The 67783-nt window shown below is 55.2% G+C and overlaps 3 protein-coding genes across 3 annotated transcripts; all 3 read left to right on the top strand.

Moving 5' to 3' along the window:
* The first annotated feature begins 706 nt into the window (after positions 1-706).
* On the top strand, positions 707-8698 carry GLCE (glucuronic acid epimerase). Its single transcript, XM_086471745.1, has 3 exons — positions 707-1259; positions 4804-5049; positions 7674-8698. The coding sequence occupies exons 1-3, from the start codon at positions 707-709 to the stop codon at positions 8696-8698; spliced, it is 1824 nt and encodes a 607-aa protein (XP_086327871.1).
* Positions 8699-21811: 13113 nt separating this feature from the next.
* Positions 21812-28853, top strand: PAQR5 (progestin and adipoQ receptor family member 5). The gene is made up of 7 exons (XM_086471666.1): positions 21812-21862; positions 22099-22226; positions 22350-22555; positions 23185-23311; positions 27273-27369; positions 27890-28031; positions 28606-28853. Exons 1-7 carry the CDS (start codon positions 21812-21814, stop codon positions 28851-28853), a joined length of 999 nt encoding a protein of 332 aa, XP_086327792.1.
* A 3946-nt stretch (positions 28854-32799) lies between these two features.
* On the top strand, positions 32800-49004 carry KIF23 (kinesin family member 23). Its single transcript, XM_086471430.1, has 24 exons — positions 32800-32810; positions 32933-33002; positions 33153-33281; positions 34665-34770; positions 35458-35594; positions 36254-36363; positions 36949-37119; positions 38009-38050; positions 38478-38590; positions 38738-38859; positions 39319-39421; positions 39751-39830; positions 39921-40040; positions 40574-40733; positions 41277-41444; positions 41613-41770; positions 42133-42306; positions 43001-43180; positions 43555-43860; positions 45738-45968; positions 46945-47027; positions 47291-47372; positions 47492-47562; positions 48963-49004. Exons 1-24 carry the CDS (start codon positions 32800-32802, stop codon positions 48976-48978), a joined length of 2943 nt encoding a protein of 980 aa, XP_086327556.1. The 3' UTR covers positions 48979-49004.
* Positions 49005-67783: the final 18779 nt, after the last annotated feature.

Here is a 67783-nt window from a genome sequence, read left to right as displayed (position 1 = left end):
CTGGCTCGGGGCCGCGGGCTGTGAGCTGCTTGTTCCTCCTCATGCGCGTTATTGGTTTTCAGAGTGCGTTTGAGGTGGGATAACACCAAGAATCGATCCAGCCTTGAGCGCTGAGTTTCTTCGCAGAAAATGTTTATAGCTTATGCTTTAAAAAAAAAAAAAGGAGGGATCAAAAATAGCCATCCCTTTTTCTGCAGGTATCTCGGCTTTCAGCTGTGTGAACTACAAACGTTTCTGTAGGATTTAGGTTTTGATGACGGGGCTGTCTGGTGGGAAATCCCTCTTGGGATGGTTATATTCTGCTGAGGGTTTCTCTTCCCCGGGCGCGCTGAGGCCGGTGAGAGTTTGTTCGCTGGTGGCTGCTGAGCATCTCGTTACCATCGAGCTTTTGGTCGCCCCGCGATCGCCGCCGTTTCTTGGCGTCCTTGGCGTTCGCTGAAACAATCTGTTGTCGCAGCCGGGAGGCGAATCGTGGCTTGGTACGTTTGATCTCGTGGCTTATAGAGGGGGAAAAAACCCCCAATTCTTTTCTAGGTGCCCCTGCCTGTCCCCTTCCCACCGAACAGCCCCGTGGTCTGCGCGTGGCGATGCTCCGGCTGGGCGGGCTGCGCCGAGGCTCTGAATGAGCCGAACCGCCAGCTCTGGCTGGAAGCCCCACGCCCTAAAAACCTCTCCCCTCTCTGTTCTCTGCAGGTATGGTGTGAATATGCGGTGCTTGGCAGCTCGGGTCAACTACAAGACTCTGATCATCATCTGCGCCCTCTTCACGCTGGTGATGGTGCTGCTCTGGAACCGATGCTCCTCCGACAGAGCCGGCCCGTTCCCCCGCAGCCTCGCCGGCCCTGAACGCCGAGGAGCTGCCGCCGCCGCCTCCGAGAGCGACCCGGCGCGGCAGCAGAGCGAGGAGGCGTCGCCCCAGGAGCAGCAGAAGGCTCCCCCGGTCGCGGGAGGCTTCAACGGCAACAGAGCCCCGGGGCTGAAGTACGAGGAGATTGACTGTCTGATCAATGACGAGCACACCATTAAAGGGAGGAGGGAAGGCAACGAGGTCTTCCTGCCCTTCAGCTGGGTAGAGAAATACTTTGAGGTTTATGGGAAAATTGCTCAGTACGATGGTTATGACAGGTTTGAATTCTCTCATAGCTACTCCAAAGTATACACACAGCGAGCACCTTACCACCCCGACGGGGTCTTCATGTCCTTTGAGGGCTACAACGTCGAGGTTCGAGACAGAGTGAAGTGCATAAGTGGCGTTGAAGGTTTGTATGGAGTATTTTGTGGGTTTTTTTAGTAGTTGAAGCGCTTCTTAAAACTTGCTGCCATCATTTGAGGTGCAAAATGATCTTAATTTTCGTGGTACTGTCGATAAAACCCCCTTACTCTGAGAAATCGCGCGCAGTCTCGGCTTCGTACCAGGTTTACCGGCTCCCGTCCTGCATCTCTGGTTTTACTGGTTGCAGCAAACTCCAGAGGTGCTGGGACACTTCTCTTACAGTGCTGCTGTCTGGTTTTGGTGGTGTCCTTGACACTCGTCAGCTATGTCAGGGAGCCAAAAATTAATTGAAAATATAAAATTAAATAAAAAAGCCTGGCCCTGCTGGGGCAGTGCTGGAGATCCGGCGGTCAGACCTTCCCCGCTGGGCTGTTCCTGAGCAAGCGGGGAGGGTTTTGCTCGGCAGCGTGGGCTTAGCTCCTGCCAAAGCTCGTCCCGTGCACGGGTGCGGGTGGATCGGCGTCACCTCGGCCCTCACAAGGCGCTGCTGCCCGCAGCGAGGTCAGGAGGTTTTGGGGAACTGCTCAGGGGTCAAAAAGCTCGCCAGCCGCTGAAGTGTCCCTGGATAAAATGAATATAGGGTAAAACCTTTCCTGTTTGCTTTTTTTTTTTTTGCTAAACCGTGCAGTCGGTGATTAGCACACGAGGTCTTTCCGCGTCTCGGCGAGGATTTGGTCGCAGAAAGTTCTCGTTGGGTTTCGTAGTAAAAAAATTAATGACTTTATAAAGCCGTTACGGAACGTGACACTGTGGCCTTTCAGAAATTGCAGACCAGCTTTCACTTAAGGAATAAAATACATTAATTTTCACGCATCTCGGTGCTGCTCAGCTGTGCCAACACGAGCTCTTCCCGTGATCTCCGCGGAACGCTGGCACGTCTTGCCGTGAATTTGTCTGTCAAGGGTTCGCACAAACATCGGCACAGGCTGTGGCGGTTGCTGCGGTTTTAAGGTCGCTCTCCCCTTCTTATTATTTTTTATCTTCCATCCTCGTTACATCCGCCAAGGAAGGGGAGCAGGGCTCTGAAACTCAGGGCTTTCCCCAGGGTGCGAACGCGTCCTGGTGGCCACACACCTACTCCGTGGGAGCTCTGCCCTGCGCGGGGTTTACACCGGCTGCGGGAGGCTGAGGCGGCGGCTCTGCTGTCGGAACGGCTGCAGTCGCTGCTGGTTAAATGCAGCTTGTGAACGTGAGGGCCGGCCGTGGGCGCTGCTTTTGTTGTTGGGGCTGGCGCTTGGAGCCCCACCAGCTTTTGTAGGAAGCGGGGAAGATAACGCGAGATGCCCTTTGCCGCGGGATGCCGCGGTTCCTGTGGTTTTCAGCAAAAAAAAACCAAAAGAAGCTGAAATTCAGTGAGAACTAATTGAGAACCAGCACGGATTCTGCAGCCTCTTGGCTTGCTGGCTGCGGGTGCTGGGGGCGTGAGGGGCTGGGCGTAGCTGCCCTCTGCTTAAGCCTTGAGGGACCAGTGAGTTTAGCGCTCGGCGACGAGGTTATTTATCTATAAACCTCGCTTTTTTGCAGGGTGTGATGGAAGAGCTGTCGTCGTGCAACGTGATGCCAGAGCCTGGGTTTAGCAAAGGCCGTGGAGTTATTGGCATCCACCGAACAAGTCAGCGAAGAGAAATAGTTGTAGCTTGTAGGGAAGGGGTTTTAATATTAAAACGCTTTCTCAGATGGTTTTAGGCTGTTGCTTTGCATCATTCCGGCCCCAGAGATTCTCATATTGCTGCATAATGGAAACAAACCTCGTGTTACATTTTCACCTCCTCTCTTTCTGCAAGGTTAATGTGTTGTTATGTCCTATGACCTGGAGGATTTAATCTTGTCATCTCGTATAAATTTCAAGTAAAGCTCTTATAGGAGATTTCTTCTTTTTTTTTTTTTTTTGCATCTCTCAGTCTCCGTGAATGCACCCTTAACTGAAAATGTTTAGCGTTAATGAGTGAGCTGGCTTCCAGGAGCTGAGCTAATACATGGTATTGAAATACTTCCTGCGGTGCTTTTCTCTTTGGGCAGCAGTAAACCGTCACACCTCCATCAGTAATATTTATGAGTAACACAAAGCACCAAACTATGTACGAAAAGGTAACTTTTTACATTTAGTTTAAGCTCTCTTTTCATTGTGCCAGATTTCAGAAGAAATTGGCTTCTGAGCTTGACATTGCCAAGGGGGGAAAAGGGTGCGAATGCCAACTGGGTGTTTTGGGGTTTTTTTTCCTCCTCCTCTCGCGTGCGTGCAGAGGCTTACAGCACTGCGTGTCCTCGGTTTCCTGCAAGAGGGTCACGGTGATATATAGTGGATTCCTCCTTAGAGGTTGGGAATCTGTTCCTCATAAAGCTCAGGACTTTAGGAGAATGCTGGTTTTATCCGTATCTTAAATATCATGTGTTTGCCCGCTTCTGGAAGCGTGTGTGTAAATAATTCTTCCCCACGCGGTGTGGTTTCATTTCCCACGCAGCCGGTGGCGCGATAGGCGGTTTATGGCACGAGGGTTCCCCCCAAAACCCCGAGGCTGCAGCTCCTGGGAGCTGATGAAGGGCGGGCAGAGGAGAGCCTGGCGCTGGGCAGGGTTTCTGCCGGAGCATCTCCGCTGACGACCGTAACGGAGGGTGGGCGTTGGGTGTCGAGCGTGGCCGCGTGACGTTGTCCGAGCTCGCTCCGAGTGAAACGCGACGTGTCGGGCTGCAGAAGATACCCTCCGTGACCTTCCTGCTTGGAATCCCCTGCAGAGGTGGTGCTCCAGGGGGTTCTTCTGGCCCGTGCCGACTGCTAACTCTAAAAATCACCCTAACCCTCGACTGAGAGCGAGAGGAGTGCTCTCCGGTGAGGCTACCAGCTTTTGGGCCAGCGAGTCGTGTGTGGAGGGTTAATCCCAGGGGTGGCCAGGCTGGAGCAGCAGCTCTGAAGACAAGGGGCAGCTTTGGGTGGAAGATCTGGGGGCACGTTCTGCTGGCGTTGCACGGAGAGCTCGGCTGGTTTCCGCAGGCTGCGCTGGTAATGCTCTTAGGGGAGCCGGGGTAATTGGAGCAGATTTGTGGAGGCTGGGGGAATTGCTCTGCTAGCATCAAATAACTCCTACCAAAATCTAGTAATAACATATCCGCTAAATTTGCGAAGATTTATGTGGCGTTAAAGGGATTGTGTTAGATGGAACGTTGTTGGGAGATTTAGCGGTCCCTGGGGTAGGGGAGGAAAATCTGTTAGGGCATTTGAAATGTATTTTGGACTAAGTGTGGTGCTTCAGTAAACAATTCAATGGGAACGTATGGAAGACCGTGATAAGGACTTCTCTGCCGCTCAGACCTGCTTAGTTTTGAGTAGTTGCAGATCTCGGTGTAAATGGGAGCGATTCGCTCCTTGAACGGGACTTTCCTCGAGTCTAACTCACCGTGAAGCCTAGAGATGTCCTTTGCTAGGGGTAAAGGAGCGAGGAGGAAGAGTGTGCAGGGCTGCAAGCGCTGGGGTTTGGTTTTTTTTTTTTTGGGAAAGGTGCTGATAAAATACTCCTTTTCTTCCTCTCTCGTAGGCGTGCCGTTGTCCACGCAGTGGGGCCCTCAAGGCTATTTCTACCCCATCCAGATTGCACAGTACGGGTTGAGTCACTACAGCAAAAACCTGACGGAGAAACCCCCTCACATCGAGGTGTACGAAACGGCCGAAGAGAAGGACAAAACGGGCCGGTCCGGGGACTGGACGGTGCCGAAAGGCTGCTCTCTGTCCACAGTACCGGACAAAGGCAGGTTCACCGGCGTCAAACAGTTTGTCGCGCCAGGTGGGTTCTCCTAAACGCGGGGCGGAGGAGCCACGTCTGTTAATTTGCGCAGAGGGTCCCAGGGAGCTGCTGGGATGAATGTGTTTTCGTTGATCCTGCGTGGCTTCCCATCCTTAAGGTCTCACCTGAGGATGTCGCCTCGTTTCTGCACCTCTGGAGTTTTTCTTTTCTTCTGTTTTCTCTCCATCGCTGCTTTTTCGACGTCCTTTTAGCGGAAAACAAAAAACCCCGAGTGGTGGTATGCGTGGAGGGCAGTGAGAAGCTGCAGTCACGTTTCCTGAGCCTTCCAGCTTCCATCTCAAAATAGAAGCAAAAAAAAAAAAAAAAAGAGATGGAAGCAGTTGTGGAGCCTGGGAAATAGCGGCGACGTGTGATAAGCAGATGTTGACAGATGATAGATAAGGTCTATTTTCAGCCTGGAGCCAGCGTAGCACGGGTGGCTCTGCAGTTGGACCCAGAATCTCTCTTCGTGGGGAGGCCGAGTCAGAGGTCTCGGTGCTGGTGACCCCACGTTGCCTTAACCGAGGCAGCAGGAGGGAGCAGCCGCCCACGGGCCGCGCAGGTGTCTGCCGGGGGCGGCGGAGGTGCGGGGCGGCCCGGGGGGGGGCTCTCCTTCGCCTGCGAGATGCATTTTGTTGCCGTCTCTCCGATTCCCCGTTTCGTGCTTAGCAGGGAAATTCATTATTTCACGCGACAGTTTCCTTTGTGCTCGGACAGGCTCGTTAATAAGGCCGTAACGTATTTTTCCTCAATCAATACCCATTAGAATTAATGAGTCCATTACTTAAAAAGACAATGAAGTAATTTTCAGTTGGCACCTCAGGCCTGGGTCTCCAGGGGGAAAATTGTCGAACACTCTTGTGTCTTTGTAGGAGATAAATACGGGGAGAGGAAAGGCCAAAAGATCTGTTATGCATTCCTTCCTCGTCCTTTATTGATGGCAGAGTAACCGGCGGGGCTCGAAGGCCGTGGGACGCATCCACTCGTCTTGGATGGCCCTAAGTAAGGGATTTATCGGCGCTCAAGGCAGTGCCAACGACGGGCAGCCTTTCCCTCCCCTTTGCTTCTTAAAAGTCTTTTTTTTTTAATGTTTTTTCCCCCCCCTCTATTATAATTCACTTGATTATCACGTGAGCATTTCTCTCCAAGGAGCCATAAAACTCCCTGACAGGAATCGCGAGTGGGGTTTTTTCGTAGGAGCAAAAACGTTGGGGAAGAAAGCGCTCGGTTTCTTCTCCCAAAGCAGATGCTGATCTCCAGAAACTCAAAGGAGTGGAGCTTTTAGCTCAAATGATCGGAAAACGTGACACTCGGTCAAAATAACAGGTACTGTACAGTAGCACCTTCCAACACCAGACGTTGTAAAATGCCACGGATCAGTCTGGGAGGTGGGGAGAAGCAGCCTCTGCAGTGCAGAAGCAGCTGGCCGTGACTCGGTGGTTGGGCGTAGAAACATCTATGGGGTATTTCACCCGTCGAGAAGTAGCAGAAAGGGAAAAAAATTTGCCTCGTGTGGGAGAGTTTTATTCTACAGAAAGCCATTAATTTAAGATGACTGTCTTTAAGTGTTTGTCATCCCTCTGTGCCTTCAAAGCTACAGGATTTGCGCACCGCCTTACAAACTAATTAGCCCTTTGATCTTCTAGTGTAGTTTTTGGGGGAAGAAGTTGATTTTCCCTTTTAAAATCTAGCCTGTGAGAGAACACTGGATTTTATGACATGGCATTGCCTCGGAGCTTTATTTAAATTTTTTGTTTTTTTTTTTTTTTAATTAAACTGAGTCTTGCCAATGGAGAGGTTAATAAATACTTTAACACGTTAGTCTTTCGATACTCTTTCTTTTTTTCCTCCCCCTATTACACTAATCGGCGCGCTGGTTTTTTGGAGCTGTCGGGTTGGGAAAGAAAAAGAAGTCGCAGACTTAAATATCAGTTCCCTGGGGGACCCCAAATACCGGCTTCTCGGCACTCCCGGCTTTTAGTGTATTTTTTTTGCTGAAAGCGGAGCTTCATGCAGAAGTGCGACCGCTGGAGCTGCGCCGCGGTTGGGGTGCCTCTTCTGCCAGGTGAGACGCCCAGTTTGGAACCCGTGGGTGGTGGTTGGTTTATGGTTTGAATTTTGAAGAGGAAAATCACGCAGCGTCTGCGTTCCTGCAGCGCGGCTGCCGTGCCCCATCCCGTAGGAAAAGTCCTGCCCCCTGCCAGCAGGCAACTGCCCGGCAGCAGCTGGTGGCCCTTCCCCTTCCCCGTTGTCCTCCTCCAGCGCTCGGGTCCCAGAAGCACCCGCTAAAGCCACCGACGGAGCCCCTGGCGCCTCTGCTCCGCAGCGCAGGGCTGCGGCGGGTTGATGTGAGATGCAAACGCGTTTTCCCGCCCCCCCCCCCCCCCCCGGTGCTGCGGGAGTCGTTTTCGCTCACGGATTTGCGTTTAGGCTTAATTAAATAATACATGGTAGCGCGCAGAAAGAGCGGTTGAATGATCGATGGGCTGCCCTAAAAGCTTTTGGATCCGTGAGAGGGGTTACCTCCGGAAGCTGCACGGCGTAGCTTAAACGTTTTGGAGAAAGGAGTGCTTGACCACTGAACCAGGCTTTTTTTTTTTTTTTTTTTTTGGTTTGTTTTGCAGAAAATACCGAGGGGGTATCTCTGCAGCTTGGCAACGCCCGAGACTTTATTATTTCTTTCGATCTCAAATTCGTAACGAACGGGAGCGTTTCCGTGGTTCTGGAGACGACGGAGAAGAACCAGCTCTTCACCGTGCACTACGTCTCCAACACCCAGCTCATCGCTTTTAAGGACCGGGACATCTACTACGGCATCGGTCCCAGGACTAGCTGGAGCACCCTCACCAGAGACCTGGTGACCGACCTGCGGAAGGGCGTCGGCCTCTCCAACACGAAAGCCGTGAAGCAGACCAAAATCATGCCCAAGCGAGTGGTGAGGCTGGTGGCGAAGGGAAGAGGCTTCCTCGACAACGTCACCATCTCGGCCACCGCTCACATGGCGGCTTTCTTTGCCGCCAGCAACTGGTTGGTGAGGAACCAGGACGAGAGGGGCGGTTGGCCCATCATGGTGACGAGGAAGCTGGGGGAAGGCTTTAAGTCCTTGGACCCGGGCTGGTACTCGGCCATGGCGCAAGGGCAGGCCATCTCGACGCTGGTGCGGGCCTACCTGCTGACGAAGGACCACGCGTTCCTCAGCGCGGCCCTGCGGGCGACGGCGCCCTACAAGCTGCCGGCGGAGCAGCGCGGGGTGAAGGCCGTCTTCATGAACCGGCACGACTGGTACGAGGAGTACCCGACCTCGCCCAGCTCCTTCGTGCTCAACGGTTTCATGTACTCCTTGATCGGGCTCTATGACCTCAAGGAGACGGCCGGGGAGAAGCTGGGCAAGGAGGCGCGGGTCCTCTACGAGCGGGGCATGGAGTCCCTGAAGGCCATGCTCCCCCTCTACGACACCGGCTCAGGGACCATCTACGACCTTCGGCACTTCATGCTCGGCACTGCTCCCAACCTGGCCCGGTGGGACTATCACACCACCCACATCAACCAGCTCCAGCTCCTCAGCACCATAGACGAGTCCCCCATTTTCAAAGAGTTCGTCAAGAGGTGGAAGAGCTACCTGCGAGGCGGCCGGGCAAAGCACAACTAGAGCTTCCAACCAAACCCCCGCGCCCCGCTGAGGTGCCCTGTCAAAGGTGGCATCCTACGCTTTTTACGGACCGTTTCAAAGAAGTGATCCTTAAAACTGAGCTCCTGAAATCGTTGCATTCCAGTGGGAAAGTAGCTGGGTCTGGTGGGTAGGATTCGGGAACGTCCCCTGTCCTTAGCGCTCCACAGCGAAACTCTCCGCACGAAGCAAAACCCCTTTTGTGCTCCTGAGTTTGGGGACGGTTTTTGTTTGGGGTTTGGTTTGGGGTTGGTTTGTGGGGGTTTTTTTCTTTATTATTTTTTTCCTTTTTGTAGGAAAACATTTGCAGAAGCCATACAGGTGTCTCAAGTCCAGCACTTGCCTGAAAAGTTAGTCTGTGGCCTCTTTTAAACTGGAGTTATGTGTGTGTGTGTTGGAACAGCGTAACGGATCATGTGGTGTAACACCGTAAATGTGTATTTACTTGTAGCCTGGGTGGTGGACAGTGTATCTTTTTAAAGGTGGGGGGTTTTTATACGATTTCTTTTTTGGGGGGTGAAAAATATGCCTTTTCTTTCCCCCCCCACCCCCCCATTCTCTGTACGGGGAGAGCCTTTAGCCGTGCGGTGTTTTCACAGGCGTGGGGATGGAAGAGGCGGACAGCGTGCAGCCTTCGCGGTCACGTCACGTAAGCACAACTCGGGGGGGGCTCCCGGGCTGCCCAAGGCCTGCGGCCGTGCCACCCCCCGACTCGCCATCGCCCGTTTGCTGGTGTCGCCTCCTCCCTGGTCGCCGGAGTCTCTTGTCGTGGAGCCTGGCGTTTGGTACCGCCGTTTTTCAGTCGCACCTGAGAGGTTTCGCTGAGCTTTGGCAGCTTCATTCTTTGGGAGCCTGGCCTGGGATCGCGGAGCGTGACGTGGCGAGTAGCACGCGGGAAATTCGGGTGGAATCCATCCAGGTTTTCCTGTGGCGATTTCCATTTTTAGCCTGCCCGGGTAGATCAAGCGTGTTCAAATTGGGAAGGACCCCAGAGGGCTTTCCAGCCCCCCTGTGCTTTAATACCGAGTTTCCCCTCGGCCTGCTGTCTTACTGCGAGCGTCAGGGCTTGTTGCACCTCCAGCACCGCCTTCTCGGGTGCGCTCTGTCGTCGGGGCTCTGCCAAGCGAGAGTCCCCGACCCCAGCCGCCCTCCCCGCAGTGCCGTGACGCAGGAGAAACCAGGCGGTTCCTTCCTCCTGCTTATCAGCCCCCTCCACCCACCGCCCGCCTGCGGCCTCCTGCGGGGTCCAGAAGAGTCAAACCGGCCCATTGCGCCGTCAGAGCGGGGCTGGGGGGTTGGTGGCGGAGCAAACGGCGGGTTATCGGCTCTGGGGGCTGCTGGTGTGTGAGTCCCAGACTGGAAAGGGGGTTATCAGCTCCGTGGGGGCTGCTGGTGTGTGAGTCCCAGACTGGAAAGGGGGTTATCGGCGCTGGGGGCTGCTGATGTGTGAGTCCCAGACTGGAAAGGGGGTTATCGGCTCTGGGGGCTGCTGGTGTGTTAGTCCCAGACTGGAAAGGGGGTTCTCAGCTCCGTGGGGGCTGCTGGTGTGTGTGTCCCAGACTGGAAAGGGGGTTCTTAGCTCCATGGGGGCTGCTGGTGTGTGAGTCCCAGACTGGAAAGGGGGTTCTCAGCTCCGTGGAGGCTGCTGGTGTGTGAGTCCCAGACTGGAAAGGGGGTTCTCAGCTCCGTGGGGGCTGCTGGTGTGTGAGTCCCAGACTGGAAAGGGGGTTCTCAGCTCCGTGGGGGCTGCTGGTGTGTGAGTCCCAGACTGGAAAGCTCCCGGCACGGGAAGGGCGCGCATCAGCTTGAGGTTTTTTTCCCACTGATCCTGTTACGTGTTGTACGTGGAGGTGGGGGTTGAGCTTCAGATGTTCATTCAAATCACAAAGAGGCTGGGCACAAGGACAATATGCTTTTGGGGTGGGTTTTTTTGCTTTTCTCTATTTTTTGATGGTTTTTTTTTTTCTATTTCTCGCAGATATTTGCAACAACTTTTTAATTACTTGATCTTTGCCAACGCATGCTACGGTCATATCAGTTGATGAGAAGTGGGTCTCAGAGGAGGAATCTCAATACCAAAGGTAGCAGAGGTGAATTTTTTTTTTACATCCCTGTGTATAGGCACGCACACGCACACACAGAACGCAGAGAAATGTGCTTCCTTGACAACTGGTCCTTACTGCAAACACAGAAACGTCCTTCTCCTGCACGTTTCCTCCATCTTTTGCCCACTGGGGATTTGGAGAATCTCGAGAGGCTCTTTGGGTGCTGCTCAAGAGATGGTATCGGTGCCTTACGGAGGCCACAATTCCCTTTTTCTTTTTTTTTTATTTGATGCCAGTTGAAAACCTGCAGTGTGGCTGATCTTTCAGTGCTCCGCGAGAGTCAGCCCGGCAGCCGTTGGATGGGGGAGCTCGGCAGCGCCGGGTGGCCGTGCCAGGCCTGGCTCCTGTCACACCGCCTCCCCCTTCACGCCCCCATTGTGTTTTTGTCGGCCGTAGCCCACGGGCAGCTTCAAGCAGCCACCGCCAGCGGGGGTGGGGCCGCCGAGGGTCACCGTGGGGTTTCTCCTGGTCATCTCCGTAGTTGAGCTGGGCAGTGGTGCCCGTGACGTCGTCGCATTCACTTACGTTGGGGGAGGGATTTTGGGGGGTGGTTTTTTTTTGGGGTCTTCAAACTGACGAAGGTCTTGGGGTCTAAGATCTGTTCGATCTTTCCCTGGGGCTGACTGTACATAGGCTTCCCCGGCACCCCGGTGCGCGTGGGTCCGCGCCGACCAGTGACACACAAGCACAACGTACAGGGGTGGCAGTGCTGTTTCTCTCGGCCATTGTGCAAGACGTTCACTGAAAGCTGCTATTTTCGTTCACCTTGTAATTGTACTTTATTTTTTTTCCTACCTTTTGTTTGTTTGTTTGTTTTCCTTTACATGTGGGATATACACCATGTGTTAAATATGCAATAAATTGTTTACAGGATGCTCTTGTAAAGGGTAGTCCTTTGTAAAGCTGTACAGACTTTGCAGTTCAAGCACAATGTGCACACGTTAGTTTTCTATACAGCCAGACGTGACTTTTTGCAGCGGGAAAGGTTCTACTATGTTTATATTCAAAGGAAACGGATCAACGTTTGTGCTTCACGTAAAGCTGCTTTCTAAGACTGTAAAATAAATTTTTTTTATCTTAAGACAAACGTGGGGGCGTCTTCGTTCTTTCAGCCGGCACCCCCTGCCCTGCGGGTGGGGGCAGATAAGCCCTGAGGAGCATTGTCTCGGCGGGTTTGAGGTGACTCCTTTTCAGGGTGTTCTGCAAGGGTTTTGTTCGAATTCAGGTGGAAAACGTCCTTTATTCAACAGTTAGGAGTTCGCCGAGGTGAGGTAAGGACCACGGACGTGTCTTCTCTGTCTGACGTTCGTGCTGGTGTGAGTTATTTCTGCTAAACGCATCTCATTTGGGGTCTCTTATTTTTGTTCAATAAGAATTTTAACTGGCTGGGCGCTAAAAAAATCCCCTGACCCAGATGGCAGGTGCCGGGCTGGGGTTGCCTGTAAGGTGCCAGCAGCGCACCGCTCTCTTCGTGCCTGTTTTCAGCTAAAAATGTGCGAGTCCTATCAAAATCCACCCCCCCCAAATCGGAATTGAGGTCACCTCTGTCTTAGCCGGTCCCGCCCTGGTGCCCAAGGGCCGTTCAGTCAGAGCTGGGCGATGGAAAGGCGGCTGTAAACGTGACCGGTGCCCGGGTTGGACTCGGTCGTGGAGGGTTTTGCGTGACTGGAACACGTTGAGCAAACCTTCCGCGGGCGGGCAGAGCTTCAGGAGCGTCTCCCAGCTGCTTGGGTGAAATCATGGGTGGTTGTTTTGGTTTTTTTTTTCGTTCCTTAGCGGTTTGTTACAAACCCGTGAGTTGAAAATAGAAGCGGATGGAAATGCGTTGTCTGGGTGCTGAATTCGGATGCTCGCTGCTCAGTTTGTGGTGAAAGGAGATACGTTCGCCATCTGCCTGGAGTGACTGATACCTCCCGTGTGCGCGTCGCGCCTCCTGAATGTTAAAGAGCTGAGCCTGAACTTCCCCAATCTCTGCCCAAAGCGGCTGTGGGAAGGCCAAGCGCCCGGCGGTTCGGCCCGGCCGGCGAGCTGGAGTTCTGCAGCGGTGGGGCGCAGAGGTTGAAAGCCCTCCTGGCACTCGCCGCCTTGACCCTTCAGGGCAGGAGGTATTTTAAGAGCCCGTCCTGGTGGATCTCTACCCGTAGCTCTCGGCGGGTTGAACTGGAGATCACCAGGACGGAGCACCTCGTGCCGCGGTAACAACCACCAAGGAGCGGAGGGTGGGAGCGGGGAGCAGAGGGGCTCCGCTGCGCTCCTGGCTGCGTTGCCCATCTCCGAGGAGACCTGGAAGGGGTCAAACCCCGCCGTGCCGCTGGCGCGGAGCGGAGGAGCCGTCCCCTGAGCAGCACACGGAGCCGCTGCCGGCGAGGGGAGTCCGTCTGCCGGCACCCGCCAGGACAGGGGGGTCCCGTGCACCCACGGGTGCACCCACGGGGCAGAGGAGCTCCTGCTCCTTTCGAGGTGTCGCCAAGCCTTTGCACCAGGGAGCTGGGGGACCCTCGGGCCGCGAGTACGCCAACGGCGTATTTATTTCTCCCTGCTCTTGGGTGGCCACAGGCAACCGGCTGCTGGGGGCTCGTTGCTGTCCCCGAGGAGGCAGCGTGAAATATTCAGTGGCTTCTGACAGCGAGGTCAGGCTTCTGGTGCTGAGCGGGGGAAGAACCAACAGTTACTGGCCTGGCCTCAAGCTCCTGAGGTTCTGCTCTCGCCCTCGGCGCGTGCAGATGCTGGGATCGGGTCGTGCTCTTGGTGGTGGTGAAGGTGAGGTGTCTCTGGTGGGTTTTTTGTTGTGTTTTTTCTACATTAGTCTCGATTAATGGTATTTGCTAGTGGGGGAGTGCTCCACGTACCGCTTCCCTTCTGCACCGCCCCGCTGTGGCTCCATCCCTCCCCCCTCTGCCTCCTGGCCCCCCTCCAGCAGCAGAAATGCTGCTCCAAAGTGGTTTTCCCTGTTTACGAGCCCGGGCTGAATGCCTTCCCGAGCTCGAGCCACGCCATCGCCTTGAGGCTCTCCCTTCTAAAGGGATTCACCGCGGTTCAGCGGCTTTTCTGTCACCCCGACGAGGAAACACAAGAGGCGGCGCTGGTGCATGGAGCGGCTTCCCGCGAAGGCGAAGGAGGCGGCAGCTTCTTCACCTGCGCTGGGCGACACAAATGGTGCCCGGACGCGTTGCCCGAGCCCAGGCGCCTGTTTGCTGAGCGAAACCTGGGCCGAACCTTTGCGGGTGCCAGCAGAGGCTTTGAGGAGGCTCGGGAAGAGGTTTGGGGTGCAGGCGCCGGCTTCGGCACGTGTGTGCCCAGGGCTGGCTGCGTGGGATGTGGCTCTGCTGCCCCCAGCACCCTCCTCTGCCCCCCAGCACCCTCCTCTGCTCCCCCCAGCCCCTCCGGAGGGACCCTCTGGGTGCTGGCCCTGGGCCGCTGCTTTCCCCCCCTCTTCCCTGCTGTTTTCCAAACCGCCCTTTGCACGGTGCCCTCCGAGGTGCCGGATCAGCCGGGGGCCCCCCCAGCGCCGAGCAGCACCTTCAGCCACTCGAGCCCAGGAAGCATCTAAAAAAACCTTATTTCTGCAAAGTCTGTTACTGGGAAGGGGGGGAGGAAAGAAAATCCAAATGGCATCGCTTGGGTGGGGAGTACAAACCCCTTAATTTGATCCTAAAGGAGCCTTTTTGTCGAGATCCCGTCCTTATCCCAAGCGCTTGCAGGGCTTGGCTGGATCTTGTTAAATGCTCCAATATTCCACTGCAGCTTTTTGTTTTTCCCTGGGCTTTGTTTGAACAACCGAACGTCAGCAGAAGCAGCTGGTGGTAAATGCCATTTCCCTCTGCCCGGGGACCGCGGGGCCGGCTGCTGGGTGCTTCTCCGCGAGACGAGCTGCTTCGAGAGGATTAAATATTGATGTGGGTCCGGCTCCCCGTAACGCACTGGGCAGGGCTGGTGCGGAGCTGTGCCCGGGGGCGGGCAGGGCAGCGCGTGGAGCTCCGGGGAAGCGATGATGAGGGTGTGAGGAAGCGCTTTCCCAACGTCTGTTTACATTTGAGGTTGGGTTCCTGGGCTGGGGATGGAGAAGAAGGGACGGGGGTGATTTTCCCCACGGAGCCCTGGTGCTCCAGAGAGGGTTTGGCTCCTCCTCAGCACCCGCTTCCCTCCCCGCAGCCGCTCGCCCTCCGCTCCCCCGCAGCATCCCCGCTCCCGGCGGGGGCTGCTGTACCCCCATGTCCTCCAAAACTCGAAGAGTAATGCCAGCGCTGGCACGTTCCTCCATCTCGCACGCCCTGGAAGCAGAACGTGGCACCGTAGTCATTTCGTAATTAAAAATATTAATCAAGGCAGGCTGGAGCCAGAACTGCGGTGCGTGAGCTGGGCTGTGCCAGCAGCCAGGGCCGAGGGGGGCAGGGGGTCCCGCTCGCCGCCCGGAGCGGTGGTTTTGGCCCGAGCCCCCTTTTCCCATCCAGGCTCGACCACCTCGGTGCTCCCCCCATCGCCTGCCAGACGTGGGGGTCTCCGACCGGATGCGGGAGGTGGGGAACGGGCCCTGGCAGAGCAGGAGGGGAGGAGGCGCCGGGGCGAAGCCGCAGCCGCTCCGCGGGCGCCTCCTGGGCTCGGTGGTGACCCACGGCGGGGGAGAGCCCACCCCACCCCACTGCTGCGAGCCCCCCAGCTCCTCGGGGCGGAGGAGAGTGGGAGGCGGTGGCTCCGGAGGCGAGGGCAGAGCGGGTTGGGGTGCCGCGGCGTCACGGGGCTGCAGCGGGGCTTCTCCTCTGCCCACGCGATGGGCACTAACAGCGACGGTGGAGCTGCTGCCGCTCTTTTCTCTTCTTTGGGATGGATTTCAAATTTTCTAAAGTTTTGGGGTGGTTTTATTTTTGAGTGCTGGTGCAGCACCGTTCCTGGAGCGACCCCCATCCCCTAAGCAAAGCCCCCGGCCACTCTGGCCCCAGCTTTCCCTGCCCGTTGCAGAGGCAGGGAAGGCAGGGAGCCTCGCGAGTGCCGCCCGCTCCTGCCCCTCCTGCCCTGTCCCGTGCGATGGTTTCTGTCAAGCCCTGACTGCAGCGGAGCTCTGCCGGGGCGCGGGGAGATGCTCACATGTGCGGGTCCCGCGGGCAGCACGTGGCGTTAACGCCTGCCGAAACGGGGGGCTGGGGGCCACGTGGCAGCCCCCGCGCCAGCCCCCTGTCACCAACGGGTGTTTTGCCATTCTGCAAGTCGGGCACATGATGAGCTCGGCTCCGCTGTGGGCTAAACTAGCCCAAGGTCCCCAGCAACGGCTTGTCTTCTTTCAGAACAGCTCCAGCTCCCGACGACCCGTTTTACAGACAACTGACTCGCTTTTATGGGGAAAAAACAACTCGGCTCAGCAGAATAAACCCTTGCATTCACCTGCCCCGGTCGTCACCTCGTGAGTTGCTCCGTGTCGGTGTTCGCCCCGCGGCCGTGCCCGGCGGCAACGCCTGCTGCGAAGATGCTGCCGCCGAGGCGCGGGCAGGGGTTGCGGCGGGAGCCCTCGTCCTCCACGGGCGCCCACCCGGGCTGAGCTGCTCCCAGCCCGGCCCTGGGGCACGGCAGGATCGGGCCCCGCAGGGCTATGGGAGCTGGGACGCCCCGGCTCGGCCGCCGGCAGGGTTTGCGGCAGACCGTGAGTAACACGGTGAAGAATTAAACGAGTGTAATTAAACACACGGGCTTAGGGCTCAATTAAGTATTCACCAGTCACCCCTTTGCACCTCCCGGTAGCGGCTCTGCCGTGACGCCGCGGGGTTCGGAGGGTGCCCGGGGGAGTCCCGCGGCCGGGCAAGCTGCCCAGGAGGGACGGGATGAGCCAGGCTGCCCTGATGAGGTCCCCTCTGCGAGGACCCAATTCCACTGGTTTGAAACTCGTGGGAGGCACCGCGGGGCTGGCACGGCCTTTTTTTGCAAGGGCTGAAAACGCCGGGTTTGGAAACAGGAGGTTTCCCAGGCTGCTTGTACCCGGGCACGGTGCTGGGAAGAAAGTCCTGCCTCAGGCTGGAGCTTGTGCCCGAAGCGGGGTTGAAGCGGGATATAAAACCTCTCCTCCGCTGCCAGGCAGAGCTGCGAATGCATGCAGCTGGGTTATTGGATGGGTTTGTGCCAATGATAGTGTAAAAACAATATCAGGAGTCATTTTGAAGGAGTTTTTCATGGTTTTATTACAGCGCAGCAGCAGATTTCATCCTTTCCAGCTCATTTGACCGGCTGCAGTTCATAAACCTGGGCAGGCGAGGGGGTGAGTAGAGTAAATCTCCTCTTGGTCTTGGTTTGGAGGAAAAAAAAAGAGCCCAGGAGATGGTTTAAAACCCACACCCGATGCCAAAAGCGTGGGGCGGGCAGAGAGGCAGCGTTTTCCTCCTGCTCACCGCTCTCCTGGCCCGGAGCCCTGCGGGGACGGGGGCTGCGGGGGGATGAAGTCAGTGACAATCTCCCCCGGGAGCCGAGCTGTCCCCCGGCCCCCAGCTGGATGCAGACGTGCGTCTGCCCAGCCCGGCCGCGGCCTTGCCCGCCCTGTGCCCACAAAGCAAATCCTTATTTTGTGCCAATTTGCCAGTAAGGGAGGGGGCAAAAACAGCGCTGCAGGAGCCGCGGGTGACGCAGAGGCACCCCTTATCCAGGAGGCAGCTCCTCCTCCGAGCAGCGCTGTGATGAAATTGTCTTCCTTGTGCTGCCCGGGGACGGCTTTACTGTCTTCATCCAAATAAAAGGGCTGTTTATAAACCCAGCCCTGCGTGGGCTCACGCCGGAGCACAAGCACGACTCCACAAGCACGGAATTCCCCACATCCCCGGCTCGTCCCCTGAGCTCCTGTTTGCTGCCGGGGATGAGGTTCGTGGTAGCAGAGGCCGCAGCCACGGGGTTTGGGTTTTGCTGGTGGGAACTGGCCCTCTGCACGGGGGCTGCATCGTTAAGGAACCCGTTACTGGACCCTTTGGTGCAAATCCCCGTGCTGGTCAGTCAGCGAGGATCCGACGTGGAGAAACGGGCACGGCCCCAGCTCTGGGGTGTCCCTCGTGGTGGGAACGGCACCCGAAAGGGGATCGCAGAGCCCTGGGAAGCCGTGGTGCGAGGGGAAGCCGTGCCGCAGCGCCGGCCGGGGAGGTTTACCACGCTTACACCCAGGAATTGATGTCAAGAGACCTTCCCTTGCCATTAAAACGCAGGCCAGCGCCGCGCGTTCACCAGCCCTGATTTCCAAGGACCCTTATTCCTTCTCCCCGTGACCTGTGCGCAGCGCAGCACGCCCAGCTCGAGTTCTCCCAACCCCTTAATAACACAGGAGCGCTGCCCGCGCATGCCTCTCCAGCGACTCACGGTCCTCGACCTACCGTGAACGTTGCGAAACACGTTACCAACGGCCGCGGTAAAAATAGAGGCTTTATCGGGGAGGAGAAGGGGAAACGCGCAGGGTTTTGCAGGCGTGGGGGAGAGCCGGTGGCTCCTGCTCCGCGGTGGCCGAGGGGACCCCCACCTGCGGCCCTCCATCCCGCCGGGAGCGATGGAAGAACCGGCTCCCGTTTAGGGAGCGCCTCCCTTTTCATCTGCGGGAGGGTTTCAACTTTACAGCCTCCTCGGAGAGAGTTCAGCGAGTTTCGGGTGTTTCCCGGCGCTAAAGCGGAGGGGCCCGGGCGCTGGAGATGCACAGGGAGGTCTGTGAGTTAATATTTTTTCCTGCCCTTATTCCACTTCCTTGCAGCCCGGCTGAAGTTAATCCAGAGCGCGATCGGAGCGCGTTTGGCCGCGGTTATTTCCGGTTGTATTTTCTTTGCCCTTTTTCCTGTTCCACTCCAAGACGAGCCAGAATTAATTTGCTCCTCATCTGGGAAAGCGGCCGACGGCGCTGACCTCCGCCGTGTCCTTCCCGCCACCCCCCCCCCCCCCCCGCCGAGCCCAGCCGGGGTTCGGGTGCCGGCAGCGAGCGGAGCTTTGGGGCAAAACCTCCCTGCCCTTCCCGCGGGGGCTGTCGCCTTCGGCAACCCTGCCCCAGCCCCCTCGCTCGGCTGTCTACGCCCCGGCCGGGGCTCCCAGCGCCGCTCGGCCATGTGGGCTGTGTTTGTACACAGATGAGTAACGCGCTCGGCCGGAGCCAGCGCCGGCGGTAACGCAGCATCCGACCCAGCCCCGCTGCCGGCAGCAGCGCCGTAAGTACCGGCCGCTCTGCTTTTCCCCCTCGAAATCCTTTCCTCTCGCTGCTTTTCACGCTCCCCTCTCCTCCCCGGGGATGCCGAGGGTTTGCGGGGCACGATGCTCCCCCGTGGGTGCGCCCCGAGAGGCTGGTGAAAAGGCGAAGGTGGGGAAGGGCTGGGGGTGACGGGGACGGCGCGGTGGGGCTGGCAGCGCCTTCTCCCCTGCTCAACCTACGGCACCGGCAGCTCGTGGCCTCGCCGGTTGGTCGCAGAATTTATGGAAGTTTCGCTCGGTGGCGGTTTAGGAGCGGGATGGGGGGTGCTGAGGCGCAGCCGTGCCCCCCGAGGAGGATGGGTGAAAGCGCTGGGGCTGGCAAAGAGCTCAAGCACGTGCCTGAGACGCACCGGCTTTGGAAAGCTGAGGCGTAGGCTGGGAGCTGCCTGCTCGTCTCAGAGCCCGAGCAGATACCAGCAGCCACCCGCGGCAATAAACCTCCTACAAAGCCGCTGTTGTTCGGCTGGAAAAGGTCTTGGCGTGTCCTGCGCTGCTGACGCCGGTGCCGAGCGCTCGAGGGAGCCCAGCCGCCGCTTTTACCGTCCGACCCGCTTTTCTCCTTGCGCCGCCGTTAAGAAAGTCGTAAAGGTTAATAATTAACAGCTAAAATATTTTCCCCTTCACTGAAAGACGCCGGCTGGTGCTGGCGGGGAGAGCTGTGCCGTGGGAGAGCTGCCGCCGCCACGCTCCGCGCTCGCCGGAGCCCAGACGCGGCGGAGGGACGGTGACAGGGGACGTGTCAGGGCTGCTCTCGCCGGAGACAAACCGCAGCCTTGAAGGGGGGAAAGCCGGGGCCAGGCAGGAACCTTCCCGGGGTGAACTTGGCACAAAGCAAAGGCTCCCGGGCTGGACCTGCAGCCTGCGGTGCCTGATGTCCCCCACGGGGCTTCGTGCATGGCCATGGGAGGAGGAGGACGAGGAGGAGGAAGAAGTGTGTTTGCAGCCAAGCAGGGTTTGTCACCCGCTGTTTGCAAAAGAGCCACTTGCAGAGGTCACGGCCGCGATGTGCCCCCGTCCCTCATCCCACGCCGCTGCCACGGGAGCTCTGCTCCCCGGCTGGAAAAATCCCCAGCCGAAGGAGGAGGCAAACACGGGACGGCAGGGTGTGCCCGGGCTGCCGCTGCACCCCGTGGCTCCGGTGACTCATTTTGCTCTTAAAAACACCATTTTTTTTCGTGAAGCCTGGGCCCGGCGCTTCCCACGTCCTTCCGAGGAGGCAGCCCGGCGCGGGGGGCGTGCGGGGGACCCGCTTGGGACGCGGTCGGCCTGGGTTGCACCCCAAGCGCGCCCGGCTCAGGGCTCCCGTCCAAGGGCTCTTCGCAAACCGAGGCTCCCGCGCCCCGTGGCGTGCCTTCGCGAAGAGCTCGGGCGGCTTCCCCGAGATAAGAGGCGTTATTTTTGTTCCGTCCCATCATCGCCCTCGTTTGTGGCTACACCAGGCGCGCGGCGGGGGACAGGCGACGGCAGAGCTCCGGGCCAGGCTGCCCTTTATTTCTGGAGCAGGCGAATAAGGTTCCCTTTCCACCACGGAGAAGCGCGGGAGCACCGAGGGGACCGCGGGGCAGGGTGGGGGGCTGCAGGCTCCGTGGGGGCTTTGAGGCAGCGCGCTTGTAGTTCAACAGCCAAGAAAAAGCTCCTGATTTAAGTCTAATCTTTAACTAAAGGCATTTCCAATTTTATTTTATGCCGGGTTTATTGCCCTCTCGCCTCGTTAATTTTTTCCCTCCTGTTAACCACCTCCCAGCCACCTCCCTCTCTCCGGGCACTCCCTGCTCACGGTGGCCCACGGCGTTTTGCCCCCGTCGGTTTGCACCGGAGCCGCTTGGCTTTGCGGAGAGGTAGAGTGTGGGTGGGGGAGGAAGAGCAGGGGAAGACGAAGGGTAACGCCAGGGGCCGGGAAAGGGCAGCAAAGGGGTTCGTTTGGGACCGGCAAGTCCCCGCGCAGCACCAGCAGCGCGTGGTGACGGCCGAAGCTCGGTGTGAAGTCACGGGATGGCTGGGGCGGCCGCAAGCTGAGCCTCGAGCTCTCTCCTCACCCGGCTTCCCCCGGGGCCAGGCGGTCCCGTGGAGGAGGAGGCAGGAGATAATTCTTTTTTTTCACCTTTATTTCACAGCCCGGAGGTGGAGGCGGAAGGAGGGGGAGAGGCGGCGCTGGCGAAGCCACCAGCGGGTAAGAGATGGAGACGCTGGGGCTGCACCGCGGTGCTGGGATGTTCGACGGGGAGCGGGCGCTGCGTGGGACCCCTGCGTCCTCCCTGCTTCCCCCGAGGGGACCTGTCTGCCCCCCGCAGCCCCCCAGCCTGTGCCCAGGGCTTTCTGTGCAACCTCGAGGTGCTCGGGGGGTGGGGGTGCTGTTCCCGCTTCACCTCTGGCTCTGTTGGGGTGATAATGGGGGGTTTCAGTCCCTCTGGGCGGTAAGACCGGGGACATGCTGGTCCTTCCCCCCCTGTCCTTTTCGGGTGCGGGTGGGAGGGAGGGATCCCAACATCCCCTGCAGGGATGGGTGCCATCTCCCTTCCCCGTGCCGCAGGAACCCCCCAGGAAGCACGTGCCACGTGTGGGTTTGGGACCCCGCGCAGGGACACCGTGCCACGTCCCCACGAACACTCGTCTTCCCCAGGCCGCCCGTCCTGAGCCCGAGGAGCGTCGTTTCGGCTGTCCCGGGGCAGCCCTGTCCCCATCCCGCCGCTTCCCCAGCGGGGTGTGAGATGCGGCCAGGAGGGCTGTGAGGCACCGCCGGGGCTCGTCCCCCAGGGAAGCTGAGCCAGAAACGTCCCTCGGAGCCAAAGCCCCGACCCAGGCGATGCTGAGCCTCAAGCTGCCGCGGCTGCTCAGCATCAACCAAGTGCCCAAGGTCAGAGAGGAGCTGTTCTTCCCTCCGCCCGAGGCTCGGTGGGATTTTTTGGGAGGTGACAGGCGGGAGCAGCCCGCTGGGGTCCCACGGGGGCGGGGGGACGACACAGCTCTGTCCTCGCAGCAGGGTCCTGGGGCCTGAACGATGGGCACCCTCCTTTTGGCAACCTTCCTTCCTCCTCCTCCTCCGACTTGTCCTTCCTTCTCCTCCGACCGGTGCCAGTCCTTGCCTTGCAGGGGTACCAGGAGCAGGGGATCCTCTTCGGGTATCGCCCCCCGAGAAGCTCGGCAGCAGACTGCCTCCTCAGCGTCTTCCAAATGACGAACGAGACGCTAAATATCTGGACGCACTTTGTGCCTGCCTGGTAGGTACCACGCTCTGGGTCTTCTGCGGGAGGAGGTGGTGGGTCTCCGTGGCGGGAGCAGGGCCTGGGAGGGGGGGACACGGACACCCAAGGGCGCGATGCTCACCTTCCGCCGTCCCGCAGGTACTTCGTGTGGACCCTGGTGGGGCGGCTGCGGGGAGCGGGGGGCCGGGAGGACCCCCCCGCCTGGCCCCTCCTCGCCTACCTGCTGACCTGCTGCATCTACCCCCTGGCCTCCAGCTGCGCCCACACCTTCAGCACCATGTCCACCCGCGCCCGGCACATCTGCTACTTCTTCGACTACGCGGCGCTCAGCATGTACAGCTTGGGTAAGGACGGGCCGGGGTGCAGGGGGTGCAGAGCCGCTCCCCAGCACCTCCCCGGGGCACCAGGAGCTGGCGCACAGGGAGGCATCGGCGACGGGGCTGAACCCCGGGTGCTCAGGTGGCTCATCCCCACGGGACGAGCACCAACGGTGGCTGCTTGCGTCCAGTTTCCTCCTCCTCCTCCTCCTCCCTGCGCTTGGGACGGACCGTGAAGCATCTCTGTCACCGCCACAAACAATGATTTGGGGGCGGGTTTCCTACCGGGCAGCCGGGGGATGGAGATCTGGCTGCGTGACACCCTTTGGTCTTTGCAGTCAATAGAATAAAGGAAAAAAAAAACCCCACGTTCAAGCCAAGTTGGTGGCGCCTCGCCACGGGGCAAGCCCAGGGGAGCAGCCGCCGGGGTCTTGGCGTGGCACAAGGCGCCTCGGGTTCCCCACGGAACGGTGTCTGCGGGAGCTGGCTCTCGGGGCGCCGGCTCTCCATAGCTGCTCCTCTGCCTTCACTCCCGCCTCCCTTTCCGGGGAGAGCCCAAGGCCGAGCGCCAGTTCGAAGGTTCCCAGCTGTGTGCAGGATGATGCTGAGGGTCCCGGTGGGACCTGGAACCAACCGGGCACCTCCTGTCTTGCCAGGGTCTGCGCTGGCTTACTCGGCGTACGTGTTCCCGGCAGAATGGGTCGACAGCACTTTCCACCGCTGCTACGTCCCCGTTGCCGTGTTTAACACTCTCGTTAGCACCAGTCTCTCCTGCTATTCCAGGTAAGCTCCTGCTTTATCTGCCCCGATTGCTACAGTGCAATCATTAATTAGTAATATTAACAATAGCACTAGTAACAAAGCTTTTCAATTACAGGCTGTATTGTAACAATCTGAGCCTTAAGCTCAGGAAGGGGAAGAAGAGGAATTTTGGTTTGGGAAACGCGTGGCATGTTGGCACTAGGGGAATTTGATGATCAAAAATGCAAACCAAAACCGAAGTAGCTCTAATTTTTGAAAGGTCAAAGGGTCATCTCGTGTGGGGCGTGCCGGGCAGGCAGACACCCACCTCCGGCGCCTTCTTTCGGCGGTTGTTTTTCCAACATAACCTGCAAAAACGGGTGGGCTCCCGGGCCGCCAGCTTTCCAGCGTGTGTTTGGGTTTAAATATGAGCAAGGTCCTGCCAAAGGCGCGTATCAGCCCGAGTGTTCTGTGGGGGTGTGTTTATACGTGTGTGCGTGTTTATATGTGCGTGTTTACATGTGTGTGTGTGTTTATATGTGCGTGTTTACATGTGCATATAACAGAGGTGCTGAGGAGGAACCTCACCGCTCTCGCAGCCGATCGCATCCGTTTTAAAGCGTGGGCAGCTTCGCGTGCGCGGTATTTTGCTCCTGAACGGCATCAGACGATTTGTTTGGAATAACCCAAGTCTCTAAACGACTCAGCTGATTTCCAGCCACCCCAGGCCTCCAGCGGCATTGGTTTCTGTTTGACCCGTGGTAGATCCCTCCCTGAAGGCCGTGGCGGCGAAGCACTCGGGGCTGTCGCTGCGACGACGCGCGGTTGGCTTTGCGAAACGTACCATTCCCGTTTCCGCCAGCGGCGTGAAGCGTTTGCCATCGTTCCTTCCTTCTGGTTTGGGGTGTCTTTGTCTTTCGGGGTGTCCTTGTATTTGAGGTTTCTTTGTATTTTGGGGTTTCTTTGTATTTTGGGGTGTCTTTGGCACGTGGTTGCTCTTTGGCACGTGGTCGCCTGTCGCAGCGTCGTGTAACCCCGGGGGGGCTTTTCCTCCCCGGCTGCCGTGGCCCCGGCAGCCCCCCAGGACCCCCCACCCCCGGCACAGGGCTGGGTTTCGCTGCTGCTGCCCCGGCAGGGAGAAGGACGCTCCCACACCCCGGCAAACCGAGCAGGGAGAAATCCCGCTGCCGGCTGGCTCTGCTGCCAGAGAGGGGCTGCGGCAGGGTGGGCTGCAGCCGAGCATCACCTCAGAGGGAGCGTGCTGAGCTCTCAATATTCCCTGCAGATCCTGCGAATTCGGCTCATTTCGGTGGCTGTTGAGCGCGGGAGGATTTACTCGCCCTTTGGTCTGGGGGGTTCTCACTGGAGTGACTCCCCGGGGGGGAAGATTGGGACCTCTCCTTGGTCTAGCTGAGCGGTACTGCGCACTCAAGGGTCTTTCTTGGATCACCCAGTGGGCGATGCCAGTTGGGGCTTGGTTCTTTTTTTCTTACGTTCCTCATTTCTTTCTTTTTCTCTTTGTCTCTTTCCCCCCCCTCTTATTTTTGTCTTGTGCGTCTCTCTATCGTCTCATTAGATGGGCTTAGCTAACGAAGCTCACTGACCATGCGTTAATCCTAGCGTTTACCGCTTGAAGATAACACTTAGGAAATGTCAGCAACTTGAGATCAGTTCCAGATTAATTTGGATCGTTTAAAAAAATGTCTTGATCTGCAAATTTCATGCCCAGCATCTCTCTACCTCAAAACTGCAAGTACAGGTATGTGCAAAACACGCAACTATCGCTATGGGATAGAACAGCAATTCCTGTCGTTTCAGGAATTCCCATTAGAGAAGCAGTAAATCCCCCAAATATCAGCTTAAAAATAATAATAATTAAAAAAATCAGCAAAAGATCCCTGGGTGACTTGCAGTGAGGAGTCTGAAGAAGGGCGTTTGCCAAGCTGCTGCAAGTTCTCAGGAAAATTTTCCTATCTTAGACGGCAGGTCGGTGAGCCAACAGTGAGCGGTTTTGTTCGGTTGGGTTTTGCATCCCGTGCCCTGGGAACGGGGAGTTATCAAAGCAGGAAACCTGCGCAGAGGGACTGAAAAAAGTGTGGTTACTCGTGACGATACCCCTGTCAGGCCGGAGCAGGGAGTGTCTGACCGCATCCCCGCCCCGGGCAGCAGGAGCGGCCGCAGAAAAGGTTTCTTTCACCCTCGAGGACTTGGCATCTCCCCGCGGACATCCTGGCGAAAGCAGAAAAACCTGTATGGGCTTTTCGGGCTGAGAACAGAGGGCACTTGAACTCTGCGACATCTCACGCCATCCTGGGTGAATGGGGCACCGTCCCCCGCCCCGGGGGTTACCGTGCGCCCGGGCTGCGCGACGGTGGCTCTGGTTTTGGCAGCGGAGGAGAGCAGGTGGGATGGGTACGCGGCCGGAGGAGCGGGAAGTTGTGTGGCCAGGGTGAGCGCAGCGGGAAAATACGGCAGGAATCGTACGGAAAGAGAGGAGAAAATAGAGCAGGAGGCACCTTCAGCATCATCGTGATGTCTTCCGAGCAAGCCACGAGCCGCGGAGGAAGGCCAGGTCGAGGAGGAGCAAGGTGAAAGCCCTCATGCGCTTAGTTGCTCTTGAGCCTAAGTTGAATTGTTGGGGTTTCCACCCATATTTCGGGTCGTATTTGGGCAGGTCTGTGGTAATTCTGCTGAAGTTAATCTCCCCGTTTCCACACTGGGCTAAAACCCTGTAAAAGTTGGTCCTTCCCAGCAGGGGGGCAGCAGAGGCTGAGGTTTTCTCCGGTCTGGAGCTCCCGTGGCTGTAGCAGGAGGGCAGGGTGATGGGCTCGCTGCTGGAGCCCTCCTCGTGGTAGGAGCATCCTTCTGCCCCCCAACCGCTGCAGGGGTCGGGGTGGGGTGCGTCGACCGTGCCGGTCTCGCCGCGGGCGGCTGGAGATGCTGCGCGGAGCAGGGTGGCTGGTGGTTGTGCCAGCGGGTGCCGCCGGGCTTCTTTGAGGCTCCCCTGGGCTTTCCGTCCCCAGGTTTCGTTTGAGCTGTGCTCCCCAGGCGGCGAGAGCGGGTTTGGGGCTTGGCACGGGGCTCGCGACGCAGCTCCAGGGCTTATAATGGCTTTTGGTGGGGGGGGGAGCTGGGAGGTCGGTTATTTTGTGATTTCAGCTATGAGGCACGTCCTGCATTTCAGCAGCGTGATTTCCTGGGGAACAAAATGCAGAATGCTCTTCCCTGTCCGCACATACGTTTTCCTCCTCATATACGGTGTGGTTATAGCCAACAGGCTGCTTCTTCCATTGTAACGGCGATGTCACTCAAAAGTGACTGATTTAATGGGTTTAGTGCGTGATTTCAGTGACTCCCCCCATGTGTTCTCCGAAATGACAACCACAAAGCCTTGGCAAGAGGTAAAAAAAGACACTTTGGGCATTTCAGACCAAAGCTGCCCCACAGCCGAATGAACAGGCAGTGCCGACCCCAGCCCGATTGCTGCGGCATCCCCTGCACAGCCTGCCAAACCACGGCAGAGGTGTTCTCCTCGACGGCTGTGCTCGGGAAGCTTGGGTTCAAAACCCAGGGTGAGAAGTCAGTTAAAAACAACGGCAGGGGCAGCAGCTGTTTAAGGACCAGCTCGGTTCCTACCCGACCCCAGGGGAACGGTTACGGGCAATGGTAAAAGAAGCAAAACCAGCCGCGCCAGGACGGTGTGAATGTTTCCAGAGCAGCAGAGCGGCACCTGCGAGAGCCAGAGCAGAGAACAGGGAGGGTGACCCCTAAATCCTTCCTCCCCCAGCTCAGGGTTCAGCCAGGGAAGGCTCAGCCACGTTGGTCGTGGCTTTAATACTCCCAGCAGACAAACCCCGCGCTGCTCCGGCTGGATTCACCCTCATCCGTGGGAGGGGTGTAGGTGCAGCCTGCCTACTGCAGTTCACAGCCCCCAGCAAACCGCCGACATTACCCTCATCTGCCGTGCGGTGCCACGTGAAACACCTCCTCTGTTTCCCTCTAGATTCCTGGAGGTGGAGCAGCCCAGGTTCAGCAAGGCTTCCCGCACCCTGGCCTTCGTGTACCCGTACCTCTTCGACAGCATCCCCCTCTTCTACAGGGTACGCCTCTCCCGGCCCGTATTCACTGCACCACGACCTCTGTTTGCTGCAGGGTTGGAAAGATGCGCTGCTTCATCTTAGCCTGAAAATATTTGGGAAAATATGCCAGCGTTTTTTTTTTTTTAAAAAAAGGAAAACAAACTCTGGCAGGAAAAGAGATTTGGTTATTTTTTCCTGCACCTATTGACAGGCAGATTCCTTCCACTTCAAAGCGCTGCGCTCAAACTGTGCCCGTGCTGGAAAGTTACTGCCTTTGAAAACTGCAAGTGTTCCAGCTCCTAAACTGGAGCGGGGTGGGAATTTCGCTGCGGCCAGGGCAAAAGGAGAGGAGGTGTGGGGTTGGGATTTGCCCGAAACGGAGGCGACAGCTCTTCCGTTGAGCGCCGGGCCCTGCTGTCGGGGGACGGGCAGGCCCCGACGACGGGGGTTCAGGGAATGGCGCTGCCTCCTTTCGAAATGTGTTGTTCCCCTCTTTCCTCTGGCCGGTACCCCTGCGGCGGGCGCCTCCCTGCTGCTGCAGTTCTACCTGTGCGCGGCGGAGAGCTGCACGGAGGCGGCGGTCCTGCTCCACTACAAGCACACCGTCTTTGCCTTCCTCACCTGCTTCATCTTCGCGAGCCACCTGCCCGAGAGACTCGCGCCGGGACACTTCGATTATATCGGTGAGTGCCAAACCGGCGTTGTTTTCTCACGGTTTTCAGGAAGAAAGCGCGTTAACGCCTGAGCGGCTCCCAGAGGTTCTAACGTGTTCCCTGCTGGAAATTCGAAATGTAATTTGACGTAGGAGGCAGAGCAGTCCTGCCTCGGGGAAGTGGGAACAGCTCCTGAAGCGTAACGGTGCCAAAACGTTTCACAGAGGGTTTCACGATGGCAAAGCGCTCGTTTCTCACGCCAAGATGACCAAGCGCTCATTTCTCACGCCAAAAAAAACCCACAAACCCCTCACCTGTGGCACGGCGGGGCTTCACAGGGCCGTGTCAGGGCGCCGCAGGAGGGACGAATGGCAGTCCTGGCCGCACCGGGGTTTTCCCCGTTCTCCCCCCGCCACTCCCTCCTCAGCCCAGCGGCGTTTCGGCAAGGCAGATCGCTGGTGGCGCGCCGATAAAAGCCACAGGAACGGGTAGAATAACTATTTAAAGGCGGGGGAGGCTAGGCCGGAGGTCTGCCGAGCCCTCACGGCGGTGTTTCCGTGAAGCCCGAGGAGTTTCTCGGTGAGCGCTTTCGCCTTGGTTGCAGGGCACAGCCACCAAGTTTTCCACGTCTGCGGGATCCTCGGCACGCACTTCCAGCTGGAGGCCATCACGCTGGACATGGCCGAGCGCCGCCGCCGGCTCCCGCCCACCTCGCTGCTTCCCTCCTCCCTGCAGACGCTGGCGGCAATGGGCACCGGCGCGGCCGCCAGCCTGGCTGTCATCGGGCTCTGCGCCGCGTCCCTGCGCTTCATGCCGGAGCCTCTGCAGAGAGAAAAACCACACGGGCATTAGGCTACAGGTCTACATGGGAGAGACCCTGAGCAACCCGGGTGAGGAGGGGTTGATTCGCCCACGCTCGCTGAGAAAATGTTGATTTCAAATTTTCTCGAGGGCGGAACGCATTGCACTGGGTTTTGTACGTATAGCTTGAAAGCTGGGAGCGGATTCTCAAATGCTTTTAATCAAGTCGCTGTTTTACCACCAGAAATATTTAAAATAATCGTAACTTTTTTTTTTTTTTTTTTTTTTTTCCTGTAAAAGGGAGATAAGGGCTAATACTTTCCAAAGGAATAGGCGTTCATCAGGTCTGCCTTACGGAGGAATCGGGGAGACAAGTGACGGTGGGTAACGCCGGTCATCTGGCGACACGGGTGTCCTTGTCACCAGTTCAGACCGATAGCCAAGATTCCTTGGCGAAGGCACGAGCAAGGGGCTCTCCTAGGGGCTCCCTAACTAAGGTTTTCACCTTGGAAGTGGCATTATTGTGGAGATTAAAACCTCAATTAACCACGTTACGCAGCCTTACGCTAAACCCAAGTGCCTGACAGCTGGGTGTCAAACCCGGGGTTGCCTACATTTGAAATTCAGCCATTTTTTATCACCACTCAGAAAGAGTTATTCTAGAAGAACCCTCCATGGGACGTTCCTCCAGAATAGCTTTGTTTTGGGTCCAATTCCGGTGCACAGGTAAGTCCTGGGAAGTTAATTCCCACGGGAGAGCCGGCTGACGCGGCCCCAGGCGGAGAGCACGGGAGGCTCCGTCCCTCCCTGCTCGCACCGGACACCCCTGCCCTGCGCTCCTGGCCGGGCTCCTTCTCCAGCCCCACCGGCGGCAGCAAAGGCGGGATGAAAGGCAGGAGTTAGAGCAGCTCAGCGGGTAACAGGGGGGGTCAAACCCCGCGATTTTAAAGCATTTCCAGAGTCCGACCCCTGCTCGCCCTGTGCTCCGGCTGCTGCTCCTTCGCTGCTGCATCTGGATTTTGGGGGGGGGGGCAGAAGCAGAGAGCCCTGGCGAGAGCCTGGAGGTGTCAGCTCGGTCCGGGCGAGGGGGAGGCAGCCCCCGGGGCAGGGCTCGGCGGGGGGGTCCAGTGGGGGAGGTTGTCGCTGTGGATTTACCCACCGCCGCGCGGGGGGTACAGGAACGTGGGACGCGCAGATTCCCGCTGGGGAGTGTGATCAAGCTTCCTGATAATCATACGGGTGGATAATCGCCTCTATCAAGGTGTAAGTGATGCACTTTTGAGTGACAATACAACAGCTCGTTAAATATCTTATGGGACAAATAAGTCTTTTGAAAAATAGCTTTCTTTTGAAAGCTGGCCAAGATTTATATTAATATTTATAAGCACTGGAACGTGATCGTTTATTCAATAGTTTTATTTCGTTAAAAGAGAAAACTAATATAACTATTGCACTGGTATATGCTAACCTGATTTGTATAAAACACTGTCTGTGAAAATGAATCACTGCAGAGATAATTGCCAATAATTGCAAAGCTTTTCTACCTTGTGTAGTCGCGTGATCCGGAAAGGAATCTGGCTCTGTGTGCAAGACATGATTTAAGAGTCTGTAAAATTTACATGAATCATTATACATTGTTTTTTTCTTGGTCATTTAACTTTCGAACTTGGGCGAAAATTATTTGTAGGAAAACGACATTAAAAATCCTAACGCCGTATTACACACTACCGCAATCCCTCTGGGTCCTGCAGCACTTTGCTTTAACACTGAGCAGGGAATGTCTGGTCTCGAAGCAGCGCAGGTCAGCCAGGTTTCTTCTCCAGCTGGAGACAGGCCTTCAAAAATCTCTTCAATGTATTAAATTTTATTCAGGTAAAGAAATAAAAGCTCCGCGCCAAATCGTTACGCGCAAACGATACAGGGTGTTTATTTGTGGGGACGTGTTGTTTCGCTGTGTGGCTGCTCCCAGTCCCGAGCAAATCCCAAACAAAACTATCAGCTTTATGACCAAATCCCAGAGAACACCACTCATCTGCTCTTCAGCCAAGCAGATTGTACTGAGCTACGCAGATCCAGCGGATTTTTAGGTCTGCCGAGCTCCTTTGGGTTAAGTAAAAGGTGAATTTGCACATTCCTCTCAATCCAAAAGACGCAGGTCTTTTCCTAGAAGAGCATAATGCCAACGTGGATCGAAAAGAGGCGGAATGAGGGGATGAAGGTGGCTGCGGCAGGAGTCAGGGCGCTCTCCTGCATCAGCGCCCCGGGCGAGGCAGGCGTTGTCGTCGGGCTTGCTGTACCTTCAGCCTTGGGGAAGGCGTGTGACTCGTTAGCTCGTTCGTTAAACCCCCTTTCCTCCCGTGATGACACTGAATTGTGCCCTCCTCCCTCCCGCGTGTGCCGTTTCCAGGCGGGTGTCACTAAGTTGGGCTTAATTCCTGAAGCCCTGAGCGGTCTGGGCTCCACCAGGGGCGAGAGGCTGCCGCGGCAGTCAGCAGAGGTTTTTGCTGCGAGAACCGCGGCTTCAGGTGGTGTCATCCGGTAGTGGCCAGGAATTTGGGAATTCAGCCTGGTTTTGAGGGTGGCAGCCCCGTCGCACCAGCTTTAGGGTGCAGGGCAAGGACGGCCGTGGCTCGCGAGGTGCTCCGTGGCGGTGGGGCTCAGGCACCAGGCTCTGCTCCTGGGGAGGTCAGCTCGGTTTGGGCCGTTTGCATCCTTGGGGTGTGTGTGGTGAGAACATCAAGGACTGTGTCTGTTTTGACGTGTTTTAAAACAATGTTTAAGAAGTGAAGGTTGGCTCAGGACATCAGCTTCTTCTGAGACGGGTCTCAAGAAAAAAAGGAAAGGCAGCTTGTGGGGATTGCTTCAGATTTTCCTTTTTTTTTTTTCCCTTAAGGGGTTAAACTTACTTGATTTAGTTAATTTGCGCTGACACTGAGACTTGACTGGAGTCTGTGGTTTAAGAGAGATTGAGTTCAACCACTGGAGGCCTTTAAAGCTGCTGCCCAGGATTCAGACCCGAGTCACTTCATCCTTTACCCCAGTTTCCCCATCTGAAGTGCATTTCCTTGTCGATGGACTTGTTTGGCCGGGTTTTTTTTATGCATGTCCTAACTTCACATGTTAGTCTTTGTTTTCCACCATCCAGCATTTCCTACAGGCTGGGAATGAACCAATTTCCCTCCAGGCAGGTAGCAGCTTAGCCGCAGGGAGGCCCCAGCAGAGTGAACTTGTTGGATCACGCCTCCCTTCCCGAGCCCCAACCTTTACTTACACCGAGTGGAAAGCAGGCGACTACAAGAGACAACGCAGCCCCAGCAGCCTCCCAGGGAGCTGCCCCATGGCCCAGCCTGAAGCCCGGGCCCTGACCTCCAGCAACATATTGTCTCCATCCCTGCTCAAGCACATGGCTGTTGGGAAGGTGGGCGGGAGAGCCGGAGGGCTTCCCGCTCCCCCCTGGGGCACCCACAGCCCTCGCTATGGCGGCTTCGGCCCTTTCCCCTGAGGCAGGGCCTGGCTCTGACCGCCAGGCCCAGCTCTGGGCCCACAGCATAGGCCGCAGCGAGGCCTGGGGGCTCCCGGCTCTGCCTCCGGGTCCCACGGGCCTTCGGGCCTCCCAGGCCCTGGGCCCGTGGTACCGGGGCTCGGCCCCCGCCGGTGCCCCCCCGACCCCGGGCGGCCGCGGGTAGACCTGGCCCACCAGGGGGCGCCCGCGCTCCAGGGCCGCGCCCGTTGGCGTCGCCATGGCAACGCGTGCACCTCCTCCCCCCCCCCCCCCCCCCCCTCCCGCCAACGCCCCGGGTGGGGGTGTGGACGGCGTCGCGTGACGCCACGAGGACGCTCTACGCGCTGACGCTCCCCGGGGCCGCGCACGCGGATTGGTGCGATTTGAATCGTAGCGGGCGCGCGGGGCGGCTGGTCGGAGGTAGCGCCGAGCCCGGGCGGTAACAGCCCGCCTCGATCGCGATATACGGCCCCGCCCGCCGCGGCACCCCGCGATATGAAGGCGGCGTAAGTCACCCCCTCACCCCCTGTCTGGGCCTGGGTCTGGGCCTGGGCCCTGCGTTGCCCTGCCCGGCTCGGCTCGGCTCGGCCCGGCCCGGCCCGGTCCTCACGCCCCCCTCCTCTCCCAGTAGGCCCAAGACGCCACGGAGGCCGGTGCTGAAGAAACCGTCCAACCCCAGCCTGAAGGACCCCGTGGGGGTGAGTGCGGACCCGCCGGGGCGGGGGGGGAGGCGCTGGGCGGGGTCCCCTGGGGGGCTCGACCTGCTGCCGCCCTTCGGGGCTGCTCCGGGGGACCCCGAGCCTTGGGTTACCTCCCCCCCCCCCCCCCCCCCCTCCCCCTTTCCCCAGGTGTACTGCAGGGTGCGGCCGCTGAGCCGCCCGGACCAGGAGTGCTGCATCGAGGTGATCAACGAGACCACGGTGCAGATCCACCCGCCCGAGGGATACAGGATATTCCGCAACGGGGAGTACCGGGAGGTAACGGCCCTGGCGGTGGGTCGGTCGGTCGGTGGGGAGATCCGTGCCTGTGACCTCCGCCTTGCCGCTGTGCTCGGCTGAAGGGGCTGCCTGGAATTAGGGACGGGAGGTTGTTTTTTCCCTGTTGTTTTCCGCTGCCTTGTGGTTGCCTTTTGCAGTTTGTGCTTTTAGGAAAGTGAATTTTCCAAACCAGAAAACCAACTAGAGCAAAAAAGGCACCCTCAGCCATTCAAATATATTCTCCTTACATGAAAAAGCTGCTTCTGCAGGGAGGAGGAAGGGTGTAAAAGGAGCAAAAGCAAAGCTGGCAGATACTTAGTCTGCTTGAAGGGCTTTTTCATGTAGGACTAAGGGAAAGAAACCAGCTCTAAGCTAAACCAGACAGAATTGAATTAACGGTTGGTTTAACCCAAGCTTAGGGCGGGTGAAAAGCACCGTGTTTCTGTTTATAGAATGCAGGGCGGGGGGAGGAGCTGGAGGTTTTGTACACAAAGTGGTGGAATGTCATGAAGTGAGGAAGAGTCACAGCAGCTCGTGTTGTTACTTGGTCAGTACAAAGGTTTCCTAGAACGAGGAGGAGTTTAGGTGATGGGTACAGAACGAGGAGCCAGAGCGCTGAAGCGTTGAACGTGATCTGGTAGTGAAACAGCTAACTGCAGGTTCCCGGTGCAGCGCTGTGTCTGAAGGAGGCTCCCTCCTGGTGTTTCTAAGGAGGAAAAAACCCAACAAAACCAAACTGCTGTTACTTAGTTTGTAGGATACTTTGTTTTCGGTTTCAGTGTAGGAAGTTCTCGGAGGAAGCACATAAAGTGATCTTCGAAAGCATAAATAAAATAGGCAAATGAATTAAAAGGTAAACAAAACTGCCCCAAAACTTAAAATTCAAATATTTACGTAAGCAGGTGTTTTGATTGAAAAGTGACCAGAGTCATCAAAAAAAAAAAAGTCTATTGAAAAGCTATGACTGGAAAAAAGACACGAGCTTAAACCAGAATGATTAAATGCTGGAACGACCCGGGTGTTGCTTTGCTCAGCGCTCCTGTAGGTTATGGTGGGGGCTCCAACAGAGATTGGAGCTTGAACCGGTAAGTTGAGCCTCTCCAGTCGCAGGGATGCCAGGCTTTGCTCGTGCTGGTTGTTCCTGGAGTTAAGCTCTGTGAGAACGAGACAGTTGCTGCTCGTTAGACACGTCTCGTTCTCAGGGCAGACGTGCTGGCGCAACTGCCCACGTTCAAACCCTGGTGTGAGCCTAAAGTAGGATTTTTTTTCCTTCTGGGAAGCCGCTGGAAAGCGGTCCCGGGGTGTGAAGCAGTGGGGTGTTTGAAGCAACAGACTTCTGGACAGGGCAAGTGAAGGTTTAGGCCGGTGTGGTGTTCTTTTCAGACGCAGTACTCGTTTAAAGAGGTGTTCGGCACCCTTGTGGTTCAGAAGGAGCTTTTTGACGTGGTGGCTAAGCCTCTAGTGGAAGATCTCATCCGTGGGAAGAATGGTAAGCAAGTGCCTCTTCTCTACGGGTTTTCTGTGTGAGTACCATGCAGATTCTTGCACTGCTTTGATTTCACGTGGCTCGAGGTTTCTCAGCTTGGCTGGGTGACGTCCCTTGCTTGCAGGGAGAACAGCTTCCCCGTACCACGCCCTTGGAAGCTGCTCTGGCCTTTCGCTGCTTCTAAACCCATTTGCCTTCGTGGTGGTGCGCGTGCTGCTTGGGTCAGGCTCTGATCTTGTTGTACACCCTTAACTGGAGAAGCTTTTGCTGCACAAAGGGACGACTTCTGCACCTGAAGACCACAGAAATGGATTTGTAGGGCTTGATCTCCTGGGCGTGGTTTGGTATCACCTGAAGTGCCAGGCTTGCGTCAGGCTCCTCGGTCACAGTCACAACAGATCAGCCCTCTACGCCTGGGACTTAGTGCCCTCCTTCTGTTTTGGCTTCCAAAGGCCCTCTCCCCAAGAGGGTGATGCCAGTTGAAGTGGCTGTGGGGTGACTGTCGATGAGAGATGCAAACCCTGGTGGTGACGGTGGCTTTTGATGGGCTGGAGTAGTCGCTGTTGGCTGTTTGAAAGGAGGGATTGCTTTTTCCAGGCACATTTCACCCGAGAAAGGCAGGATGTGTGATTGGAACAGCTCTTTTTTGAGATGGCAAGCACGATCACCTCACTTTCCTGTCCCTCCCAGGTCTCCTTTTTACGTACGGCGTGACAGGCAGCGGGAAGACACACACCATGACAGGATCCCCTGGTGACGGAGGGCTTCTCCCGCGCTGTTTGGATATGATCTTCAACAGCATAGGACCCTTCCAGGCCAAACGATTTGTGAGTAGTTTTGCACTGAATTCTCCACGTTTGCTTGTGACAGTCTTAAAAACTCAGATAAAAAGTTCTGTTCAAAGTTTTTTACCTCCTGCCAAGTCATGTGACTGGAGCACTTCAAAGAGAAAACCAACCAAAAAGAACCCACCCCCAGGAGATCTGAAGAGCAGGGCCAGGGAGGCAGGTGTGGTAGCTAGGACGGACATCTCACGAAGATGTGTGGTCTGGCTCTCCTTATAATCGTTGCTCATTCTTTAATTAACTCTTTTAAAACAATATAAAAGGAAAGAGGAAGCTTTCTGAGCTGTGGAATGAAATCCCACTGCAGAGTACAGAAGCCAGAGGAAACCGTATCTAAAATAGCATAGGACATGGTTCTTGTGGTCAAACATCTCTGGATTTTTGGCATCTAAATATATTTGAAATAACCCTGGAAGCCTCTTCCTTGGTGGCACGCTAGCTTGGGAGCTTGCGTGAAACACGGTTGTCTTGGCAGTAGCTGTTCCCTCTCAGATCAGCTTCGCATCCGCCAGCAGATCGAGTGTTGGCGCGGGGTTTGCTGAGGTCGCTACAGAGCTTGGTGAAGTGACTTGTTCTGCTGGCCAGGCCCTGACGTTCTCCAGTGTTTGTCCTTACATTGCCTGAACTTATTCACTGCTCAGGTTTTTAAGCTTGATGACAAGAATGGTGTGGATGTTCAGGGCGAAGTAGATGCTCTGTTAGAGCGCCAGAAGAGGGACGCCATGCCTGTTCCAAAAACTCCGTCTGGCAAGTAAGTAACTGTTGTAATACGCTGAATGAATTTATTTAACGTAAACGTTATTCTGAAATGGGAGTTTTAACTTACCTTGGTCTCTCCATCCTTCCCTTGAAGGAAAATATTAAGGGGAAGCTGGTGTGTTGCAGTGGTTTGGGCAGTTGCATAGTGAAGTAGTTCCATTAGCAGACTTGGAATCGGTATTGTGCTTCGTGTACCTGTTAACCCGTTAGTGAAACGCTGTGGCTTCGCTGAGTAGGAGTACTGGGAAGTTACACTTGGGGGTATCTTGCAAAATATCAGCAAAATGCTGAATGGAGGCTAGAAATGTTGACTCTCCAGGAATTTTGCAAGGCGTTTCCTGCTCCAGCCGAGTACAGCGGTGTCAGGTGGAAGTTTATCTACTTCAGCTTCTCCGAGTGCTTTTTTCTTTTAGTCTCGTGCGACTGGATGTGTTGTCGTTCGTTGCTGGTGTGAGCAGTTCCAAGCTGGGGTCGTGGTGGCTGTCAGCAGGCTTGCTTCTTCACGGTACAGCCCTGCCTGGCGCGGTCGCTGGCTGGGGGCGCTCCCCTCCGATCCCCTCCCCTGTGTGTTCGACAGGCGACAAATCGATCCGGAATTTGCCGATATGATCAACGTGCAAGATCACTGCAAAGTGGAAGAAGTCGATGAAGACAACGTCTACAGTGTCTTTGTCTCCTATATCGAGATCTACAACAACTACATCTACGACCTCTTGGAGGAAGCTCCCTTTGAGCCGATAAAACCCAAGTGAGTTTTACCGATACCATCGCTCCTGCCTCGGTTCTGCTTTTGCAGGAGTTACAGCGTGTCTTTGCAGCTGTGGGCTTGGCGAGTCTGGCTCAATTCGTGGGGATTGCTTAAAAACTGACACGAAAAAAGTGATGGCAAAGGAGTCCAGGCAATAGTGTTTCGCTGTGCCGAGTGCTGATGGTCGTTCTAAGACTTGGTGCTCCCTTCCCCGTTCTAACGAGGGGTTAATAAGGAAATATTTAATTGCTTAGGCAGTGTGGTGTGTCCTGCTGAGCTTATATTCATGCTATTCTGTGGGTACTGTTTCTGGCAGGTGGTGCAGCCTGAAGAGTAAGCCTTGCCATAGCTGACTTTTCTTTTCCTGGAAACAGTGTTTTAGGTGAAAGTAGCTATTTGGTGGTAGTAATTTCCATAAAAACAGAAATGAATTGTCTCACAAATGAAATTCTGGGGTTTTTTTTGGAAAGGTGTGTGCTTGGCTGTTGTCTAAAATCGATAAATCGAGACCAGCAGAAAAAGCAGTCTGCAAATTACCCTTCGAATTAATTTTTTTTTTAAATTCTAAATCCATTAAAGAAACCCCTGTGCCTGTCTGTCGGGACATGTGTTGATTCACAACGACTAACTAGAGCAAACCATGCTATGTCTGAAACAGCAGGAGCTGTTTTCAGGGTACAGATCTGAAAAGCGTTTGAACGCCTGTGACTGCTTTTCAGAGAAGAATAAAATGATTTGGTTTGGTAACATGCTTATGTCCAAAAATCAGCCTACGTAGCGTCTTGGATTATTTCTATTTGTGGAAGCTACAGTGTATTATATGTGAAAAGGTTTTGGACACAAGCTGAATGACTTAATACTTCTTTTTTTAACCCTGTTTTTTTGGTAGGTGGAACAATTGCAACACTCCTGTGCGAAATGGTGACTTGATGTATGTGCATAAGCATATTATTCCCAATACTGAAAACTGCAATTATCTCTTAGTGGAAGCAGAAAATCAACTCAGACTGACTCCCTATCTCTTCTTGCTTTACTAGTGAATATAGAACGCTGTTGAAGCCATCTTGCTTCTGTATGCATGTAGAAAAACAATAGCTGCCACCCAAACCCCGTGATTTCCAGTAAGAATCACAATTAAACGTGGCTCCTAAATTAAAGCAGTAGCTGAAGTGTAACTAATCTTGGCTGAATGTGTGTCCATGTACTTCCTCTTCCATCTGCTCTAGGGATAACTGACATAGTCTGAATTTTGTATTTAAAAGACAATTTGCCTGACACAGTGTATTGTTGTGTGTAAAACACTCGATTTTAGTGTGTTGGGGTTTTTTTGTTTGTTTTATTTCCTCCCTGTCCTTAAGACCTCCACAATCCAAACTACTCCGTGAGGACCAGAATCACAACATGTATGTCACAGGATGCACGGAAGTAGAGGTGAAATCTACAGAAGAAGCTTTTGAAGTGTTTTGGAGAGGTAAATCTGGAAATACAACTTCTTAAATGCAACACAGATGTGTAATCCCTTACGCTTGCATGCTGAAAACAGACTTGGCTTTGCCAGGTGGCGAGGATTTTGGATAAAACTGGTTTTTAGAGGGGTTGTTTTTGCTTTTCTGACCAGGGCAGAAGAAGAGGCGTATTGCCAACACTCAGCTGAATCGGGAATCCAGTCGCTCCCACAGTGTTTTTATAATCAAGCTGGCTCAGGCGCCGCTGGATGCTGATGGAGATAACGTGCTGCAGGTGAATTCTGGGGGAGATTAGAGGGATCTTACTGTGCCTACAGCCTTAGCCATTTCGTTTTGAAGGAAGTAGAAATTATTAAGTTTCAAGTCTTTGACAGAATTAGCCTTCTTTTTGTGACGAAAGTAGGGCATCAAAATGGAGCGTGAAGCTGCTTATTCCTTTGCTTTTACCTCTGCTGCTTTTCAGCAAAAGCTGTTCCGACTCCCAAACTTGGAGGATTGGAATGAGCGCAGTTGTTGGATCCATCTTGTGGCCCAAGGCAGAGGGGATCTGCTAAACTTAGTCACTTAGTCCCCTTAAGGGCTGTAAAACCACCTTTGAACTTCATTCAAAGGCCCAACATTCTCTTTTAAGTGTGCGTGAGGTTTAGGTTTGGGGGCATGGGGTGTTCCCCCCACCCCCTTAGAAGGAATAGAGAGCTAACCTTTAGCCTAACCTGCTTGTTTCCTGTGACAGGAGAAAGAACAGATCACTTTAAGCCAACTGTCTTTAGTTGATCTGGCTGGAAGTGAAAGAACCAACAGAACAAAAGCTGAGGGGAACCGGCTGCGGGAAGCAGGTACGTCCCCCCTTCAGACCGCTGGTCACTGTGTGCTCGTACAGGCTCTCGTCAGGCTTCTCTCCTAGTAAGGAGATCCCAGGAAGAATTGAAGGGCTCTGTTACGGTGTTCAGTTGACCTTAAATCCTCCACTTTGGAGACCACAAGTTTTTAGTAGTACTTATTCTGATAATTCAGTTAATTAGAGCAGTTATCTGTAACCGAAGTCTGGGCAATTCATTCTTAAGTGAACTGCTAAATCATTTGGGAACGTGATCCAAATGGCTGCTCACAGAGGTGGTTTTTCGTGTGTGTGTGTGTGCGCGCCTTGGCTTTTTTTTTTTTTAAGGTAACATTAATCAGTCGCTAATGACGTTAAGAACATGCATTGAAGTTCTGCGGGAAAACCAGATGTACGGAACAAATAAGGTAGGCAACCCATTATCTAATTACCTTTTGATTTGATGAAGTTCTGGTGTCGTGGAAGCTTACTGGGTCTTTCATGTGCTCTATTTTAAGATGGTTCCGTACAGAGATTCCAAACTAACTCATCTCTTCAAGAACTATTTTGATGGTGAAGGAAAAGTGCGTATGATTGTGTGCGTTAATCCTAAAGCTGAGGACTACGAGGAAAGCTTGGTAACCTCCTTGCAGATCTTGCCTCGTTCCCCTCCCCCCCCCTTCTTTCATGTTTGTCACTGAATTCCTGTATTTGTTGAGTAGATGAGAGGAACGATAACTCTCGTTGCTTGGGCACTTCAGGTAATCAAATATAATACTGTAGGGCAAACGTGCCCTCCAAGCCTTATTTTTCCTCTTAATAATTATAATGGCTACTTGCTTGTAAAAGAGGAAAAGTTTCTGTTATTTACAGAAGCCCAAATAGCCATATTTGAGTGCTCAATCCCTACTGTGATGGTACTTCTAAAAACTCCAGCCACCCCCATGGACAGTTTCACGGTTCCTTGTGGGGTGAAGTCGAGGGGGTGCTGCTGGAGGGTGTCTGGATGCTCCTCTTCAGGATCCCAAGCCATCCAGCTGGGAGCTACTTGAGGTTATAGCTTGATGATGCCTCCTCTAGTACTTTTATTCACCTAAAATACCACTTTCAAGCTTAGGTTGCGCCGCTTCGGGTCGGTTTTGGGCTTAAGCTCGCCTCTGCTCTTTTGCAGCAAGTCATGCGCTTCGCCGAAATGACCCAAGAAGTCGAAGTGGCCCGGCCTGTCGACAGACCGCTCTGCGGCCTGACGCCGGGGCGGCGCTTCAGGAACCAGGCCTTCCGCGAGGAGCTCGCCCGCAAGCTGGAGATGCGGGGCGGCCCCGTCAACGGAGGTAAAAGCCAGAAGGGCGGGTGGTGACGGCACAGGAGGAGCTTGACAGGCTCTTTTGGGGCTGGGAGGGGCTGAAGGCGATTTCCAAACGGATTATTTGAGCCTTGAGAGGGCCCGAGGCACCTCGCTGCGCTGCTCGTTGTGAGCCTTCGCTGCCGTCGGTGCTGCTCTGCCCATCCTGCAGCGCTGCTCGTGGTATAAACCCAATCTCCAAGTAATTCCTTGTCACGGATGAGCTAAATTCATGGTCCCATTGTGGCAGCTCCCAAAAGGAAATCGTGCTGGGAATGGTTTTGTATGCTTAGGGCCCGCTTTAGAAACCCGGCCTTGCCTGGAGGGGTTATAAAGCAGTGAATCGAGAACGTGATGTTGAGTCTTTTCTCAACACCCATCTCTTCTGAAAGCTTCTAGCTCTCCTTAATTATTCAAAGGTCTGTCTGCTTCGTGGTACCGTGGAACGAGCGACCTGTGGCTGTGCGTGGGCAAATGGGCTGGTTCCCTTCCGCAGCTCACTGACGGGCTTTCTTGGCTTTACATCTTGCAGAGGCAGAAGAGCAATTTGCTTCAGAAATGTTTTTGCAGAACTTCCCTCCGTTGCCTTCGTGTGAGCTGTTGGATGTTAATGATGATCAAACACTTCCAAAGCTTATCGAAGTCCTGGAAAACCGCCATAAACTGCGGCAAATGTTGTCAGAGGAGTTTGCCAAGAACGGTAAGGACCTGAGCGTCGGTGTGGGGCTAGGTTTTTGGCGCCCTGATTGCTACTCAAGGGAGCTCTTCTGTACCAACATAAGCATCTTGTCTAGACTGATTATTTAAAACAACTTTTTGATATTGGGGAGACACAGTGAGAAGGTAAAGTATATCAATTCTCTTGCAGTACTTGCCTTTAAAACAATGCTGCAAGAATTGGACTCCAGCGTTCTATCCAAGGAAAACTATATTCAAGGAAAACTGTCCGAAAAAGAGAAAACAATAGCAGGACAGAAAACGGAGCTGGAACGCCTGGAGAAGAAAATTAAAACTTTGGAATACAAGGTCAGTTCTTTCTCTGGCTGAAGCTAAACATGAGGTGCCTTTCCTAGGTACCACTTGGCAAGCTTCTCGGCAGCGGAAGCTGCTTGCAAGGTGGGCGGTAGGAACAAGATTACAAGTATTTTGTGGGGAACTTTTATTGAACACTTTTTGGCTTTCTTGGCTTTTCTTAATACGTCAGGATGGGCAGCTTGTGAGAAAGTTGTGGGATCTCTGAAACTTTGGAATGTGGACTGTTTATCTGGGTGTATTTGTACAACAGCTAACGTATTCCGATAGGTGTCAACGATGGGTGTAACTAGCAATTCGGGGCTTAGATGGTTGTGCTTCTAAAGCCTGGCCACGTCCTTCCTCTCTTCCTCCAGATTGAGATTTTGGAGAAAACTACGACCATCTATGAGGAAGACAAGCGTAATCTTCAGCAAGAGCTAGAAAGCAAGAGCCAGAAATTGCAACGTCAGGCTTCTGACAAGCGCAGGTTGGAGGCACGGTTGCAGGGCATGGTGGCAGAAACAACCATGAAATGGGAGAAGGAGTGTGTAAGTGCACTGCCGGGTCTCTTGGGGGTGTGTAATGGAGACACGCTGCGCGGAGCCGGGCGGCTCGGTTTTGGGAGGGTTTTTACATAGTGGTCGCGTTAAGGAGGGAGATGTTTGGCTTTAATTATGGGCTTGAGCAGATGTTTTGAACTTAACTTTTATAGATGCGACAAGGTAAATTCCTCAAGGGCTTTTAGGGCAGCTAGAGCAGCTCTCAAGCACTGTGCTGCTTCATTTCAAGGCCTGGAATTTGTTCTTTTGGGTTTGTGGCACAGCAGTTAGGGAGTGATTCTTTTGTTTTGTCAGCAGAAGCCTGACGTCAGGATTTCCCCTTTATCCTCCTGTAAACTCTTGCTCAGATGTGCACTTGACAAGCGATAAGGAAAGGAAATTGGAGGGATTAACTCTTGCTACTGCACCTCTGTGTGCCGCTTCAGGACCACTCATAGAGCTGTAGTTAGGCTCCCGTTCGCCATAATTGAAGAAGCAAAAACAATTATGGCGTTAAACGTGGGGCTCTTTTATGATCTGGAAACTTTCTTCAGCTTGATATGTCACTGTTTCCAGTAGCTTGTATCTCTGGGAGGGGGGAGAATTCCATCCCATGTGGCAGATGCAATTCCCTTCAAACTCCTAGCCCAACGGCTTGTGCTTTCGTGTGAGGGACTTCAGGCTTTTCCTCGCTTGTCTGTAGGAGCGTCGCGTCGCAGCGAAGCAGCTGGAGATGCAGAACAAGCTCTGGGTCAAAGATGAAAAACTGAAGCAACTGAAGGCCATTGTTACCGAACCAAAACCTGAAAAGCCAGAGAGGCCTTCGAGGGAGAGAGACCGAGAGAAGCCTGTTCAGAGATCAGTGTCCCCTTTACCAGGGCCTGTAAGTTGCCTTTAAAACACTTCTTGACAGAGGGAAAAGGGAGTTCATAAGAAGGAGCTAAAGTGCAGGGCACTTCTCTTTAGTGGCTAGAAAATAGTTCCCAGGCACAGAATTTGGATTGCGTAGGCTTGCTTCGAATTCTTTGTCTCCTGTTGTATTTATCAGTGCTCTTTATTTGTGCTCCTGCCTTCGAATGCCCCCAGTCTTGGAAGAATTTCTGATTCTTAACGCTGTCCCTGCAACGCAACGGCTCTCCAAACCCCTGAGCTTGCCGAGCTGAATTGGCATGCTGCACGTTGTCAGTATTCGTTGTTTTATTGCCTTGTAACTTGACAGTTCTGTATGTTCATTAACTTCTTTCCTGTTCTCTCTAGACTTCTAGTAACTTTACTACTCAGGTCCCTAGCAGCCAGCGGCTCGGGAGCCACCCGCAGGGGCACAGACGTTCTAACTCTTGTAGCAGCATTTCTGTGGCATCCTGTGTGATGGAGTGGGAGCAGAAAACCCCTTCGCACAAGCCTACCAGTGGCACTTCTAATGCAAGGAGTAGACAACAAGAACCAGAACAAAGTAGAGACTTTAACACCCCAGACAGAAGGCGAGGGATGTGCTGGACTGGAGTCACTGTGGTTCCCAGGCGTAGAGATGAGCTAGAAATACAAGAGGATCAATGCTGCAGGGTTAGTGCTGCTCCTGTCGAACGTAGCGTTGCTTAGTCTGGCTCAAAAGCTCGTTACAACCGCTCTGGCGTTGGGCACACCTAACAGAGAAGGGAGTTTTCCCCTAAATGTGTTTCTCCTAGGACAGTGCTGTTTCCAAATTGAGTCTCACTGCTTGTTCTCTTTGACTTCTTCATCTGATGTTTAGAAACTCCTTAGAGCAGCGTGTGTTTTTCTTGCTGGCACGTAGACAGCTCTGAACTAGCTAGGCCTCTTCTTTAGCTGTGAATGTCCTTGTGTTTTAACTTGGGTCTGTCTCCTCAAATCTGTCTTGCAGCCTGCAGGTTACCGTAGTCTCTGTGGGCAGCTTCAAAGGTGGGCTCGTGAGCCGTAGCTGCCAGTGTCTGCTGGAAGTCTGCTCGGGCCAACATCTCGCTTGTGTGACTGTTAACTCTAACTCTTAGAATAGTCTTCCCTAATTTTCACATCTGTCTTAAAACTGGGGGCTTTGCTTACAGGTGGGAGGCTTTTTTTTTTCTTTCTTTTTGACTAAACTGGTGCGTGTGAGTGTTTATACTGGTGAGGTCTCTGTCGCCTTTAGCACTGTGGCAGTGGCTCAGGTAAAATCAAAGAGAATTCTCCAACCCCAGCCTCCTGAGAGGAGGAGAGTTTATCGTGATATGATTCATTTTGGAGCGTGTTCTCGAAACTTGTGTCCCTTGCTGGCCCTTGGAAGTAGGGGACGTGTTTTTAAGCAAACGCTACTCCAGTAACACACAAACCACTGTCAGCAGAGCGAGGGCCGTGGTCTCTGCCTCGCTAGGACGTGACCGGTAGCGTGCCCTCTCCTCAGATCAGGACTGCCAAGGCACTTTGACAGAATTGTTTCAAAAAACCATCGATGGAAATAAGTGCTTGCCTGCTAAAAGGGGGCGGGGGGAAGTGTTGGATTCTTTTTCTTTCATTTTAATGGAAGATTTGTGCCAAAAACCACCTTTCCCTGTGTATGTTTGATTTTTTTGAGAGCTGCTTTAGCCTTGTAGGAAGGGTACAGCCAATCTCGGGTCTGTTGGTCAAAGAAATTCTAATGGATGCCCATCCCTTGAAAATAATACAGTGGATGGGATTTGCATTCATAGGTTGGGGGGGTGTAACCTCACCGTGATGCAGAGCTCTCTAAAATTAGCGAGTCGATGGAACAGAGAGACTCGACAAATCCCCTTTCAAAAGCCCATTCAAAGGGACCCAGGTTTTTAAGCAAGTTTCCAGAATGTTCTGATTTTCCTGAGCGACTGACAATAACGTTCATGTTCATCAAATCAAAATACGTGAATTTGAGTCACTTCTCATGGATTTCCAACAGCTGAGTTCAGCAGCGACGGCGCTAGCGCAGGGGATGCTTCCTCTGGTGACTCAGAGGTGTGATGAGGTCTCGCCTCCTTCAGAGATGTTGGAAATCCATACTCGGTCTGCTTACTTTGCTGCCTCAAAAATACGTTTTTGATTCATGGATGCATCCGTGGAAACACAAATTTCTCTTTTTCTGGTTGGTTAATATGTCCGTAGCAATCCGCTTTGGTTCAGAAACTCAGGAGGAGCATTACTGCCCATAAAGATAGCTTCCCTGAGGACACTTCACTAGGTTTGGAGTGCCACAGATTGGATAACGCTTTGCTAAAATTTACAGGACATGGGAATTGGCACAGAAATAATCCATTCATAATTCCATGCCAGGCTCTTGGTAACGGTGCCTTTCAGGACAGGCTCTGAAAGCACTTGAGGAGCGAAGCTCCGTGCCAACGCATCTTAACCAGACCCGCAAAGTTCGCTTCTGCTAATGACACCCTCGGAGATTTCCTGTGTGCTGATTGCTTCTGGTTCTCTCCCACTCCGATCAGACTGCGCCTCCCGTTCGCCTCAGACACAGACGGTCCCGCTCAGCTGGGGAGAGGTGGGTGGATCACAAACCACCTTCTCATCTGCCCACTGAGACAGTCCTGCAGCCCCATGTCCCTCACGCCATCACGGTGGCGGCTGCAAGCGAGAAGGCACTAGCTAAGTGTGACAAGTATATGCTGACGCACCAGGAGCTAGCCTCCGATGGGGAGATTGAGACAAAGCTCATCAAGGTAAAGCAAACGCCTTCCTCATGAACTCATAATTAACCCTGTCGAACCCTCTGTCTGTCTGTCCTGCGGGCTCGCTGCCTGGGCTCCGTCTGCGGAGGGATTTGGCGGGGAAGCTCTGTGCCAGGGGGCTGTTGGAGTCTGGAAGTCCCTTGTGTGAACTTTGTCGTTACTTCGTGTGAACCGTTACCAGCTTGTTTGTCTCGAGCACCCTTTGCCTTGAAAGTAGTTAGTTTTTCCTGTTTTCCTCTAGTAAAATGCAGTCATCCGTGTGCAGTGAGAGTTTCTTAGACTTGTGGCTGCTGCTCATCTTGTGCAGTCGGTCGTGTTGGAGCGACGGGGTGTGATTTCCACTACGAGTGAGCTGGCGGCAGCGCTGGCTGCTGGAATGTGCCAGGACATGGTTGCTAGCAGTCAGCTAGTGAGGCAGCCCGGCCTTTGTGTCCCCCAACCCTGGCTGTGCTCCCCTGAGGCACGCTCAGAGCTCTCTGTCACTCCCAGCGAGAAGCTTTTAGTTCGTTTCTTTTTCCTCCAGGCCTTCCGATATTATTATTTTTTTTTTTCTTTTTGAGTTTTTAAAAGGCTCTCACCCCTGTAAGGTAACGCTGTAGGTTCCAGCGATGTTTCCAAAAGCAGTCTCCTGCGTGCCTGGCCGCATCCCGGTGCGTGCTGTGTGACGCTGAAGCCAAGCCCGTGGTTTCTGTGGTATCGCTTGGCCGTCGGTATCGCACGGAAATCTCTCTTGTCGCGGCTGCTCCGTGGGTATCTGGTGTGATATCGGGGTGGATGGTGTTCCCTCCTCCTCGCTGTCCTGTGTGAGAGAGGAGGCGTGATGGGGCAGAGGGTACTTGTGCCCGCGTGCTCGCTGGCCGCTGACCTGCGAGGACGTGACAGCCGTGGCACTGAAGTTTTCACGTGGCGGCCAGTGCTGTGGCCGTTACGCCGCCCCAGTGGCGGTTGAACTGCTTTTGTTTTCCAGGGTGACGTCTTCAAAACCCGGGGCGGTGGCCAGGCTGTGCAGTTCACGGAGATAGAGACGCTGAAGCAGGAGTCTCCAACGGGGTGAGTCGTGCTCTCGGGGTTTGGGCTGTGACGCCGCTGGAGGTGGGGAGCTCCGGCAGCGCAGGGGTGGCTGCTTCTGGGCCGAGTGACTGAACGGGAAGGTGCTGCATCTGACTTGAAATCTTATAACCCAGGGAGGCTTTTAGCTACTGTAGCTGCTTTTAAGGCTGGTCTGCTGCCGAGAGCCAAGTATTTACTTAGAAAGTATAAAATGTGTTCTCCTGTGTCTGAGGATCTGACACTGGTAACTCTCTTCCACCCAGCCGAAAGCGGAGATCGTCGCCTTCCAATCCTGACCCACCCGAGGACGCTGCAGACTCCGAATGGACTGATGTAGAAACCAGAGTAAGCTAAAAAGGATGAAGGGGGACGTGTCAGGCTTGATCTGGATGAGAATTTGGGGTAGTGCTGATAGCTGGGGGGGCGCCCTAGCAACAGAGACTGATTTTTCTGTGTCTTCTCAGTGTTCTGTGGCGGTGGAGATGAGGGCAGGATCAGCTCTTGGACCTGGGTATCAGCATCACGCTCAGCCCAAGTAAGTGTCACTCTCCTTTGCAGCTGGGGAGCGACGTTCTTTTCCCTGCTAACAGCTAAAGCGCGACCCCGGGGCTGGGCTGCGGGCCTCTGGCGCTGGGAGAGGAGCTGGCTGAGTCAGCGCAGGCAACTGGGGACGGGCTCGATCCGTAGGAGATTCTGAGCAGGATGATTGACTCGTCTGCTGGGTGAAACTCTGGCATTTGGAGCGGAGAGCGGGATGCCAGGTTCGATCTGGTGCTGTCTTGGCTGTAAAAGCCGGGAGCGGTGGGGTGAGGGACGGCAGTGGCAAAGCACGCGCTCTCCTTCCGTCTCCCTGGCCTTTATCGGAGGCTGGTGTGGTAAAATGCATTTGTTTTTGTATCTTTAGGTAAATTCAGATCGAATAAGGTTACAAATACCTCGATATATTAATTTCAGTGTGGTTTAGGGAGGAGGCAACCGTGGGATGTACGTAACTGTGCACTGGAATGTAGCTCACGTCCCAGCTGCTGTGTAACTGTCACAGCAGGGGCTCTGGCCATGCTGGAAGAGACTTTCCCCTTTTTCAAACGCACAGACAACAGTCTGAATTCCTCAGGGCTGTCCTGCCGTTCTTTGCCGTGCTGGGATCAGTGGTGGCCGCGCACGGAAACGCCGGCTCAGCCGGTCAGAAGTCCCGGTTTCTGGCAAAACATCCAAACGATCCTGCGGTTCGTGAGGCTCGGGCCCAACACCCGAGCCCCCACGTCTTAACGAAACGCTCAGATCAGATAGTTTTGGTAAACGAGGTATTGCAGAACAGGATTCACTGTCCAGGTTTGGCCTCTTGCAGGCAGGCCCTGGCGGTGCTGTGGGAGGCGCCGCTGGCAGTTTTGCAGGACATATTTACGGGCAGGAGGGGGCTGGAGGGGTAAAGAGGCTTCTACGAAGCCAAAATCAACCAAACTTACTGCATTGGGAGTCCAAACAGCGTAGAAGGGTATTTTGGAGGGTATCTGCAGTCGGTAATCCCTCCTTCAGGTACGGTGACAAATAGGTGCCTCTCGTCACGTAGCACGTGCTGTGACATCTGTTGTTAGAAACTGGGACCCGCTCAAGGCGGCTGCTGCTGCTCGCAGCCCTGTAATGTCGTAGGGAACCCTTTAGTTTGCCTGTGCGTGGGGCTGGAGCTTGTATTTATTTAAGTCATTAAGTAATTTAAATAAAACTTTGGTTTTACGCTCGTGGCTGTCTAAAGAAAGCAAAATACAAGTGTCCCTTGATAAAGAAGCTCTTTAGTTTTTGTGTTAGTTGTGTTTCTTAGGACGCGAGTTGTGTGCGCAGCAGGGCAGGGAAACAGGCCCTCGACTGCTGTCAAGGGGAACTGCTGCTGTGTCAAATTTCAACGCTGTTTGGGGCTTTTTTTCTTTTTTTTTTTAGGCGAAGAAAGCCGTGAACTCGATGTACTGCTGCGCTGGAATCCCCGTGGTTTTTATCAGACTGGTGTTGTATCTGCTGCCAGTGAGAAACTTGACAAAACCCGCTTTTGTGATCGCTGCAGGCTTATATTTTTAGAGTGGCCTGTGTTGGGCGGTGGTGAAATGGGGGGCACTCCTGGCGATCCCAAAGAAGCACGGGGGGGGGGGGGGGGGGTGTGTATATTTTCGGTAGATGTGGGGAGTTCTGCCCGTGTCCTCTGGACTTCTGAAGAATCTCTCGTATGTATGAAGCCCTTGTTATTAAGCTGTATCTTTATAGACTAATGACACGAGGCTTTTGCCTTGCATATTTTTTTTTTTTCAGCTTTTTCTGTTTATGATGCAAAATACTTCTGTTCTGGTCACTATATCCCTTCCTTGTCAGGTCCTCTGTTTTGAAGAGGCATAAATGCTGCTATTTATTTAGATGCAGTAACGCACTTTAAGAGTGTTTCTATGCCATTGCATATTTTATTATAACTAGCAACAGCTTGGTGATATGTATTTCTTCTTGGAAGGATTGCCTTTGACTATTTAATATGCAAATTGCCTTGTGAAAACATTTCAGTCTTCAGCTCTTCATAGTAACGAAGCAAGAATACTGATACTATGAGTAGGGGTGACTTGACGTACGTTATTTTGTAGTGCAGGTAAATAAATGTTTTACATCCAATATGGGGTAAAAGGGTGACTTGCTCACAGATCCGGTGAGACCTTTATGTGTGTGGCTCTGTAAACGTGTTAGAATAAATACTTTTATTCAGTGGCTCTTACAGACCGCGTGCTTCGGGGTGGGGTAAGCCACAGAAACCAAGGTAAGCGCCGCGGCCTCGTGGCTGGGCCTTGTGCAAGGAGCAGTGAACGAAGGCACCCGCTGGGGTGCTTCTGCGGCTGGGACAGAGGAAGCTGCTGGGATCCCGAGGTGGGTCTTGGGTACAAGCTTACCTTCCCGCCTGCAAACCGCTGTCAGGGGCGGTTCGTTCCCTTCGGCCTTGTTGAGAGATGAAGCCTGGAGCTTTTCCTAGCGTAAGAAAAAGCTTTTCTTGCCAAGTAGTGTAAAAAACCCCTCATTTTTTTTTATAAAGCCTTGGGGATTATTTTTTTTTAAGGGAAAAAGCACCAACGTGAGCGCCTGTTGGTAGCTGGTACACACCCAGTGGTCTTTCAGATGGGTTACGCTCTGAAGAACGCCCACCTTTTCCCCCCGAGAGCCGCACCGAGCAGGAGCGGCCGGCCCCAACGCCGCCCGCTGCGGCAGTCCGTGCCTTCACCCAGCTGGGAGCGGTCCTGGCCGTGCTGGGAGAAAGCGGGAGGCGCACGTGGCGCTGGAGCTGGCAGCGCTGCTGCGGGGCGGTTTGAGGCTTTGCCGCCTTCCCCTCGGCCTGGGTTAAAAAGCTGCAGGTCGAGAGAGCTCGGGAGGGGGTTGCTCAGCGTGGGTTCAGGGTGCTGCTTGAAGGAGGTCTTGCTTTTATTTACCGCCTGGCTGGTTAGTTAAAATGCAACATGGCTCGTAAGTGGCAAAGGGACGGAAAACCAACGAGGAGGGGGAAGCACCAGCCTGAAGAAACTCTGTGGGTGCGTTTGAGCAGCTGCTGGAACCCCAGCTCGCCGGGCAAAAATCCCCTGGCGCCCGCTGAGGGAGCGGTGGGAGCAGCTGCATGGAGAGCTGGTGCCACTAGATGGTGTGAAACAACCACCGGGGGCTGGGTCCCTCTTCCTCGGCCCTGCGGGGAGGTCGGCTTTCCCAGGGAATTCCTCCTCTCCACGCTGGGAAGTCTTGGGATACCCTCAACGTGTGCAGGGGGTTCCCCGCTGCCGCCCATCGCCCTGCCTTTTGCTGCTCCCCAGGGGAGGATGGGGGTGGGAAGGGCAGCCAGCAGGAATAGCGAAAGAAACTTAAAATAAGGCCCATGCTCCTGTTTCTGGCGTTTAAATTAACTCCTCCGCGCCCACTGAAATAATTCATCTACTATTAACCATCAGCAAGCTGTCAAACGCGTTGGCTCTTTGATTTGGATTCAATCATCCTGTCATCGGCGTAAGTAAGTGTTACTGGGGAAACGGGAGGGAGACGGGAGGAACTGGTGCTCAGAACTTCGTAAAGGAAAAATACCGAGCTACAGAATGGGGCTTCGTTGGGGTCGCCGCAAAAGCGATGGGAAAGGCGTTCTGAGTCAGCTCCCAAAATGCTGGGCTTTGTGTCACCGGTGGCAAAGGACGGGTGGTTAAAGTGCTGATTTCTCAGTCCTTGCCAAGTTCTGCGTTCTGACGTGTAACGTTTGGCAAGAGCTTTTCTTCGGAAATTCCTTGTTTTGGAGGAGAAAGCCGCTGAGCACCGCGACAACAGTTCCTGCAGCCACCTTGTGCTGTTAGAGGTTAATCGAAAGCACAAATGAAGACCCTGCTGCGGAGGATGTCTGCCCTCGCCAGCGCTGCGAGGAGGGTGGCAGCACGGTAAGGACTTGTGGCGAGTCTGTGACTTGTTCTTCGTGTCCCTCGACTGCCCTGGGGGGTCTCTCGCCGAGGGAACTGTGCTGCTTGTGCCTCTGGTGGGATGGAAGGGGAGGGCGGAGGCTGGGCTGCTCTGCCTGGCTTGAAATCTCGACTAGGTGCTGCACCTCCCTCCTCTCAGGGTTCTGTCTTTAATTATGTTGTTACCCCCCGCGAGGGGCACCGCAGAGAGCTTTAAAGATTGAAACCTGATGAGTGAAGGAGCTTCGCGAGCTGCCCAGGCTTCACGTCGGGGAAGAAACAGATCCGGGATGTGGACTTGGGCTCCCTGGGAGGAGCCAGAGCCCGGTTGGCTCGGGGGAAGGAGAAGACACGGGGGCTCCTGCGGCAGGAGGAGCTCAGCTCGCCCCTCAGGCTCGGTTTCCCGGCCCAGGTCTAGCACCGCGTTTCCAGCCACAGAGCTGCGTGCGGTGCCGCTCAACCGCCTCCCTCTGGAGTCGCTCCTCGTGGCTTTGCGTCGCCTTCACATATTTGCTCTCGCAGGCAGCGCTGGCCGTGTTTGCTCTGCAAAGATTCCTCTAAGACTCGGCTGAGCACACAATTTACTCGGCTAACAAGGGCTGGCATTTATTGTGGGTATCTCTGTGTACTTGTCGCTCTTTAGTCTCCGCTGACATTCAGTGGGAAGCGCTAAAGCAAACAGCAGCCCGCAGTGGGAGGGCTGCCTGCACCGACGCTCCTCTGTGAAAGAGCTGAACGAAGCTGCCAGCTTGATGTTGGCCAGAGCTGGCTCCCACCAGCCTGCTGTCAGTGAGGATGGAAAAGCCTTTTTGAAGCAAGTGGGCTTTGGGGAAAAATTTTCATCTTTGAAAATTCAGCTTTTTATCCTTTGCAGTGCCTGTGTACCTTCCTTTATTTTTCCCTTGAGCTTTGCACTGATTGCAGCTAACATTTCCTGAGAGCGGGTAAGGGAGGAGCCCTATGAAGTAACCCAAAGTTCAAATTTCTAGCTTTTTTTTTTTTGGGGGGGGGGGGTTAGCCCTAAACTTGTTATTGCCCAATAACAGAGGAATGGGGCTGGAGCCCTTTAGAGAGCTGGGGCTCTAAACCCAAGGGCATCTTGGGGTCTGGCCGTCAGCACCAGGAATGTTTGCTCGGGATCTGTTTGCTCTGTGCTTGGAGCTGCCCCCTCGCCTCCCTGTTGGGGTGCTTGAACCTGGTGCTGAGGAGAGTTCGGTGATTTGTGCCAGCGAAGTAACCAGGGTGATGTAGAGGCACGATAATCTGTGGGATTAGCGCTTTTCTTCATCTAAACAGGGCTCAGGGCAGGTCCTTCGTGTTTCTGCCAGTCCTTCAGTCGGCCGCCAGGGTCAGGCCGTGCTGCAGCGTGATGCATCACGCTGTTTTGCAAAGGCTCGTAGCCCCGCTGGTGAAAGCAGCTCTTCAGTGCCTTTGTTCTGAGGCTCATTTCTGTCACTTCTGGTTCACGTAGCTGGAAGCCTGTGGAATTTCAGCGCATCCAGTCAGCTGCCTCTCTCTGGAAGAGAGCTGACGTGCAGTGGATGCCCTGCCCTGCGAGCAGGCCTGGTGTCAGAGGAGGATCTCGGTCAGGTTGCTTGTCCTTTAGTTCCTCAGGCAAGCCAGCGTTTGTCAGGGATGCAGGAATTCGTGTTTACCTTTTGAGGTAACAAATTCCTACCGCAGCGGGCTGGAGTCTGCGGCTGGCATTGCCCGACCTTCCTGCCAGCTCTGAATCGTCAGAGTTTCCTACTGGCAGAAGGTGAAAGCTCTGGACTCTGTTGCCTCTGTTGCTTTGGATGTTCCTTGGCATTAACTGGCTGCAGCTCTGCTGAGTAATGAAAAGCAGAAGAATAACACGCAGGCTCAACCTTGAAACTGTAGACACGGCGAGCTGGAGCAGAGCTGTTCCCGAGCTGGGGCTGTTCCAAAGTCTGCCGTCGAGATAGGGTACGAAAGTTCAGGACACCAATCTCCTCCCAGCTCGTGTTCTGCCCCTCTGCGTCCGCGGCAGTGAATCACTGCTAAGGATGTAAGTCCCAGCAGCCTGCGGGATTAGCTGAACTCTTCCCAGCGAAGTTAACGGGCTTTTACTGCCTGCTCCTCCTGCCAAGCGCTTTGCGAACATCTAAAAGGTGCCTGCGCTCCGCTGCGGCGAAAAGCGTTCTGGCTGAACCCCGGCTGCGCGCTAGGCAGGCTGCCAGGGAGCAGGGGAGGAAGAAGCTGATACGGAGGAGCCTGTTTGCTTTTTGGACCTGGCAGCTCCTGTGCGTGCTTCACACTCGCACGCTGACATGCTCCCACCCTGACCCCGAGGGCTACAGCTGTTCTCAGCCCGGCCCCTCGATCGGGGACTGTCGGCCTCCTCATCCTCCCGTGTTGCCTGGTGGGAGCTATTTGCAGAGAGGGATCAAAAACCTGGCGACGTAGGGGGTGAGGGAGGCTGTCTGGGGTGGAAGTCGGCTTTTCCTTCAAAGTCCCAGCAGAACATCTACGTGTGGGCTGTGTCGGCCGAGCGAGGCTGCCTGAAGGCGTCCGAGCCCGGCCGGCAGCAGGTCCTGCGGCGTTGGGCTCGCTGGGGGTCGGGGAGTCAGAAGGGGCTGCAGGGGCAGGTGCTGACCCGAGGTGTAAGGACTTGGGGGGCTGCTGCTGCTGCCCGGTCTCCATCGGCCGTCGCTCGGTGTCTAACGGGGGTGCAGGGATTCATCTGGCTCTGAACCACGCATCCCCCCAAACTCAGGCTGGGGTCAGAGAACAGCCGCTGCTGGATGCTTGGGATACGCTCGGTTTTGAGGGATTATTTTTTTGCTTTTAATATGTTTTCTCACAGCGATCAATTTTCTGTTCTCCACTCCCTGTTGTCATCTCCTCTCCCGTGTCCAACCCTGACTATTGCAGAGCGTATGTGGCCTGTGCTGAGGCTCCGTGGTGTGGGCGGCGCTTGGTGGCCTGGGGTGGCCCACGGTGGGGTGGCCTCGATGGTCTGCGAGTGGTCCTTCAGGGCTGGACACCGGGGCTGCAAGCTGACTCTCGAGAGTTTGCAGGAACGAGTTTGAGGTTACCCGAAGGAATCAAAATTGGAGTTGCTTTTCTTCCACGAGGCTCGTGGCGCAGCGTGAATCACTACAAGCCGGGATCCCGGCGGGCGCCAGCAGCCGAACCGCTGGCGCGAGGCGAAGCCTGCGTTGGCCGAGCCGGGTGGCATCGCTGGGAGCAGCATCCGCGGGCTTGTGGGTGACGAAAACCACCTTGACCCTTAGTGACGTGGGGAGGGCAGCTGGCGTGAAAAACGGCTGGTGTCTGACAGCTCGGCAGCATCCGCCTCCGAAGGACAGGGCTTTATCAACAGGGCAGATGTTAATGTGCAGACATCCCCCAGCGGCGCTGGTGGCCATCCTCCTTCGGGCAAGACCTGCTCCCGCAGCCTGAGTGACCTGTAAGTAACGATCTTTTCCAACGAGCCGCTCCCCGCTTCCCAGAAATAGCGTTTGCCTCCAGTGTCTGCCTTGATTTATGTGGAGTTCAGATGCTGTTAAAAATAATCCACCCACATGCTAAAATTACATTGTCTGATTATACTCCGCTTTGTGGACGAAGCGCCTATAAAAAGATGAGTAAAAGGGTGCTTGGGTGGTGATGGGGAGCAACAGTTGGTTTCTGTAGGAAAAAAGTTTGTCCTTTGCCTTGGCAGAGCCACTATCCAGGGGCAGGGATAGAGCTGGCACAGTTGGATCGCCCTGCGGTGGCTCCCGGGGAGAGGTAGCACACTCGTTCCCAGTTTGCCCCTGCCGAGAGTTCATGGAAGCTCCCCGAGACTGGACGTGCAGGAGTTAAACGCATCACTTAACCCCTGGTTCGGCTGAAAACTCTTTAATTGGCGAGCGAGGAGTTCTAGCTGGTAGCGGCGAAGCCTCCTCCTGCCCAACAGTTGGGCTGTTCTGGAGTTTGGATGCTTGGGTTTACTTTTAAAATACCACGAGCTGCTCTTGTTGTTTTATTAGGAAAAAACCTAGAGCCCGTAAAATACAATTCCCTGGGATAGAAGGCTAATCCTCTTATTTCTACACATTTCTGGATGATTAAATGGCTGGATTATTTAAGTAGTGATTTGTTACTAGATTGCATCATCAAGGAGATCTAAGGCATAAATATTAGCTTTGGGCTTTTGGCTCTTTGCTGTTGAAAGGGGTAGAAGGTGTTCTGCAGACAAAAGCCAGAGAAATGAAATTAAATGAGCATGTGGAGCAGCGGGTCACGGTGAAGTCCCTAAACCCGTCTTGGCTCGCGGAGCTTTAACCTTTCCAGCGAACACGTGCGGTAAGTAACATCAGCTTCGCCCAGTAAATCTCGCGTCCTACTGCGTTTCGAAGCGAACTGGCCCTTCTGCCGTACTTGGAAACGGTTCCAAACCGTTTCTTGGCTTCTCGGGCTTGGATTAGCCTTTCCCTCGCGCTGCTCCGAGTCCTGGCAGCCCTTTGGGCAGCCTCTGCCTGGCAAGGGGAGGGCAGCGGGGCTCGGCGTCCCACGGCAGCCCCTCGCTCTGCTCCCCGAGCCCCTGGGGGTTTGCACCAGCTGCCCCCGCCCCGTCCCGCTGGTGCTGTGGCTCCTATGTGGTCGCCTGTCGGGGTGGCAGATGGTCCTCGGCCACGTTGTCACCAGCTCTGCTCCCACCGCTGCCCCTCTGCCTGCCCCGAAACACCCCCGGGACCCCCGCACCCGCGGGGGATGCAGCCTTTGGAAGATGGCTGGGAAAATACTGGGAGCGGTTAGTGAGGGCGTTGGAGCTGCTCGGGAGAAGGGTGGCCTCTGGAGCACCCTGCCTTCTCCTGGCGTGCTCGTGGCGCGCTGGGGAAAACAGAGGAAGACCTTGATGCGTCGGTTGCGGGTGGTCCCCTCGGCATGTGAATTCCCCGGGACACAGATGCGAGCGAGATCTATGTGGTGCTGCTGGAAATGCACGGCTATTGCGGGTTAAACTTCTATTTCCCTCCATCAGGGGTTAAAAACCCACGGCAGCGAGCGAAAGGATAGACACAGGAGCGAAGGGGGGTGGCTCCGCTACCCCATTAGCTGGATTTTGCCTCGATTTGACTCGAGAGACGTCGGCGGAGCTTGTGTGCCAGCGAGCTGCCCTGAAGCTGCCCGGATCCAGCCGCCCTCCCGCCCGAAGGAAGCTGAGGCACGAAGCGTGAACCGCAGCGCCCTGTGCTGACAACACCCACCGAGCCCCTTGTTCCCTGGGGTGGGGGGCGGAATGAGGCGAGAGAGAAAGAAAAGGCAGAACCCCTCCGGTGGGCAGCTGGAGGGGAAGCAGGGGGGTCCCTGGAGGAGCATCTTCCTCCCCTGGGTCCCTGGCCAGGCTGCAGCGGTGAGGGTGATGCTGTGGAACATGTCATACCTTCTGCCTGGTACGGTGGCACCTTTCCTCAAGGCCAGCTCCAGCTGCCTTTTGGTGGCTTGTTTATGATGCTACCAGCGCTGATTGGAGTATGCCTAATTAAATGCGGTTGTTCCGCGCTAATTAGCCGTTAAGCCTTGTGTTGGGCAGAGTTTGTCACATTAGAATGGCTCTTACCTGCCCGGTTGTGTTTGTTCTAGCAAGCTACAGACTAAACGAGGTGAAAGGACCTCGGCGTGGAGTTATAGACTAAAACTGACAGTGCAAAAGGGTGAGGAGATAAAGGGAAAATAGGGTGGTTTAAATGTCGGTGGCGATGGCTTTGGTGATTAAACCGGGCGTAGCGGTGACTGGGAGCCTGCCAGCGCGAGGCGGTGAGGGTGAGAGCGCTGGGGGTGCTGCGGGGGCCGCATCCCGGTGAAAGGTGGTGAGCGGAGAAAGCGGGACGCGGAGCTGCGGGGGGAGAGCTGTCAGCGTGACCAGGGGTCACGCACCGTGCGACGCCTCCGCACCGCTGCGTTTTGGTGCTGTCAGGGTGGAACGAGCCTCCCCCGGCTCTGCCCCCTGCTCAGGACCTCGGGCCCCGGGCGCTGGGGAGGGTTGTCGAGCGATGGGGCTTCCTCACCTCCTTCCTCCCCTGCTGCCAGCCTGGGGGGGACCAGCTCTCCCTCGGGTCTGCCAGGGGAGGAAGGGTTGGGCAGGCAGCTGGCTGGAGCCCCGGGGGTACCGAGATGCCCGGTGGGGTTTGGAGAGGCACTTGCAATTTGGGGGTGGGTTGGGGGCTTTGCTGCTCTGGTTTTGTGTTGTATCTTCCAGCTGGAATCCCCCAAATGGTTCCTGGACAGCCACGTACGGAGGGACGGGCGTTAAGCTGCGTTTTGGTGGACACACTCACGCTTTAGTGAGGGCACCTGAGCAGTACAGAGGGCTCGGGAAGAAAATATCTTCACTGGGAAATGTGGTTTTGTCTCTGGACAGGGAGAGGAAGGGGAGTGCGTGTGGCTTCGGCTCTGGCTCAGAAGCCAGCAGGTCTGGGGCTTGCTTTCTGTGCGGGATATGCTAAAATCCACTGGCTCGAACATTTTCAGGGCTGTTGGATGGAGGGACGGTAGGTGGCTGAAAACCAAGGAGGGCAGTTGGCAGGGTGGGCCTTCCGCAGGGGGTTGGGTTTCTGAGGTGTACAAGAAGGGCTGTTAGAATGAACAAATGCAAAAAAAGAAAAAAAAAAAATAAAAGCATTTTAACTGGTATCAGTGTGAGGAGGAAGGGCGTTGCGCTGCGGACTTGAAACCAGAGCGGAGTTGGGAAGCGCGATTCCTCAGCTGCTTTAAGAAGTTCGGCCGAAAAATAAGACAAAGTAAATATTTACTTGAGCTCGGGCTATCCGAATGCATTATTGCATTGGGACTTCTTAGCTCTGGCACGTTAATACTCTCATCTGGTGTGTTAATAAACCCTCTGACAGCGGGGCTGGAGCACCCCCAGCCGAACCCGGCAGGCGCGGGGAGCTGCCCACGGCCGGCGCTCCCGCATCCCCCCTCCTCGCCGCCGCTTCTGCCACCTCTTGTGTAAACACAAATCCTGCTTTTTAATGAATTCAACCTTCAATGCAGATTAGATTCCATATAATAAGTAATTAACTTTATCAAATAGACATTACCGTTTATAACAAAATGTCAACATCGCCTTTATAAACAAGGCAGAGCTGCTATTTGCAGAGCTGGGGCGGGGGAAATGCGGCGAAACCCAGGCAAGAACGAACGATCCGTTTCTTGGGCTGTGGTTTCTCGTCTGCTGCTGTTCGGAGGGGCTCAGGGTGTTGGGTGCAAAGGGTGTCGGGGTGGGATGCCTCCACCCGCCCCCGGACAGGGCAGGTATCGCAAAAGCCTTTGGGTTGCTCTAGGCGAAGCTCAGAGGGAGTTTTGTCTGGAAATGGTGCTTTGGTGGAAAAGGAGGGTTTGGCTGATGGTATTTCCAGAGGTGTAAAATAGAGGCGAAGAGGTCAGGCTGTGGTATTAGGCTTCAAGCCCGGATTTCCACCTTCCTCTCAAGGTCTGGGGTTTGACACCTCTGGTTTTATAAAGAGAAAAAGTAAGTTATGGATTAGAGAACGCGGCTCTGGAGTGGAGGCCAAGCTGCTGATGGATGCACAGGCCTAATAAAAACGTGAAAATGTGCAAACTGGGAAGTTCCCTGAAAAAAAAAATGATCTGGTGTGTTTAAAATACAAATAATAAAGAGTTTACTCTTGCACGTGGAAAGAAAATCCCTTCTCCGTGTGCAACAGTGACAGCGTTGTATATTTTTGTGTTACCCAAGAAATGAAGTTACTCATTTACCTCCGGTGTCCTCGCAGGCAGGGGTTAATCGCTGCAATAAGGACCAGGTTAATCCGCCCTCCTGAAAACACGAGTCTGGGGCTGCGGCATCGGAGCAGAATTGGAGCACGTGAGAGGTGAAGGGCTCTGCCCCCAGTTCCCGTGAAGGAACCCGGAGACAGGGGCCCTGCTTCCTTATTTCGGGGCGTCCTGCAACAGTTCCAGGCTAAAGGCAGGGACCCCCCAGCTCTGGGGGGGTCTGGGAGCAGGAGCTCTGCCCTGGGGGGAGCACACCCCTGGGTGAGGGGGGGCGGATGGCTTCCATGTGAGTTGGGGCATAATTTTCTAAGGAATTCTTTTTAAAATGGAAAAATACCCATTTTATTGGCACGGGTGTTTCTGTGAACATGTCATTTATTTTATTTTTTTTTTTTCTTACTGCAATTCAGTGTTTCTGGCAAAGGCCGCCGAAAAGTTGGCGATGGAAAAGCAAATGTTAAAATAAAACCCTTGGTGGACTGGCAGCTTGGAGGTGTCTGCCCCAGGGGTGGATCTATGGGCAATTAAAAGCTTTAATGCTCTAATGGTCCAGGTGCAAAAGAAGTATTTTCTTTATTTTTCTGAAGGTTGCTATTTAGAGTCCAGGCATTCAAGAAAATGCCGACGGGATGTGTGGCCTTTCATTTCAACTCATAGGCTCGTTTGGGTTGGAAAAGACCTTTAAGATCGAGTCCAAAATTCACCTCTAGGCATTAATAAACAGGATAAATTTCAATTTAAAGGATAATTTGTTAGGATTGGGGGGGAAAAAAAAAAAAAAGGGAGGGGAGGAGAGCAGCTCTCCACTTGAAGCGGGGCTGCTCCTTCAGGGGATGGGAAACCACTCGAAAATACGCTTTTGATTCAATCCAAAAATCCTCCTTCTAGTTCAGATTAAAAAACCAAACCAAACCAAAACACCCAGAGCCACGCATTAATCTCATCAGTGGAAATAATCATGTTGGGTCTATGATCTTAATCTTTTATGTCATACACATCTGGAAAAGTAATTCGGGGGGGGGGGGAATATAAACTCCAGCTAAGCTGTATAAACGCAACGAGTGGGTGATTTCATCGAGCTGCAGCTCGGTGGCCCTTTGTCACACGCCTCCTTGTAACAATATTGACTTTATAACACCTACACTTTGTTCTCTTCCTTACCAGGACAGCTGCTAAGTGCTGGTAAAACAAACATCACATGCTCCGTGGGGCTCCTACAAGGTTTGCAATCAAGCGCTCTCTAATAACCGCTTAAATGCTCTCATCAAGCTTGTCCTTGCTGTTTGCTTTAGGACACGGTGTTTTTCTCTCCCCTCTATTTATTCTACGCGAGCGATAGTCGGAGCTAGAGGTCACACAAAGTAAATGCAGGTGGGGGGGGGGGGTGTTTTGCTTGGGTTTGGTTTTTTTTTTTTGAGTTTCCCTGGGTTGGCTCCCATCGTTGTGTTTGCCTTTCTCCCGCCGCGGAGTGGATGTGGCTCTGAAAGCATCGCCTTGGGGTTGGTTGGTTGGTTTGGTTTTTTTTTTTGAGGTTGGGTAAATCCGCCCTGAATGCGCCTCCTTCTTCTCTCCCGGCAGGTTTTCCAAACCAAACGGAGCAAATGAAAGGTGACAAGAGAAGCACGAGCTTGTTTAGCCGGGAGAGGGGAATCCACACGAAACCGTATTCCCCCTTCCCTCATCCTCCAAGGTCAGCAGAAACTGGACCGGTCGCTGGGGAGACGCTGGGGAGGGAAGCCGTAACCCAAGTGGGCGCTGGGCCCTGCCCCATCCCAGGGCAGCAGCTTTCCGGGGCGAGTCCCCGTCTCCTCCCGGGCAAGCGGAGGGTTCACGCGGCTGCCTGTTGGGTTCTTGCTTCGCTCAAAGCCGCCCTCCGTGCCCCCCTGGGCCTTCAAAGCCGCCGCTGTACCGCGCAGCAGCTGGGGTGTGGGTGAGGCTGCGGGGGGGCTGTGGCCGGTGGGTTACCCTGACGGCAGCACGACCCCTTTCTCCTCTGGGCAACTGGTCGGGATTTGGAGGACGTGCCTCCATGATGTAGCTGCATCCCTGGAAAAACATCCCTGCGTCCCACCCCGCACCCTGTGTTCCCCCCCCTGCCCTGCACGCCGGGTCCGGGAGGGCGGTGGAGGCATGGGGAAGCACTGGGAAGCGGGGCCGGGGAGGGGGGGACTGGTAGCATTTCCCCCCCCAAAATGCTGCCGGGAATGAGCGTTTCCCGGAGCGGCGGCTCTCTCCAGCCTGCTGCTGCCCAGCCCCAGCCCCGATGACAGGTCTGACACAGCCCATGGCATTCTTGGCTCACTTTTCCTCTGGCAAGCTCGCAGCCCGAGCGGCTCGGCTGCGGGGGCTGGCTCTCCGAACGCCCTCCCAGCCGGTTCCCCACAAAGCTGTGATTATACCCGAACGAGGCTGCTCCAATCCCCTCCCCCTGGAGCAGCTCAGTCCCATACGACCCAGCGCATCGTGGGCGCTGCACCCAGCTGCTTCCACGCTAGCGCTGGAAACCGGAGCTTTATGACCACATTTTGTCTCATTTTGCGGCTCGCGGGGCTTTGCAGAAGTCTGCGCCTCCGTGTCCCGAATCGTGCTGTGCTCCCCCACCTTGTGTTTGGGTGGGGAGAGGGCGAAAGGAAGGAGCCCGGCCGCCCTGGATGCAGTCAGCGTGGGTGCGCTGCAGGGCTGCGCCTCTTGTAAACCCCCTGGAGCCCTGCAGTTATTCTCCCTTGCAGAGCCAGGCTTGCCAGCCCGCGTGCATGGCCCAAAACGAAAAGAAATGGTTATTTTACCAAGATAATCTATTGCTGGGGTGAGGATGAGGAGGAAGATGCTCCGCTCAAAAGCACCTCGCCTATCAGAGACGTGCAGGAGTTCATGAGGGGTTCGTAGACGGCATCCAGAATGACTTCTGCTGGTAGGGGTGGACATCTGAGACAAATCCCTCTCTCCCCTGGCTGCAGGGGCACTGCCCGGGGGCTGCAGCGATGCTGCTCGGCCCCGTGTCCTGCCAGGGCAGGGAGCGGGTGGCTGGGCGAGGGACGTTCCCTGCAACCGCCTCCCGCGTGGCACGAGCAAAATGAGTCGGTACCGGGTACCAAACATCCGTAACTATCATGGGGGCAGGGGAGCTGTCCCCCATTCTCCCTTCATCACCCTCACGAAGCCATATAAGTTTATCCTAACGGACCAGGCGGAGGCTGCCGCAATTTCTGTGCTTTCCGTGGAAGACGGGCCAGCCATTCTGGCTTTGCCAACGTACTTGTTTTGCCACCTTTGCCTTTTTTCCACGTAAAGGTTACCTGCTCCCGCGCCGAGAGCTCTCTGTGCGCCCCCAAGGCAGCTGCTTCTCCCTTCTGCGATCCCCCGGGGCTTCCATTCCGTATCGAGGTGACTTTTCTGTGGTGAGCGAGGACGATGCATCTCCTGGGCGCTCCCTGGTCCCAAGGAGGGCTGCCTGGGCCACAGCGGCTGCCCAGGAGGGTCTCGCTGGCCCTGGGAGAGTGGAGCAAGTGCTTTGGGGAAAGCACTTCAGCTCCTGCAGGTTTTCTGGGCTTGGTGGTTTCCTCTAGGACAACCAGAGCTGGTCAAAACAGACTGGAGGCTCTTGGGGCAGGAACCACCCCTCCCGTTAGTCTGTTTGGGGGCTGGGCTGCTGGGCTGCTTGCTCCTGGGTTTGCTCAGGGAAGCAGGGTGGCAGGAGTGAGGATTTTGGGGGTTTAGAGGCTGTGGGGTTTGCTCTATGCAGCTGCTGTGACCGGCTGCGCTCAGAATAATCAGATGACACGTTCCCTTTAAAACCAAGGGGAAATGCTGGTGGTTTTCTTGCTTTCAGAGAAAGGATTTGCTCGTGCTCAAGTCCTTGTTGAACGTGCAGAGTCCCTGCACGCTGGGTGCAGCCCAGGTACCGCAGCCCGGAGGAGGCCAGCGGCGCTCTTGTCACGCAGGAGGCCCGGGTGGGGCGCTGCGGGAGCACCCTCGGGGCGCGGGGTTGGGGTCCGGGCACCGCTGGGACCGAAAGCGATGGGCTGCGGGTGACGGCAAGCGTGTGTTTGTGCGAGGGGGATCAGACACAGAGCCTGGGGGAGACCCTGCGCCACGCTGAGCCCTCCTGCTCTTTGTACAGCGCTTACACGTCGCCCGAGGCGGAGAGCCAGCGCTCCCGGGCTGTGCCTGGGGTCCCCCTCCGTGTTACCCCTCGGGGAGCGGCTTGTTCTGGAGGGGCTTCGCATCCCCCTGGGCCACCAGCCGCTCCGCTCTCACGCCGCTGTCGGAAGCGGAGGCCGGTTCTTTCCGTTGGGTCATAATTTTACATCCAGCCACGTAGTCGTTAACGTGATGCTGTTGGTTTTCTCGGCTCCCAGTTTCCTTCCGGCAACTGGAGCTGGCCAAGGGCACCGGCAGCACTGGAGTAGGGGTTGTCAGATAGGAAGGGTGGTGAAACACCAGCGGTGCCTCCTCAGCGCTGTAATAAATCCACCCTCAAACCAGCTCCCCAGCCCGAACGATGCAGCAGCTGCTCTGGGGGTGACCCAAACTCCCCGGGGAGCCTCCATCCCTCCTCCCCCCCTGCACCTCACTTCGGAGGTCAAAGCCCTGCTGGAACGTCCCTGAATCAACCTCCTCTCCCATTTAATTTGAGAAAACCTGCTCCCATCTCATGGGGAAGCTGCCACCTCTAGGGGGGGGGACACAAATCAGGGGGGAGCCCATTCCTCTCCTGCCAGCCGGGGTGCACCGGGGCACGCTCTGCCTGGCGCAGGGACCGCTCCCTCCGAGCAGCGGATCAATGCGGAGGCCTGGATGAGGACGTGGTATTTAAATCACCAGAGAGAGCATTTCAGTGGGAAATCAGTAAGCGAAGCATGAGAGATTGATTTTAAATAATTTTTATGGCTGGGGACTTCAAGCTGCTGTCAATATTTCCGCATAAATAATGAAAACCATTAAAAGGGGATGGACGTGACCGACAGCGAGCCTAGATAAACCTCAGGGCTGGAAGGTTTGGGGAGCGCTGCAAATCACGCTGCTGGCAGGTGAAGCCGCTGACACACCGTTTATTTCCCCGTCCCGACAGCGTCAGCCCTTTCCTCGCTGGCACCACCAGCAGCGAGCCGCTTATTAAAGCAGCGCTGATTTAAAAGGAATTAAAAAGAAAAAAAAAAAGGGGTTATGATAGGGAATGATGAGCTGGGCGGATTTTATATCCCATCCTGCAGTGGCAGCTGTTGATTTGCAGCAGCAGCAGCAGCAGCAGCAGGCAGGGCTGTGCCTCGGGCTGCAGAAAGCCGACGAGGAGCAGCCCCGGGGGGCAGGGGGGATGCGGTCCTGCCCGCTGGGCGAGCCCTGGGGGATGGGACCGGTGCAAGACAGCACCGGGTGTCCATGGGCAGGGTGGGGTGATCGCTCATCCTAGTGTTTCCGTGTCTTGCTGGGACCCTCCTGCCGTGGGGCTCCTCCTGGAACCCCACTGCCGTCAGAGGGGGCTTTGGCCACCTTCCCCGAGAGGCGTTTCAGCAGCACCCGTGGGTGCTGCCCCCACCCCAGGCTCTGTTTATTCATGCTTTAGATGTTCCCATTTTCCACATCCATGATCCTGGCCAGGGCGCTGCCTCCTCTCACCCCATCCTCGCTCCTGTCGCGACGCCTCTGAAACAATAACCAGGCGGTCGCTGGCACCCGCTGGCGAAACATCCATTACCTTGGTCTCTGCAATCAAAAGCCATTTATAGTAAATGTGTTTGCTTTGTGCTGAATTACTCACAATGCTGCCAAGTACAACCACACCAGCTGTTAATTAGAGTTTAGCTTTTATTACCAAAAAGTCTGCTCTGTTGATATGGAAAATGGGAATAAAAAGCCATTTAACCTATTGTGATGTGAAAATAAACGATGACTTGTTGGTTTAATTAAATACACTATTTGTCTAGCCGTCAAAGTGTTTGAACATACACAGGATTATGAGCAGCATTACCCTGGCTTGTCTCCTGTTGTCTGAATAATCCACGGTGTTTGAAGTGACAGTTACCTGCTAAATGGCCCATTGAACTCCACGGGAATCTTTCAGCAAGAAAGTCCGACGCATCGCTTTGCTTCCCGTGCTCTCTGATGTCGCTTTGCTTTCCCTTCCCTCCACGCACCGAGGAACTGCCACCTCCTTCCCACGTGTGTGCACGTGTTCTCTGCTTCCCAAAAACATTCCCACTGGACTCGTTTCAGGATGTCACTATGTGTTGCGGGGAAGAAGTCACACTGGGGGTTCCCATCTGGGCTCTGTCTTCATCTTTCGCATCCTGCTCTTTAGGATAAAGCTGATAAAGGAGCTTCTCCGTGCTCAGATCTGATGGTCTCTGTGTTTTGTGCCTTTTTTCTTTGTCCCTGCAGCTCTGTCTTGGATCACTGAGGAAAATGCGACGAAACAGAGAACCGGGATATGGCTCGTGGTGAACCCAGCGCATTGGGACCTCCCAAAGGCAAGGCTGGGCTGAATGGAGCAGCTCGGGTGCTTCTCCTGGTGGGGGGAGAAAAGAGGGTGAGGAGTTCTTCAGATGTTGATGTGTGAGACTGTTCTTAAGTCCCAAGGGGAAATCTGGTGGTGGGAAGGGTACCGAGGATTGCTTCTGTGCTCCCGGGAGGGCGAGCGGCTCGGCACGGTGGCTCCGGGGAAAAAATGGCATCTCTGTGCTGGGATACGGAGCAAAGCAGGGATGTGAATCCCGGGAGTTTCCAGGGCACGGCTCTCGATGGCGAAATGAGATGGGCAGCAAGGGAGCTGGTGCTGAGGTGACTTGGCTGATTCAGGGGCGGGCTCGGAGCTGAGCTGCCAGGCAGAGCGCTGGAGGACACGAGGCCTCTTTCTGGAAGGAGCTCAAGGATCTTTACTCATCTGTGGCAGAAATGGCTTTGCTGTGGCTTCTTTTCCTTCTTCCTCTTCCAGAATATTTCACCATCTGCCAAAGCTGGAGGGAAGATTTCTTGCTCTTCGGGCTGGGGAGGAGAGCGGTGGGGTCCCACCAGGGCTGTGTGGGAGACGCGCACATTTTTCTGCCTCAGGGGCCTGTTTGTTTGGCACAAACCAGACCAACCAGTGCCCCTGAGAGCGTGTTTTGTTCCTGGGGACGTGAGGTCGGGCTCCTGGCGCTGCTCAGGGGCTTCCTCCTATCCCTCCCACCGCCTCTCCTCCCGTCCACCAGCTCTCCAGCCCTGGTGCCGTTGTTGGGGCGCAGAGGCGATGAGCAGCCTTGGCAGCTGCTTTGCAAGACGCGCCGATGCACCCGCCCGTTGCGGCTCTGCCGTCGCGCTCCCGTCGAAGAGGGGACGTGCTGCCTGCACTACCTCCTGCCCTCCAGCCCCAGGCCAGCCTCCGTGCAGCCCACGGCTCGTGGCAAATGCCCCTGCCTGGTGGCAGGAGGCACCAGAGATGGTTTTGCTCTGTCCCCCCCCGGTCCTGGTTTTATCCCTGGTTGAGCAGAACGAGCGCTGGCGAGCTCTGGAGCAGCGTCTTTGCCTGGGTGGGTTTGCAAGGAGGAGCTGGCGAGCGGCAGCAATGACTCTGGGCAGAAGTTCCACTAATCTTGGCGTCGCACCACGTTCCCCGGGAAGCTGGGAAAGGAACCTGCTCTGCCTCGAGTTGGACGCGCTGCCGCTGCCACGCACGGTGTCCGTCGCCCGGCTTCCCCCAGGCAAGCGGAGAAGCCGCGTGCCAGCCCCACGCTGCCGATACCTCATCCACCTTTCTAACGAGCAGGGGTGCTGCTGCTCTGCTGGCTTCTCGCTGGAAGCCCCCGGGCCCCCCGACGAGCAGGGTGCTCTGACCCCGCGCGGGGCAGCCGGCTCAGGAGAAGCTTAATGGCACGTCGCTGTCTTTTGGTGCCAGCTGGAGGCTTCCTTTTCCAACCCTGCAGCGCACACATCCTCTGCAGAACTCTGTCTCCGCGAGAGTGCTCAGCTTGTCACGGCTGTTTACTTACGCTTTCGCACTGTTTGTGCAGTCAGAAGTCTTGATCTTGTATTTATCTCCTCTTAAAACACCTGCAGTTTATAGTTCAAACACATTAATCATTTCCAAGCCTTTAAAGGGCTTTTAAGTGGAGACACTGGTTTTGTTTGCCTTTTAATTTTTATTTCAAGTCTCCCTTCCGAATCGGGCGGCTTTAAAGGATGCTGAAGGAGCGCAGTCTCGCATAAATTGCAAGCTGCTAAGCGTGCCCCTGGTGCTAAAATCGCGCTGCAGGGAGCTGCGCTTTGCAGGGCCGCCTCGGCGGGGGAGCAGCAGCCGCGTCCTGGGGGCTCGGGCTGGTTTGCGGTGCCGCGCTGCAGCCTGCCCTCGGTGGCAGGTCCCTTCTGGGGGGGCTCCTCGAGGGGTGCTCCTGGGTTCACGCTGCTGCATCCCCAGTGCAGGGGAGCGATTCGTGCCCTGCAGCCAGCGTGGCCTTTTGGGAGGCGCGGGCGGGTGGCGCGTTCTGGGCTGGGAGATGCTGCCAGCCTGGGGTTGTGTGGTCTGGCTGCGAGAGAGGTGCTAATGCATGCGGTGGTTGGCTTGGCTGAGCCGCTCCAGGGCTTGAC

This window comes from Leptosomus discolor, chromosome 11 (assembly GCF_034619465.1).
Source record: "Leptosomus discolor isolate bLepDis1 chromosome 11, bLepDis1.hap2, whole genome shotgun sequence".
Classification (NCBI taxonomy): domain Eukaryota; kingdom Metazoa; phylum Chordata; class Aves; order Leptosomiformes; family Leptosomidae; genus Leptosomus; species Leptosomus discolor.
Note: the sequence above shows the minus strand (reverse complement) of the source record. Positions and strands in the feature narration are given on the sequence as shown.

Bases quoted from the DNA above. Each gene is read 5' to 3' on its own strand.
- GLCE (XM_086471745.1), top strand. From the start codon at position 707: ATGCGGTGCTTGGCAGCTCGGGTCAACTACAAGACTCTGATCATCATC. The intron at 1,260-4,803 runs GTTTGTATGGAG...CCTCTCTCGTAG, and splicing joins GTGCATAAGTGGCGTTGAAG to GCGTGCCGTTGTCCACGCAG. The intron at 5,050-7,673 runs GTGGGTTCTCCT...TTTGTTTTGCAG, and splicing joins CAAACAGTTTGTCGCGCCAG to AAAATACCGAGGGGGTATCT.
- KIF23 (XM_086471430.1), top strand. The intron at 33,282-34,664 runs GTAACGGCCCTG...TGTTCTTTTCAG, and splicing joins GCAACGGGGAGTACCGGGAG to ACGCAGTACTCGTTTAAAGA. The intron at 38,591-38,737 runs GTAAATCTGGAA...TTTTCTGACCAG, and splicing joins TTTTGAAGTGTTTTGGAGAG to GGCAGAAGAAGAGGCGTATT.
- PAQR5 (XM_086471666.1), top strand. From the start codon at position 21,812: ATGCTGAGCCTCAAGCTGCCGCGGCTGCTCAGCATCAACCAAGTGCCC. The intron at 23,312-27,272 runs GTAAGCTCCTGC...GTTTCCCTCTAG, and splicing joins AGTCTCTCCTGCTATTCCAG to ATTCCTGGAGGTGGAGCAGC. The intron at 27,370-27,889 runs GTACGCCTCTCC...CTGCTGCTGCAG, and splicing joins GCATCCCCCTCTTCTACAGG to TTCTACCTGTGCGCGGCGGA.